This window comes from Mya arenaria, chromosome 11 (assembly GCF_026914265.1).
Source record: "Mya arenaria isolate MELC-2E11 chromosome 11, ASM2691426v1".
Classification (NCBI taxonomy): domain Eukaryota; kingdom Metazoa; phylum Mollusca; class Bivalvia; order Myida; family Myidae; genus Mya; species Mya arenaria.
This window is the reverse complement of record NC_069132.1, coordinates 56,390,168-56,451,189: the sequence shown is the minus strand read 5'-3', so window position 1 is coordinate 56,451,189 and position 61,022 is coordinate 56,390,168. Positions and strand designations below refer to the sequence as shown.

The window sequence follows — 61,022 nt, the reverse complement described above, 5'->3', positions numbered from 1 at the left end:
AATTTGTTGAAAGTCCGAAAATCTGTTTCAATCAATAAGTCAATTTTTCTTTTTTAAACAAATACACATAAATGAATAGGCATTTTCTGTTGGTTTTTGAAATCTTACAGTGAACATGTTAAAAGGCACCAGCATTGTTCCCAAGATCTCATTAACCGAACCCGTGTAGTAGAAAATGTTTATTTAGTGTTCGTGTATTTCAATAAATATAGTATCGTATATTGGGTGGGTCAACGGTCACTTTTATTCATTTGTTTAATATCTGTTTGTATTATTATTATTGTACTTGATTTAACTATATATAGACATTATATAGGAACATATGGTGCTGCTTCTGTTCGAATGTTTCAGCGTCTGCTGTACCGGAAGGGCCCAGCCATCCACCCGAAGAGAGGCCGCTTGCAGTGGAGTTGGCTACTGATGACAACACACCAATGAGGCGATGGCTCATAGCGGGACTGGATGAGGTAAGAAAAGGTCTTGAAACTTTATTCATATATATTTTGGTAAAAACAGATAATGATAATAGTGATGAGTAAAATGCGTACAGTTAGTGAGAGTTCAAGGGTTAAAAATGTAATGGATGGTGTATATGGTCTTGCATTCGGGAATGATGATGAGGGGACGGTGAGGATAAAGATGGAGATGAAGCTGAAAACAAGAAGAATGCATCTGCTCCTGGTGCTGCTGCTGCTGCTGCTTATGATGATGATGATGATGATGGTGGTGTTGCTGCTGCTGCTGCTGCTGCTGATGATGATAATGATGAGGATGCTTATGACAGATGAAGATAATGACAGATGAATACATTGATGACAATGTGAAGAAGAAGAAGAAGAAGAAGAAGAAGAAGAAGAAGAAGAAGAAGAAGAAGAAGAAGAAGAAAGAGAAAGAAGAAGAAGAAAAGATTATTGCCCACTTTAGCATTCAGGATATTCACATTGCAAAAAAGGCTGATGAATCGATTCGTTAATACTTTTCAAGTTTTGCCCATTCAAAGTTAATTAATCTAATTCACTCAGGTTGGCGGGATGTGGCTTTACTAGCACTGGAGTTCGCTTCCTCTGCTGCTGTGGACAACACCATCAACAAAGTTATGTTTCTTTTTGGTCGCCTTTTTAGAATTTGTTGAAAGTCCGAAAATCTGTTTCAATCAATAAGTCAATTTTTCTTTTTTAAACAAATACACATAAATGAATAGGCATTTTCTGTTGGTTTTTGAAATCTTACAGTGAACATGTTAAAAGGCACCAGCATTGTTCCCAAGATCTCATTAACCGAACCCGTGTAGTAGAAAATGTTTATTTAGTGTTCGTGTATTTCAATAAATATAGTATCGTATATTGGGTGGGTCAACGGTCACTTTTATTCATTTGTTTAATATCTGTTTGTATTATTATTATTGTACTTGATTTAACTATATATAGACATTATATAGGAACATATGGTGCTGCTTCTGTTCGAATGTTTCAGCGTCTGCTGTACCGGAAGGGCCCAGCCATCCACCCGAAGAGAGGCCGCTTGCAGTGGAGTTGGCTACTGATGACAACACACCAATGAGGCGATGGCTCATAGCGGGACTGGATGAGGTAAGAAAAGGTCTTGAAACTTTATTCATATATATTTTGGTAAAAACAGATAATGATAATAGTGATGAGTAAAATGCGTACAGTTAGTGAGAGTTCAAGGGTTAAAAATGTAATGGATGGTGTATATGGTCTTGCATTCGGGAATGATGATGAGGGGACGGTGAGGATAAAGATGGAGATGAAGCTGAAAACAAGAAGAATGCATCTGCTCCTGGTGCTGCTGCTGCTGCTGCTTATGATGATGATGATGATGATGGTGGTGTTGCTGCTGCTGCTGCTGCTGATGATGATGATAATGATGAGGATGCTTATGACAGATGAAGATAATGACAGATGAATACATTGATGACAATGTGAAGAAGAAGAAGAAGAAGAAGAAGAAGAAGAAGAAGAAGAAGAAGAAGAAGAAGAAGAAGAAGAAGAAAGAGAAAGAAGAAGAAGAAAAGATTATTGCCCACTTTAGCATTCAGGATATTCACATTGCAAAAAAGGCTGATGAATCGATTCGTTAATACTTTTCAAGTTTTGCCCATTCAAAGTTAATTAATCTAATTCACTCAGGTTGGCGGGATGTGGCTTTACTAGCACTGGAGTTCGCTTCCTCTGCTGCTGTGGACAACACCATCAACAAAGTTATGTTTCTTTTTGGTCGCCTTTTTAGAATTTGTTGAAAGTCCGAAAATCTGTTTCAATCAATAAGTCAATTTTTCTTTTTTAAACAAATACACATAAATGAATAGGCATTTTCTGTTGGTTTTTGAAATCTTACAGTGAACATGTTAAAAGGCACCAGCATTGTTCCCAAGATCTCATTAACCGAACCCGTGTAGTAGAAAATGTTTATTTAGTGTTCGTGTATTTCAATAAATATAGTATCGTATATTGGGTGGGTCAACGGTCACTTTTATTCATTTGTTTAATATCTGTTTGTATTATTATTATTGTACTTGATTTAACTATATATAGACATTATATAGGAACATATGGTGCTGCTTCTGTTCGAATGTTTCAGCGTCTGCTGTACCGGAAGGGCCCAGCCATCCACCCGAAGAGAGGCCGCTTGCAGTGGAGTTGGCTACTGATGACAACACACCAATGAGGCGATGGCTCATAGCGGGACTGGATGAGGTAAGAAAAGGTCTTGAAACTTTATTCATATATATTTTGGTAAAAACAGATAATGATAATAGTGATGAGTAAAATGCGTACAGTTAGTGAGAGTTCAAGGGTTAAAAATGTAATGGATGGTGTATATGGTCTTGCATTCGGGAATGATGATGAGGGGACGGTGAGGATAAAGATGGAGATGAAGCTGAAAACAAGAAGAATGCATCTGCTCCTGGTGCTGCTGCTGCTTATGATGATGATGATGATGATGGTGGTGGTGCTGCTGCTGCTGCTGCTGCTGATGATGATGATAATGATGAGGATGCTTATGACAGATGAAGATAATGACAGATGAATACATTGATGACAATGTGAAGAAGAAGAAGAAGAAGAAGAAGAAGAAGAAGAAGAAGAAGAAGAAGAAGAAGAAGAAGAAAGAGAAAGAAGAAGAAGAAAAGATTATTGCCCACTTTAGCATTCAGGATATTCACATTGCAAAAAAGGCTGATGAATCGATTCGTTAATACTTTTCAAGTTTTGCCCATTCAAAGTTAATTAATCTAATTCACTCAGGTTGGCGGGATGTGGCTTTACTAGCACTGGAGTTCGCTTCCTCTGCTGCTGTGGACAACACCATCAACAAAGTTATGTTTCTTTTTGGTCGCCTTTTTAGAATTTGTTGAAAGTCCGAAAATCTGTTTCAATCAATAAGTCAATTTTTCTTTTTTAAACAAATACACATAAATGAATAGGCATTTTCTGTTGGTTTTTGAAATCTTACAGTGAACTATGTTAAAAGGCACCAGCATTGTTCCCAAGATCTCATTAACCGAACCCGTGTAGTAGAAAATGTTTATTTAGTGTTCGTGTATTTCAATAAATATAGTATCGTATATTGGGTGGGTCAACGGTCACTTTTATTCATTTGTTTAATATCTGTTTGTATTATTATTATTGTACTTGATTTAACTATATATAGACATTATATAGGAACATATGGTGCTGCTTCTGTTCGAATGTTTCAGCGTCTGCTGTACCGGAAGGGCCCAGCCATCCACCCGAAGAGAGGCCGCTTGCAGTGGAGTTGGCTACTGATGACAACACACCAATGAGGCGATGGCTCATAGCGGGACTGGATGAGGTAAGAAAAGGTCTTGAAACTTTATTCATATATATTTTGGTAAAAACAGATAATGATAATAGTGATGAGTAAAATGCGTACAGTTAGTGAGAGTTCAAGGGTTAAAAATGTAATGGATGGTGTATATGGTCTTGCATTCGGGAATGATGATGAGGGGACGGTGAGGATAAAGATGGAGATGAAGCTGAAAACAAGAAGAATGCATCTGCTCCTGGTGCTGCTGCTGCTGCTGCTTATGATGATGATGATGATGATGGTGGTGTTGCTGCTGCTGCTGCTGCTGCTGCTGCTGCTGCTGCTGCTGCTGATGATGATGATGATAATGATGAGGATGCTTATGACAGATGAAGATAATGACAGATGAATACATTGATGACAATGTGAAGAAGAAGAAGAAGAAGAAGAAGAAGAAGAAGAAGAAGAAGAAGAAGAAGAAGAAGAAGAAGAAGAAGAAGAAGAAGAAAGAGAAAGAAGAAGAAGAAAAGATTATTGCCCACTTTAGCATTCAGGATATTCACATTGCAAAAAAGGCTGATGAATCGATTCGTTAATACTTTTCAAGTTTTGCCCATTCAAAGTTAATTAATCTAATTCACTCAGGTTGGCGGGATGTGGCTTTACTAGCACTGGAGTTCGCTTCCTCTGCTGCTGTGGACAACACCATCAACAAAGTTATGTTTCTTTTTGGTCGCCTTTTTAGAATTTGTTGAAAGTCCGAAAATCTGTTTCAATCAATAAGTCAATTTTTCTTTTTTAAACAAATACACATAAATGAATAGGCATTTTCTGTTGGTTTTTGAAATCTTACAGTGAACATGTTAAAAGGCACCAGCATTGTTCCCAAGATCTCATTAACCGAACCCGTGTAGTAGAAAATGTTTATTTAGTGTTCGTGTATTTCAATAAATATAGTATCGTATATTGGGTGGGTCAACGGTCACTTTTATTCATTTGTTTAATATCTGTTTGTATTATTATTATTGTACTTGATTTAACTATATATAGACATTATATAGGAACATATGGTGCTGCTTCTGTTCGAATGTTTCAGCGTCTGCTGTACCGGAAGGGCCCAGCCATCCACCCGAAGAGAGGCCGCTTGCAGTGGAGTTGGCTACTGATGACAACACACCAATGAGGCGATGGCTCATAGCGGGACTGGATGAGGTAAGAAAAGGTCTTGAAACTTTATTCATATATATTTTGGTAAAAACAGATAATGATAATAGTGATGAGTAAAATGCGTACAGTTAGTGAGAGTTCAAGGGTTAAAAATGTAATGGATGGTGTATATGGTCTTGCATTCGGGAATGATGATGAGGGGACGGTGAGGATAAAGATGGAGATGAAGCTGAAAACAAGAAGAATGCATCTGCTCCTGGTGCTGCTGCTGCTGCTGCTGCTTATGATGATGATGATGATGGTGGTGGTGTTGCTGCTGCTGCTGCTGCTGCTGATGATGATGATAATGATGAGGATGCTTATGACAGATGAAGATAATGACAGATGAATACATTGATGACAATGTGAAGAAGAAGAAGAAGAAGAAGAAGAAGAAGAAGAAGAAGAAGAAGAAGAAGAAGAAGAAAGAGAAAGAAGAAGAAGAAAAGATTATTGCCCACTTTAGCATTCAGGATATTCACATTGCAAAAAAGGCTGATGAATCGATTCGTTAATACTTTTCAAGTTTTGCCCATTCAAAGTTAATTAATCTAATTCACTCAGGTTGGCGGGATGCGGCTTTACTAGCACTGGAGTTCGCTTCCTCTGCTGCTGTGGACAACACCATCAACAAAGTTATGTTTCTTTTTGGTCGCCTTTTTAGAATTTGTTGAAAGTCCGAAAATCTGTTTCAATCAATAAGTCAATTTTTCTTTTTTAAACAAATACACATAAATGAATAGGCATTTTCTGTTGGTTTTTGAAATCTTACAGTGAACATGTTAAAAGGCACCAGCATTGTTCCCAAGATCTCATTAACCGAACACTAAATCACAAGGTCAAATCTTTGATTTTGACTCTTTCCCCTTCGTGATAGAAAATAAGTCACTATTTTGTTTGTCTAGAACCATTTCATGGTAATGATTAGTTAGATTGTGTTCAAGATGTTACCCTAAATGCAATCTCACTGCATTTTAAAAGTGGGTCTGATGGGGTCAAAGACTAGGTCAATAGGTAAAATCTTAGAAAAAAAATCATGGAAGCATTCTTAGTGCAATAAAATGGTCCAATTTTTATGAATCTTAAACAGAATGTTTTCCTTGATGAAATCATTGACTAGTATGAAACTGGGTCACATGAGGTCTGAAACTAGGTTTCTTGATCAAATCTTGAAAAATTATGTCCGGAACAAAATATAGATATTGATTTGTCAGACTTTGCTAAAATGTTGCCTGAATGTTCCCCTTGGTGAAATCTTGTAAGACTCATAAACAAGGTCATGAAGTCAAACTTTGGAGAAATCTTAGGAACAAACGGGGTGTAATATATCCGCTCCAATCTTCATGAAACTTAATCAGAATATTTGCCTCGATGAACCCTTGGATTAATTTGAAACTAGGTCACATGATGTAAACTCTGAGGGCACTAGGTCGAATCTTAAAAGTGAACACTCTAGATGCTATATTTTTGCAAATTTCTGGTACAATTTTCATAAAACTGTATCAGAATGTATGCCTTTGTATTAGTTTGAAACTGGGTAACGTGAGGTCACAAACTAGGTTACTATGTCAAATCTAAATGCTTCACTTTGTACAATGTTTTTTTTTCTACGAACAATTGCAAACAAACTCATATCCAACGTTCATAAGAGTCCATCACTCTGCCGCGGTATGCATGTTTCGGTTGTAATGTTTCACCAGCACTTGATATTGCCATTCCATCTACGTTGACTATCCGGGGATATCAATTCAACGAATTTGCTTGTTAACAAAAACTCAAGGCGAGTTTGCTTTTATATTTATTTTCATTTTCATGCTCATTGAATCAATGTTTCGACGCTCGTTCGGAAATAAAGGCCTGTTCCCTTTATAGGCTCCACAATTAGCACAGAACGCATTAACGCCGCGCCCATGTCTATTTAATCTAAGAGCAGATGCTTCACAAAATGGAAGCTTTTTCTGTAAAGATTCCTGTTTGCACTTTTCGCACAATCGAATATTTCACACTAACAAAAAAGGTGAAACAAATTATGAATCTAATGGGTAAAACTCTTAATTAAAATCTATACTATTTCAATGAAACATTCAAGTGTCTTATTACGGACGTTTTGCCTTTCTAACCCCTGCCCAGTGCTTGACAAGCACGAGCCCATAATTGGGCCTTTATTGGGATGTCAGGGTATTGTCTTTCAGACCTTAACAAGGTTTTATCACTTAGCTACAGGAACCCATAGAAATGAAATAAAATTAAACGTTTTATTTATGAATGGGGACGAATCATACGTTCACTGTGTAACAGGTGTTTACTTGTGTTTTTTAATTAAAAAGTAAGGTAGAATTTAATGTTGGGTTTAACTAGTGTAGCATGCGTGTGTTAGTTATGAATCAAGTTTTAAAATAGTCGAATTTGAGAAGTTGACTTGTTTGTCATGGTAACACTCATTTGATAATTATATATTGGGTATACAGTTTAGTCCTGTGACTCAAAACTTGTGTATTGAATGTTTTGTCATTCAACTTTAATCTCAAGTTTAAAGTCCCAAATAAACTTTCATCGCAACTTTATTATGACAAAAACACCCTATCGAAGAACTGATATACAAACAAAAAATGAAAATAGTTGTGAGTAAGTTTTCTAATGACAGCCTAGTATAAGCAATACAGAAATGCTCAAAGCAATTATTATAGACCGCGTTTGAGAAGATATTTCAGACTTGAGACTTAAAACAAGGATGTTAAATATGTGATCAATTTATTACCGTTTTATTGCGATATGTGTGTGTGATCTAAGAGGTATTATTATTTATTTGTCTCTTCATACTGGAGGAAATAAAGACTGCCTCTCTCCCTGATATTTGTGACCATACAAATAAAGACTGCCTCTCTCCCTGATATTTGTGACCATACAGATAAAGACTGCCTCTCTCCCTGATATTTGTGACCATACAAATGCCTCTCTCCCTGATATTTGTGACCATACACATAAAGACTGCCTCTCTCCCTGATATTTGTGACCATACAGATAAAGACTGCCTCTCTCCCTGATATTTGTGACCATACAGATAAAGACTGCCTCTCTCCCTGATATTTGTGACCATACAGATAAAGACTGCCTCTCTCCCTGATATTTGTGACCATACAGATACAGCTAGGTGGTCGCTATATTTCCTTTCGTAATATTTGGGATCTAACAGAGATATGTCATCGCTGTATTCGCTTTTGTGATATTTGGGATATAACAGATATATGTGGTCGCTATATTTCCTTTTGTGATATGTGTTGTCTTATGGAGATATGCGGTCGCTTTATTTTCTTTTGTGATATTTGTGATGGAACAGAGATTATGTGATCGCTATATTTTCTTTTATGATAGTTGTGATCGAACAGAGATATGTGATCGCTATATTTTCTTTTATGATAGTTGTGATCGAACAGAGATATGTGATCGCTATATTTTCTTTTATGATATTTGTTGTCTTAAGGAGATATGCGGTCGATTTATTTCCTTTCCTTTCCTTTTCTATTTTGGTCTAACAGATATATGTGATCGCTATATTTCCTTTTGTGATATTTTTGGTCTTACGGAGATATGCGGTCAGTGGAGATATATGGTCGCCATATTTCCTTTTGTGATATTTTTGGTTTAACATATATTTATGAACGCTATATTCTATTTTATAAGATTTTGGTCTAACGTAGATATGTAATCTCTATATTCCATTTTGTGATAATTTTGATCTTACAGATATATGTTATCGCTACATTCCATTTTGTGATAATTTTGATCTAACAGAGATATGTAATCGCTATATTCCATTTGTGATAATTTTGGTCTAACAGAGATATGTGATCGCTATATTCCATTTTGTGATAATTTTGGTCTAACAGAGATATGTAATCGCTATATTCCATTTTGTGATAATTTTGGTCTAACAGAGATATGTGACCGCTATATTCCATTTTGTGATAATTTTTGGTCTAACAGAGATATGTAATCGCTTTATTCCATTTTGTGATAATTTTGGTCTAACAGAGATATGTGATGGCTATATTCCCTTTTGTGATAATTTTGGTCTAACAGAGATATGTGATCGCTATATTCCCTTTTGTGATATTTTTTATCTAACAGAGATGTGTGATCGATATATTCCATTTTGTGATAATTTTGGTCTAACAGAGATATGTGATGGCTTTATTCCATTTTGTGATAATTTTGGTCTAACAGAGATATGTGATCGCTATATTCCCTTTTGTGATATTTTTTTATCTAACAGAGATATGTGATGGCTATATTCCATTTTGTGATAATTTTGGTCTAACAGAGATATGTGATGGCTATATTCCATTTTGTGATAATTTTGGTCTAACAGAGATATGTAATCGCTATATTCCATTTTGTGATAATTTTGGTCTAACAGAGATATGTGATCGCTATATTCCATTTTGTGATAATTTTGGTCTAACAGTGATATGTGATCGCTATATTCCCTTTTGTGATATTTTTTATCTAACAGAGATGTGTGATCGATACATTCCCTTTTGTGATATTTATGGTCTGAGAGCGAGATGTGGTCGCTATATTTCCTTTTGTGATATTTGTGATCTAACAGAGATAAGTGATCGCTATATTCCATTTTGTGATATTTTTTTGTTTAACAGAGATATGTGATCGTTATATTCCCTATTGTGATATTTTTGGTATAACAGATGTATGTTATCTTGTTGTATTTGTGGTCTAACAGAGATATGAGATCGCCTTTTTTCCTTTTGTGATATTTATATGGCCTAACATACTAAATCATATGAAAGAGATTTGTGGTATAACAAACCTTTAATCAGAGATCGGCAGTGGGGAATCTGACAGCGGCGACTACCGAGAGAGGTGGAAGTTTCATTGCTGCTCCACATGAACACTGCCGTTCAAGTGGCCGTCAAATTTGATTTTCGGATCGTCCAAGTCACACAAGCAATTGTTTGAGGCGATTGCTTTTCTTCGAGGCGTTCTTGAGGTTCCGGATAATTTTAATAACGTCTCATGACAAAATGTTATTAAACAACAAATAATTTGATAAGAAGACAGTCGGCCTAGTCGCCGCGGATGTTTAAGTTTTCATTATGAAGCTTGTGACGGTCCATGTTTCTTTGTGATCATAAAGGACCGAGGAAACATGCCTTAGCAATGCGGATTGTGTTTTAATGATTCGATTTAGAACCTCTAACCATGATTGAATACACAATCGAACAGCGCAATATAACGCTTTAGTAAATATATCATCGTCACTGTGGTTGCACGTAGTTGTTAACATAATCCAGCATCACCACAACCACCACCACAACTAACAATAGCAACGGCAACAAGAACCACCTCTTCCTCCTCCTCCTCCTTCTCATCATCATCATCATCATCATCATCATCATCATCATCATCACCGCCGCCGCCGTCGTCCTCCTCGTCGTCTTCGTCGTCGTCTTTGTCGTCGTCTTCGTCGTCGTCATCATCATCATCATCATCATCATCATCATCATCATCATCATCATCATCATCATCATCATCATCATCATCATTATGAGGAGGAGGAGGAGGAGGAGGAGGAGGATCACACAGGTGTCGTTGTCATAGTGAAAACTATGCCCCCAGTGCGAAAATACTACCGTAATCTATTGTGAACAAGTGACCAATATATTTTGGAAATGTGCTCCGATAGGTATATAAATAGCGCCCTCAACTACAAAACGTCCATGCAACGAGTGTGTCGCTTGCAAAACTTTCCCAAAACACGGTGTATAGCAAACAGAGAAAGATACTTTGAACAAACCGAAGACCAACCACCCATATTTACAGCATGTCCCGTTAAGAGGAAGATTTATTACAAGTTCATAATGAGATCTTCTGCAAATTTCTCAATCCCAGATGTGTGCAGCGATAAGACAAGGGCAATAGAGAGAAACAATCAAAATTGTCTTCTAATGAAAACCTCGCATCAATGTGGCCCTGGTCCCGAACAATGCGGAGAAAAACACGCACAGCAGCCTATGTTTACATTGTGAAATATCTCCAGTTCGGACTCAAGATGAAAATACATTAGAATCTCAAGTGGCCAAATTATGGAAGTCAAATTTTCATGAGATGAGTGATTAAAGCTTGACAAGTTTAATTTTAATCTAACGACCCCGAAGCAGATCCCTTTGCGTGGTCATCAAAGCAGAGGAATACATTTACTGACTGTAGGACCTGGGTGCACAATAGAAAGGCCCGGCTAACTTTTTTGTCTTTGAATTCAATGCAGAAATTGGACTTTAGCTCGGGCCTCACTCTCTGAATAGGCGCCGTTCGCAATAAAGGGCTCGCAATTGTTTTTATTTTATTTCACGTTATAATGACTAAACCGTTTTATGGTCTGCATAATCTGAATTTATGGACACCGAAGATTAAAGGTCATGTCGTTAAAAAAGAAAACTCCGCTGCTGGCAACAAAAACCTTGAGGGTCTCCAGAAGTTTGGAAAACGTTCCAACGAATATTTGCATTTTGTTTCGGTTGTGTGACGAAAGACTGAATTAGGTTTTAACTGACAAGGAGAGCGTCTTAAATCCCACAAACACCGGCTCCAAGACACACACAAGAACTGTCTTGCTACCCCAATACACCTCTCGAACAACGGCTGGACACTCAAAGACACACACACATATTGTATAAATGCCCTGAATACACCCCAAAAACCATTAACATACCCTTAGACACCCATAACACAATGTCGACATACCAAGACACCCAATGACACTGTCATAACACCCCAAATATATCCCAAAACCTAACATACCGATGGACAAAGTCGAATGGCGTGTTGTTTATTCTTATTAATAAAATCTGATGAATTAAGTCACCCATTTTGCAAAGAAGATTAAATATAATATCAACAAAACAACAAATTAAGGCCAATCATTAGCTCATAATGAATGCGTATTCTTCAACAATCCGATGATCAACCGTTTCTTTTACGGTGCTGCTAATTCCATTACCACCTTAGAGATTCCGCCGACACTTGGCCGGATAAATCAAGTGTAAAACATGACGATCAAATGAGACAACGATGGGATTTCAATTTATACCCTATCATTGGGACGGAAAAGGGCCGTTGTAGGAGGCGTGATGTTTTCACGTTTCCCAACAGGTCCAGTGTTAATCGTCAATTATGCGGAATAAGTCCCATTGTGGTGGCTAATGCGCTTTGCTCGCCCGGCCGCTCACGGAAGTGGTCCACAACTTGTCACTGTCAGCACTGACAGGACCAGTATTGAAGGGCCTCGTCTGTTTAGGGACCTCTCAAATAGCGACAACAAAAATTGCATTTCAAGTTCGAAAATATGAAACCCCGTCCTTCAACTAAAACCACAATTTCGGGATCGTTAAAAACTTAAAACCGCCCATGTCCATGTGTTATCATATTTATTACATGTTATTAACCGTTTAACACCATTGCAGTCATAATACTTTATAACGAGAAAGAAATGTGGTGACTTATTCATAACTGTATATGTAAATGCGAAAACCTCTAGCCAAATGTAAAATGATCGTAGCTTATTGTAGTTACTAAAGATGTTTTTTTTATTTCTAGATAGTTTACTTTATTAGTAATTCGTTGTTCAGAACTAGGGCTGGCTTCTCTATTCAGGGTCAGTGAGGCGCTCGGAAGTACCCGGAAGCCGGATGATCGTCACGACAATAGTTCGGAACACTTCAGGACTGTTCCATTGTATGTGGTATCATCCGCAAGTGTTGACACTGGGCCCAAGTTCCTGCTGTAAAACAATACCAACCAGGACATGTGCAAACAAAGATCATAAAGTGTCCTTTTCATACTTGGATATTATCCTTTAAACCGCAATACAAAAACAGAAACGTTGTCCAGATTTTCAGTTTGTATTTATTATGCAAGGGTTTTGTATGTCCGAAGTGTTAAGTGTCAACATTTACGAATTAAGTTATTATATTTCTTCGTTTTAATTATACTATGTTGGTCAAATTGAAAGGTGATTCTACAAGAGTTGCCCACAAATAAAACAAAATCGAATAAGCCACATCCTTATTTTCGACATGAAATAAAAGAGATAAGAACACACACATGTTGACAGCATAGTGACATAAAACCATTTTACTCACACTTGTTGAATTTTGAACCACCATATTTAAACTGCTATGATTAAACTAAGCTAGGTCATGGATTTTTTAATATTTATTTGCAACTCCTCAAAATACCCCTAATTAATGTTGATCCCTGGAGGAGGCAAGACAAATACATTATAGCATGCTATTTGTTCTTTTGCGTTAAAAATCCTCAATCAGACAAAAGCATATACCCGGCTCCTACCGACTCACTGAAAAAGAGTCTGGATCGAGCCACTTATGCCTGGGTGATTCGGCCAGGTGTGAGCCCGTTAGTTGGCATATTCCACTGATGAAGCCCAGGCCTTTCTCGTGGTCAAGCTGTATGATGTTGTTGTTTGTTTTTCAAATGTAAATACACCTCAGATCTGTGAACGTATTTTTAGTGTAATTTAACCGATTAAATGTAATTATAACAGCTGTAAATACTCATTACGGGACCCTGTTTGAACAGTTTTAGTATTCTGATTGTTTTAATATATAATTATATGGTTGGTAAAATGTTCATAAATGAGCGATTTTTTCGTTGGTCGAAATACGAATGATATTAATAAAGTTTCATTTGTCATTGTTTTTGAAAGTTCAATTGTCTATTATCATTTAAAAGGTTTAATTTTGAACAGAGTTTGTTTAGTTTATTGGCGAATAGGTAATTTTGCCTAAACTAATCTAATTATGGCCAATACTCATATCTATAGATGGCAGACAGGGAGTTTTTGGTTGATTTTTAAGCTCATCTGATTTTCAAACAAAAGATTTAAAGCATATGATAGGTTCTGAAATATCAAGCATAGACTCATTGCAGTGTGTCTGCAGTTGAGACTGTACAAACCATATAGTCTGTGTATTTTAGTGCAGACAAAACAAAACAGGACGTAAAAATAGGTTTTCCTCAAATTCCCTTATTTTACATATGTTAACAAATCTAAGGACTCCTTTACCTCCGTCATGGGGTTGTACTATCTTCTGACACAGGTTTAATGTCTGGAGTACACGCTGCAATCAGATTTTGACTATTGGGGACTATAACTGACTTTTAAACAAACTACCAAAAATAGGTTAAATTGTCAAAAATGAACATGCCAAAGCATTGTGCCGACCTTACGTAATATGGTGGTGTACTTTTCTAAAATAACGCCAAATATTAGTTGATTTTTTTTTCTTTTTCTTTTTACACATTTTCAATTTTCAATATGCCCGTTATGGGCAACGTTATGTTGGCTTTCATAATGTTCTGTTATATCCCTTGATCAAAATAAAAAATAATATATAATAAGGTGCCTTTGAAACACTTCTATAGCCCATAAGGGTGTGAGAACCTGAAATCTTGATGACTGCAGGTGGTCCAAGAAACCTCATGTGACCGATCGAAAACAACTTACTACTGTTAGGAAGGTTTTACGTGGGGGTTTGCCATCTTCTTTAAACTCTAATATCATTATTATTAATTATTATTAACTACTCCGATATGGCCAGTCCCATTTCAAGTTGGGGTGGGATGTAACCTGATATCGCGGAGTGTCCGTTTTGATTAGCAGTATAGAATGTACGCTAATTGATCAGGTGCTTGTAGTAATTTAAAACCAGTTTCAAGCTATAAAAACCTATGTTAGTCATATGTGATAGAAAAATTAGACTAGATTTGCTATTAAATTTATTTATTTATTTTAGAGGTATGGTAAATACATAGCCTTTTATATGATTTAGTTTTGTGCTGTTTACAAGTTGACGACATCACGATAAATGCCCGTTTACATTGAAACCACATGTCTATTGCTGGCCACCTTAATCGAATGAGGACGAATGAGCACTGGTCTAGGTGAAAGAAGTCGTTGGTCCGAGCCCCACCATGGGAATGTCCTCAACGCCTCTAAAATGGACAACAGTACTGGCTTGTATACCAAGGAGAGGGACGCGAGAGTTATTCCATAAGTAATCAGCATTCGAACTTAAAGTAATCAGTTTGAAATGTGAAGGTGGCATGAAAGCCCACATTGAACAAAATAATTGAAGATGACGTGAAGGGACACTTGTGGTGTAGGTTTGTTTGATCACCGGGAAAACATATACACACAACCTTTTAAAGATGGCATTACAGTATTAACAATGCATGGAGGTCCGTTCAACGATCAACTAGCTGATGTGGTGATTTTCAATGAAGATTTCATTCATTTAGTTTTGTGAAAAATGAGCTAATTTGTCGGGATGCAAAGTAATTGGTAATTCTAACGGCTCTTTGATGTTTGCTCATCATTAGTGGAAATTCAGAACTTATTATCTTTGAACTAGGGGTAATTATGCTGATTTGAAAACGATCAGGTAAATATAGAGCTATATATTGACAGTGGCAGTGTCGTTGACAGAGGGGTAGTTCGAATTCCGAACTCATGATACTTTATTGAATCGTAACATTCATTCATTTTTTTCAGATGCTTGAAAACATAATTCAAATAATTCCTTAAAACAGGTTGCTATGACGACGCAAACAACACCAACTGGCATTCAAGCATGCCATTTCAACTAGGAGCACAAAGGGCCCCTTAAGTTTAAAATTGAGAACCTTACCAGCTTAAGATGTCCAAAATATTTTAGCTGATTATGGTAGCGAGACGTTTTGTGGCCAGGTGCACCCATCAGTACAAGCACTTGAACAGAAGGGTGTGTGTGTGTGTGTGTAGGGGGAGGAGGGGGGTGACAAGACGAAATAGGGTTCACGTCGTCCGGTCCGGAATATTGCGGTATTATAAGGAACCTTTCTTACTGGATTCGTAGAAAACACTTGTATTTGTGGCAGAGTGCTAATTATTCGGAATACTACACACGTTCGATGGCGTGAATATTAGTTTAAATGCATATTAACAATATCGTAATAAGAGCTCAAGAATTACATAAAAAATGTCCGGCACAGCCTCGCCCTTTTTTCTTATTTTTATATTTCCTTTATTTTGTAATAAATCGGGTCCATATTTCATCCGTACACAAGTAGGAACCATATAAATGCTAGCCGGAGATTGGCGCGCTCTTGAAGTATCCTTAATTAGGAAGTAAATCACGGACGATATTGAGCCCGAATTTCGAGCAGCCTTCATTCGTGATAAAGCACCTTTGCAATAAAACAATAAAACGGAGACAATATCGTAAATTGAGAAGGGAGATTTGATTCCATAATCCGTTACCAGGTAACGCTTGATTCATGTCACCAGAAGAACGGTTCTAATCGAATATATCGATCTCATGGCGACCAGGTGCGTGACAGGTTTATTATGGTTATTAATTACTGCTATTTAATGCATTTATTTGTGCATTCCGCATTTTCGCGTACTTGTTAATATACTTGTACGTGATATACCGTTGGAGAAAACCATTGAAGTTGAATTGCTTAATATGTAGACATGTCAATTATTTTATATACATGCCAGTCATGGTTCAAGCATGTGTGAATTTTACCGAGCCTTTCTACTGACTACTCGTAAAATGAAATGACTAAAACATATTCCAGTAAAATGCAGTACTATAATTAAACTCACTTGATAGATTAATGCAAGGGGTGAATTTTAGAGCATTTTACAATTGTGTTATATAAAACAATAAATCAAAGAAAAATTCAATCGGTTACGTAACTATAATTAAAATCCCCTGATAGATTATTGATAGCCCGTGCCGCGTCCCTCTTTTCATCCTATATGTCCCTCGCACGTGCGCGACAGCGCGTGCAGGAGGATGTCACGTGCACAAATATTGTTGCTCGTCACTGAAAGAAACTGTTAGTTAACATTTAATTTTGCATCAAATATTAAAATTTAATTCAATGCAGCCACAGTGGCATATTTTACGCCGTAATTAAAAAGAGTTTAGATTGATATGTTCTATTTTTTTTTAATTCCTGAATACATGCTTTCAGTGGCCTCATCTTCGATGTTATTTGTGTGTTGAAAACTATTCAAATTATTTATTTTGGTCTAATAACAACTTCAGTAGTCCACACTGTAATAGTAAACGTATCCATATTTACCTAATAAATCAGAAAGGGTAGAGGATATGTTTGGTTGAACCTAAACTGCCATCTAATGAAGTTGTTTCACCGTAAAAAGTGCCATGAAATGGAAAAACCTATTTAAATCATTATTTGCAGAATGTCAAATGTGTTTGTCTGCTGTAGTGTTTATGTCCATACATTCAACTATTTGTTTATTTCCAGTGTTTTACATGATTTATTCAGTTATCATGGGTTTAGATAACAATAAAGCAAAGAAGTTGAATTGGACGAGCATTTAATAATATTTACACTGAGAATTATTCAAACACTGTCGTGTGTAGAACGACTTCACATTTGATAAATGTTAAACCGGCTAAACAATACATGCTCGCTTCTTTATGTAAATTATCAGCTAAACACATCAGTAAACAAACTATCACAAAATGCAACTTGTATTTTCAATTTAAGAAACAACCATATTTGTTTTGTTGCTATTTATAGTCTTCTGATGGAACTGTCGACAGAGCGATGAATCGGTCATTAAAGTACAAATCTCGGGCTATTGAAATAATTTACTGAAACAATCACAATTTACCTTTTATGAATTATTCAGAAAGCATTAAGTATCTTTTGTAGATACCTTATCCGACGTTTTTAACCTGAAACCCTGCTTAAAAGTTTATCATCGAAAGTTGTAATTTTCTTTAGTATCAATAATGGTGTTCCCGAGTTTTAATGGATTTTCCTCTTTCCTAGAACACTGGACAGATAAGTGCTTTGTTTTACCACTAACCATCCATCAGACAGCGATCTCAACCACGGAGGACAAGCAAAAGGGTACCCTCTGTGTAAAAACATAAATCACTGTTCCGATAAAAGAGTTCCATGCTTACCTCAGAATCCCTGTACAATGTCATTGGCTTTGTGTGCTAACATAAGTCTTTAAGGGTATTGACTTTATGTAGCATAATAATTGTTGAAATTAAAGTGATGTTTTGCCTAGTGTTGACTGACTGCGGCACGGGGTAACCGCCAGTGAGATTTTGTCTAGTGTTCACTGACCGTGCCATGGCGGTAACCGCAAGTGGGGTTTTGTCTAGTGTTCACTGACCGTGCCATGGCGGTAACCGCCAGTGATGTTTTGTCTAGTGTTCACTGACCTTGCCATGGCGGTAACCGCCAGTGGGTTTTGTATAGTGTTCACTGACCGTGCCATGACGGTAACCGCCAGTGAGGTTTTGTCTAGTGTTCACTGACCGTGCCATGGCGGTAACCTCCAGTGGGGTTTTGTCTAGTGTACACTGACCGTGCCATGGCGGTAACCTCCAGTGGGGTTTTGTTTTGTGTTCACTGACCGTACCATGGCGGTAACCGCCAGTGGGGTTTTGTCTAGTGTTCACTGACCGTGCCATGGCGTAACCGCCAGTGATGTTTTGTCTAGTGTTCACTGACCGTGCCATGACGGTAACCGCCAGTGATGTTTTGTCTAGTGTTCACTGACCGTGCCATGGCGGTAGCCGCCAGTGAGGTTTTGTCTAGTGTTCACTGACCGTGCCAGGAAGGTAACCCTCAGTGAGGTTTTGTCTAGTGGTCACTGACCGTGCCATGGCGGTAACCTCCAGTTGGGTTTTGTCTAGTGCTCACTGACCGCGCCATGGGGTAACCCCCAGTGAGGTTTTGCCTAGTGTTCACTGACCGTGCCAGGGGGTAACCCTCAGTGAGGTTTTGCCTAGTGTTCACTGGCCGTTAATGGACGCACGATGCGTTTGAATGAACTATATTAAGTTGTATGTTGTCATTAAATGCCATAACTTTGTGTGTGACTTAAAGCGATATAGCCATTTGATTATATTAACTACTCAATACGTGTACCAATATAAATGTAAGGATATTTTGTGTCCTGTTAGATTGTGGCTTGTTTTGCACGATTGCGCCCAGGGCTGAGCCCGCGAATGGTACGGTAACTGTAGCCCGGCCCGGCTGCCGGGTACCACAAACGCGGGTCGGGCTCACAATTACTCTTTCAACACTGGGTCTATTGTTTCACCGGAGCCCGAAACAAATAAATCCATTTGAATCAACCCATCGGATCGGGCGTCGGATTCTTAAATAAGAACCGTGAAAAGCTTGAATACATTGTTGTCCATGGATGAGATCGATAGAAACATTTCTAGGATTTGAATAGATGAAAAGGAAGTATACTTTTGAACAAAACCTCTTCTACTGACTCGGTAACGTATGTACGTGTACCGGTTGCATATCTGTGCATGCGACTATAGTTTATACTGGTCTGTGTGTCCAGCTTTAGTATATACATGTATACAAGTACATGTAGGTCATTTTGTCATCTATGTTACCGATACACTATCATAGCTATCAGTAGTATGATAAACCCAATGCCCAATCTAACATCAACTGTTATTAACAAATATGTGAACAATTGGAATGATCTTTGATATAACTTGGCTATTTCACTTTCTGATAATAACATGTGAAATAAAGTATATAATCATGAATTGTCATTTTGCTTAGAAAACGCGCGCATTCACTAAGGCATTATATTTTGTACAATAAAAACAAACAATGATAAATCAATAAATATATGAATTTATATGTATTAAGATATCCCGTTTACACTTGTGCATGTTTCTGTAAGAGAAATTTGGCTATTTGGTAAACTTCTCCAATTAAATTTAAACGAGCATATCATTGGTTTGGACGTATTTTGACTTCACGGCATAATTATTTGTATAGAGAATTCCGCTTTTGCAGAAAAGAACCAAAGAAATTTCAGCAGAGCGAATTTTCGACCATAAACGCCATCAGCCATATACGGTATTGGCGCGGGTGTCAATAACGGGCGGGGCTTAGCGCACTAGAGCAATCGGCACCTACCGAGTCAGCCTCGAGTAGGCGGGGCTTCGGTAATCTCATATCCTTTCTACCTGCATACGACGATATCTTTGGTTATATTTACCCAGAAACTTGGTTTAAACATTCAAACTTTGTTCTGACAATCATTTGTGTGAATGTGTGCTTAACCTATCTTGAAGGACTTTGTGTCGAAAAAATATATACAAACACTGTGTTGCCTGTTGAGGATATAGTAGATCTACACTGACCATCAAGATTGAGCCGCCGACGACCGCAGGGATGTACGAGAAGCAAACGGCGGTTGACTACCCGCCGACGGGAGATTATCTTACGATGCTGTCGAAGTCCTCCTACGACCCTGTAAAGACGGCATACGACTCGGCTGGCTACCCGATGACGTCTATGGCCGGCATGAACTCCATGGGCTCAATGGGTGGGATGGGCTCCATTGGCAGCATGGGCATGAACAACATGAACTACACGTCCCAAGGACTTACAGGCATGGGCGCCCCTCACGGGTATGGAATGAGCATGGCCCCGGCCGTCGGCATGGCGGGTGGCATGTACGGGAGCATGAACACCATGAACACTAACGGCCACATGAGCGGTATGACGAGCCCCGTTCCCGGCATGAACGGCATGGCGGACCCTATCACACCCATGCGAATGGACATTAACCGAGCGCAGGCCATCAACCGTGCTCGTGAGAAGACGTACCGTCGGAGCTACACCCACGCAAAACCGCCGTATTCGTACATATCTTTGATCACAATGGCAATTCAGCAATCTCCGAACAAAATGTGCACTCTTAGTGAGGTATATCAATTCATTATGGACTTATTTCCGTTCTATCGCCAAAACCAACAACGTTGGCAGAACTCTATACGTCACAGTTTGTCGTTCAATGACTGTTTCGTGAAAGTTCCGCGGACTCCTGACCGTCCAGGAAAAGGAAGCTACTGGACGTTGCACCCGGATTCCGGAAATATGTTCGAGAACGGCTGTTACCTTAGGCGGCAAAAGCGCTTCAAATGTATAAAGAAGGAAGGACTTCGAAAAACACTCGGTGGCCCAGATGATTCTGATTCTGATGACGACGACCGGCCTGACTGCCCGTCTGATAGCGAGTCCGTACCCACGTCTCCCGTGGATGCAACATCAAACCACCACCCTCACCATCCGCCGCCCCCGCAACAACAGCAGCAACAGCCGCCGCCGCCACCCGTGGCATCCTCACAACAGCATCACATGTCCAACCAGCTGGAACCCCTACCGCCCAAGACAGAGCCCAACCCCGTGGGTACTCCAACATCCGGCTCAACCCCCGTGCCAGACCTCCGACACATCCAGCACCATGACGCCATGTCCATGGCCCACGGGTACCCCGCCGGTGTCAACCCTACCCACTCGTTCAACCACCCATTCTCAATTAACAATTTAATCACAGAAAACGCAAAAATGGACTTGAAACTCTACGAAATGCAGGGCATGTACCCGCCCTACAACAATATGCATCACATGAACATTCCCCCTAAGGTGGAAGGGCTGCCGCCGATGGGCCCCGAGGGTGGATATTACAAAACCTACACCCCACATAGCACCGCTAGTCTGTGACTAAATGTGTAATGAATTGACATGTTTAACATAATAGCTTAAAACCAAAGATGCTTTGTTGTGAATTTTAAAACCGAGTTTTTATGATATTGCGAATGTGTGACGGTACTTACCGGGCGCATTCAATGTTAAAGTGTAGCTGATTGAAAACTTGCGAGTGCTCGGACAATGTATTTCCTTTTTAACAAGGGGATATAGAAAGAGAGATAAAGTGTCGGACTCTCGAATATTGTTAATATTTCTTCTCATGTAAAATGCGGGTGAACATATTGAAAACCAAAGGAACCTAATGGTGAACTTGTAAAAGTATCGAATATCGTGTGTTCATATTTCACCAAAAGCCTAGGACGCTCTCATAGATGTGCGACTCACAAACAATTAGGGAAATTCTCCATATGAGATATTACTCTATGAAAAAGGACCAAAGATTCATTATTTCATTACTATTATTCCTGTTTCACGACACTTAGCTGTCACATTTGACAAGTTCATTCCATGTTTGTACATTTTCTATTCCATTTTTCGTGTGTTATATGTTAATTTATTTTTAGAGTAGAGTTTTGCTCAAAATATTTTTTTCTTCAATTTTTGTCGGTATGAAATAAAAAAATAATAATATTGCATTGATAATCATTATTTTCAGTAAAGCTATTACTATAGAAAACAAATATGATTTAAATTGTAATTTTGCGAAATGCCTCTGTTTCATTTTGGTATAGTCTAAATATTCATAGTTTGTATTTTTGTTAATAAAATGCATGTCTAAAATGAAATGTTTCATCGACAAGTAACGCTAATGCAGAACGCACTATATCAGTCTACCTTGTCTTTATTCAAACCAGTTTCAGGTTTCCAAAAATAATCAAAATTATATATAATAAAAAAGATTATTTTCGATATTTAATTTGAAAAGTCGAAACCTGTTGGTACCAAGCAAGCACGTGTCACCGACAACATGGTAGTTTGTGAAAATAGAAATGTACTCGTTTTATTTTATAGATGAAACAAACTGTTAGTTCCTTAGAGGAATTGTCTTTCGTCCTTTATTTTGTTCATTTATGTTTTCACTCAGTCATTGTATCAGAACTTTTATTTCTGAAACATAGATATTAAAATTTGTTAAACATATGTGAACGTTTCTGTGTTTAATTTCTTGACCTTATATCTTATGTATTTGAATTTCCGCTTTCTGTTTCTGAAATAGAAAACAGGGTTTGGTGGAAATACCGGGTTCTGAGATGTTTGAGTAATTCGTGCCAATAGTCATCTTTTCAACCAAATGTCCGCAGCTAGACTGTAGAGACAACACACATCAGCGTTCTTGTGTTTGCAAAAAGACCAGAATTAAAGGTTTTGTGTATTTTCTGATTTGTTTTCGATTACAGTGTTTATATGCGGGCCTGTCAAAGCAAATGAAAATCGGACAAACATCGCACTTCTAAACTGATAACTGCCTAAAACTGTTTAATGTACATGTATGTCTGTGTGTCGACATTTTAACCCATCAAATTTTCATAGATTGGATAATAAACGCATATAAGGAAAACACGGTAAAATTGTTGAATTCCTGATCCAAATATTTCGTCTTTGTATAAACCACTTATGATTATTAATTTAATGGCATAAATGTTACCATTACTGAAACTAAAAGTCAGGGAGTAGGAGATGTTGTCCTGCATTTGGCCGAGTGTGATTTCTGTTCGTGGGCAAACAAAATTCATTTATTGAGGCGATAGTATCATCTAAATCGCACAACTTTAAAAACATTCAGATACAAAATCCTAACGTTCATATCACGCATGTACACTGCGACCCTAGAGTTGGCGATATCGTGTTGCTACGCAAAATCGTACCGGGTACTCAAGCACAGATAACTTACAGATAACACCTTCGTTACTGGCCAACCCCGGATTTCTGAGGTGTAGAAAATCCTCTTTTACCCCATCTCCCTCTGGTCCCTATCTCTGGATTAGGGGCTTGATTGAGGATTCATAATTACTAAAGTGCTATAATCCCGTTTCAGCAGATTTAAGCAATCTTGGCATCATCCGTTAGGGGTCTTAAGACAGGTGACGGGACGTACACCCTGAAATAACACGTTCGATCTGTAAATTGAAAGTCACGCTAGGTCGGTTCCCTGGTAGACCGTTACTGGCTCTGTGCTGACGGATGTGTCACGGTACCGTGGGCGCCGATTTTGCACATAAAATTGGATCGAGACTATCTTATAGTGTCAGAATGTATCTCTAAACTTCAAAGGAGTGCATCATTAATTTAAATAATATATTATCAAATATATTTTAAATAAGGTAATCATTTATCTATGTAATTGAGCGATTAAGGCGATTTGTGTTATCTGCAGCGTTGTTTGTAATTACTAAAAAAAAGGGAAATTAATAAATAGGTTGTTTTTTTCTTCTGTTGCAAGATGTGCCAATCTTTTCCGACTTTCACAATGTCCAATTGCCAAAGCAATATTACACAACTTTGCATAGAGGCTCTAAAATGTCTGCAGTAACAACATCTTTATAGCAGCAACAGTCTCTCGCCATGGCTCTAATTAATCTGAAGGGCGTAATAAAAGCGTCAATGTTTTAATAAGCGGTTGTAATTGTTGCACAATAACATCACTATTTCTGGAAAGTGGATTACGGTCATACTTGATCGTGCCACAATGGGGGAGAATTGACTAAATTTCTATAAACGTTAATCTTGTTTTTATAAATCTTGACCATGAAAAATAATTTCATCTCGGTTCTGATAATAAAACGATTAAAGCGGTGCTAAATACCGATACAATTGTGTGATTGTCTTAATCGAAATATTTTTACAAAACAGGATTACTATAAATGGGATTTGTGCGATCCGTTTGGAAGTTTTGTAATCCCATTAAATGATGTGTTTCCCTTCTTGCTATAAATTGCGTTGTTGTTTTTTCCTTTCAAACTGCGAAACTGATATCCAACCGAACTATAATTAATGTATTTATTATTTTAAATTAATTTGAATATTTTGAAAGGTCTTACGTTAAGATGTATAACTATAACTTTGATTGTATATATAACACTTATGAATAATTTACACATCACCCAAAATTATTACTTAAATTAACTATATATTTTTTATATAATTCTTTTAAGATAGTATTTTGTCAATTTAAATAAAATGTACTTACATAACTTTCATATTTTACATTCAGTATATGACTGATAAGCCCTTTATGGCGTACGTGACAAGACACGCATAGCCAATTTTCTTGCCAGGTTTTAAGGCTTTAGACAATCTATTAAGTGTTTGATGCAATACAGCGATATGAATAGACATTTATATAAAAGGGGACTTGGGCAGAGGTCCTAATTACGTCGTTTGGCCGTTGTTTGTCGGCTGGGGACTCTGCTGTCTGATTGTCGTCTGAAAATCGCGGCTTTTCATACTGAAAATTTGTAATATTGAATCGTTCAATGGTTTCCGAATGCATAAGGGCTTGAAGCTACAATGGACTATTCACGAATTTGTCATCACAAAAATATATTACTACGCGCAGAGAATTACCCGCTAGCTTTCTATATAATTCTTATTTCAATACGTATTCAGGTTGGAATATTCAAAAGACATTGCTGTGACCTTGTTAATAATTCAAAACTTGAATAATTCACGCCTCTCAACACGAATCTAATTATAAATGAGAAATAGAGAGAAAAAAGATAAAAGGAATTTATACAGAGGAACAGTATGTTCAAATCTGGCATTTAAGATAAATAATTTCAAAAGAAGAAAAAAACTTTTTCTCATAACATAAGTAGAAATAGTTGTAACTGAACAGTCGGACTTGACACATCTAAATATGACGCAAATATTAAAAAAAAAATCATAATTTAAACAACACATTATATTTATAAGATCCAAGTTGATACATATATACACCACATTTGAATACATAATAAAACAACGAGTTCTATTATATCAAATATCGCCTTGGTTATTCAAATTGTGCACAGCCTCTAAGTTTGCAGTCCATTACAAAAGGCTGTTGTTTTGCAGGACAATTACGTGCGACGTAACAATTTACAAATTGGAGACACGAGAGATAATCTAAAACAAATACATTCGCGAGTGAAAATCGAAAATCTCTTCTTTAAATTGACAAATTTATCTATCTATATTTGCTATTAATTCAAACAATGTTTTCGAGCACATGTTAACAGCACAGACCATGTTTGCGCTTTGCCGCTATATCTATCTAGTCAAATAACATAATGATGACCTACTTAGCAATTTCAAAATATTTGCTTTTTGTTCAAATTATGATAAAAATCGGCAGTGGGAGTAGCGCAATGACACATTGAATACAGCTACACTATGAGTGTATGTCAACAACGGGCAGGAGGTTATTATGCATATATGGGTCACAAACTCAGGCTTTAAACGCAAAACATTGATGAAAAATAAGCAAAATAATCATATCAAGGTGATACATTAAGACACACACTTAGTCTTATAAATATAATGATAAAAAGGTAAATAAGAAGATAAAACAATCTGCTAGTGGCAGGGTTCGAACCCGGGAAGGCTCTGGGTCGCGAACCATTTCCCTCCAGTAGCAGGGTTCGAACCCGGGAAGGCCCTGGTTCGCGAACCATACCCCTCCAGTAGCAGGGTTCGAACCCGGGAAGGCTCTGGGTCGCGAACCATACCCCTTACACCACGTCACAAAGTAACACAATTTAAAAATTGTGAATATTAATGAAAGTTGTCAACATTTGAATGCTTGTTGTTGTAATTTTGAGAGCCGTTGTTGCTGTTGGAAGTTATCATTTTTGTTGGCACTTTTTGATATTAGATAAATGGGTTATAAGCCTTATTCGACTCGTGTTTTAATATTTGTAAAGACCAACAAGCCGAGTATGCCGAATTTAATTTGTTTCATTTATATAAAGATAGAAGATGCTATGAATATTGCTGATCTAGCAGAGTATGATTTCATCCAGTTCATGTTTTTACCCCAAGTACATAATGCGGAGGCAGAATAACGTAAAAATGCGCATATATTAAAAAAATGGAAATATTATCTGGAAAAACTATTTAATTTACTTTTTTTGACTTTTTTCGACGATTTTTCTTCATTCGCGTCAATATTCATTGTGATAAACTAGCTATTAGAATAATGATATGGGAAGATGTGCCCATGTCCATGTTTTTAGTCTGAATCGCATGGCAGTCATTCTGTAAGGAGATTTTAAATGAAATGCAAGTTTGGCTTTTAAGGAAACACACATTTATAAGCCGAACTGAAGGGCTCTATCTAGCTAAGTGACTCGTGGGCAAATTAAGTGTAAAATTAAATCTTAGATGGCAATATCTTAATATCTCCAACCATCAAGACGATTTTTATCTAAGACTTAATCCAAGATCCATTAAAAGGCACAAACCTCTTTTCTGAAGACCTTAAGTGTCATAGGACAAATAAACATGTTATTAAGCATTAACTGTTGTATTAAGACACTAGGATTTAAGTTGAAAGGCAAAAGCCGAGATACTATGAAATTCACCGCGCACCTTTTAAGACAAAAAGATGGTCTAATATAAAGAACTGATCTCTGCATGTTGATAGAAGACTGCAGCTTTGACATTGTCCTGGATTTTACTTCTTACAAAAATAAAAGCACAACATTTCATTACAAGAGTTATACAATGTCCTGTATTTGAAGAATATAAGTAGTTACGCGTATGTGACTGACAACAGGTTGTGTTTGCAATATTGCTTCGACACTACATCAAGTGATTATTCCTATTTGTCGAGGGAAATGACTTATGTCCTTGACAATGGCAGCATTTACCAAAACACACACACAGACGAATGAAAAATTACATAAAATAAATAGGAATTCTTTATTTTAAATCAAAGCAAATATTTGATGTTGAAATGCATAGACCCCTTTTCTCCATTTCACGACGTTTGGACATTATTCCGATTCTTCCAGTTCTTGACACTAAGCCTGTTCCATTACTGGTCAGTGTCACACAAATGTAACATTGTTATGCCGATCAATTGTTTTTGTCAAGTTCAACTGTTTCACTCTTACCCGCCTGCCAAAATTATCTAAATACCCACAGACAGTAGGTGTAAGAAGAATACCTACTTGTATTGAGACTGTTTACAACTTTGACACAGTGGTAAGACATTGTTAAAGCCCTTGTTCTTTTTGTCGTTCGATTATTGCTTCTAATGGTTCTCTAGAAGACCTATTGTTATGGCGGGCAGCGTTTAATGGGACCGGATAACTAAATAAACAAGGCCTTTTTAAACACATTGTCACAATTTCGGGCAGCATTAATTGCCCTCTATTGCAGAAATCTTGTGATATTTCGTACGCGGAAATGAGACAATTTCGCCCCGAGTTACTTCATTGACACAGAGTGTGTTTCTCCGCTAGTCTCATACAGTTTCAAGGTTGACACTTCCGTTGAAGCAATTCGTTAACACCAAAACTTCAAACCTAGTTATAAGGTTAGAGCCGGCTCATCAACATGCGAATGCTAGTCCCTCTATCCTCACTACATGTATATACATTCGCTAATCTATTCTATTTCACAATTTCTTTAGTTATTTTCTTTCCCCTCAGGATCATTGAATGCAGTTGTACACCATGGCCTTCGAAGTAGCGATCGGACTGAGACTATCAGATCCCTACTCGATATTCTATATATTATTACGTGTATACTCTATAGTATGTGTTCATTCTAAATGCATTTTTACATCAGCTGTTATTTATTGGGACTAGTATGTTAGGTGTGTGTCTTATTGTTGGTCGAGTAAGCAGATCAACGGCGTATTACAAGAAATATCTACGTTCTTAAGTAATAGTACATTTATGGCAAAGAATGTTCCTCCATTGTTCTAGTCCGCGCTTTATATCTCGACAAAGTAGTAACCTCCCCGGTTTCTGGAAAGGCAGCCTAAAAGGCGACGCCTTCCTGTTTGGCGTTTGGGAGTCTTTGCTTTACAAATAACAGTTCTATTCAAATTTCCAGATATCAAGAAATAAAGAACTATTCAAATTGGAAGTCGATAATATGTTGATAATTTTATTCCCATATTCAAAGAGTTTCTATAAGCATTGAAAATAATCGAGTCTGGGAGCTTTGTCCGATAGCCCGGCTATAGGGTCTATCTTGCTTTCATGATAAGGTTGTTCGGACTTCTACATGATCGATTAGACATAGGCTTTATTATATCGCCGAGCGGTTATTTTGTCACATGAAATTTATAAATTACAATGCAATAAGGTGAGCTTTAAATATGGCCTATATATCCTGTGGCAATTCCAACTTAATCATGAGGCAAATGAGGTTTTATAGCGGGTTTACTACATGAATCACGGGGCGCGGCTTGGTTTGGCACGTTAATCCCCATCCATAGACCTATCTGGCCGTACAGGATCCCTCTTTGATTGCTGTTTGGTGAGGACTAGAAGGGATAGCAGGACAAGACACTCTGACAACCCATTGATGGCTTGTTCAAGCCTTGTTCTGCCCGAAACAAATCACCGAAGACAGCCCATACCCGTGTTGCCAATGTGTTCCACATTTTCCCTTTTTCAAGTATGAAAACGAAACTCCCGCATTAATATCCCTTAATCTGAAAACTTCCTAAGATCGATACATCATATTCATCGAAAACCACACCACGGAAGTTGTTATCTTTTTAAATTTGAAAACAATATATTCATTGCTTTCCTTACCGTCCTGATTGTAGTATATGCAACACTGTAAACAGGAAACTGCATTGACGACATAATGACGGAGTGAAAGAGATGTAATATTTGAAAATAAAAATGCGATACGTCAGTCCCTGTATATGGACATCAACGTTTATCGAAGTACGTTTTTATACGTATCATTCATATAAGACAATATACATTTGAGCTCTATTATTGCAATGGGATCAAAGAAAGTCAACTTCCTTGCGGCCATATACAGGGATGTTTGTTATTGCGGCACAAACATGTTTGCCTGTCCTCGAGTGCTTTTGTTTTATCCTACCCATATTGTTGTCACCAGAAACTGCTTTTACGATGACTAACACATATTTACAACACGATAACTTTATTTCTGACAGCATATAAATTGCAAATAATGGACGTGGTTTCTTTTGAAAATGTTCTCGCCTCCCTCCCTGAAGAGCTCTCAAGGGTAGGTAATCAAGTTCAGAACAGCCCATAACGCGTTTATGACATGAACAGATTTTGATTACTGTTTTATGGTTCAGATTATGCAGTTATAAACATTGTCAATTCCCTGGAAGAAGTGGTTTGAGTTGCTGTTATGGGTTTTGGAGAGCTGTGTAAATATCATACCCTTTCGAGCCAGAGACCACGCGAAACACGTTCACCATTGTCGGTTGTGTACATGGGAGTTGGACGGGAGCCGTATAAAACAACCCATGGACAAAACCTCCTTTGTCATTTTCTAATTAGGTGGAACAAAACCTCCAACATCATTTTGACATAGTGGACAAATATCCCATCCTGGATAATATACCCCTTAAAAGTTTGTCAGTATGGACCCACAATTATCACCACAACAAACGTGTTTTTTTTCACAAATTATTAAATTATTTTCTAAATGTACATGATTGTTATCTACCTATGGGCTTTGAGTGTCAAAATGATCTGGGATGTTTTGTCCACCCTGTCAAAATGATGAGGAAGATATTGTCCACCTAGTCAAAACTGACATGGGAGGTTTTCTCCATAGGATGCAATGTCCTACATTTTAGTTAGACACCGCAATCCAGCTGGAACACAGCTGGAAACTGGTCAGAAAGTAGTAGATTTAGAGCATTTGCAGGTTTGTCCGCTTCCATTGGCTTCAAAATATCTTGCCTTCACCGCACCCCGTATGAGTAAGAAAGTACATTTACCCTAACCAGTTGGTGAGAAATAAGCCAAAGAGAACAATTAAAAACGCAGAGTGATTGAGAAACAACAATGAAGGTCATCTTAAACGATAGAAGAGGAGAAAGAGGGTCCAACTTCCGTCGGTTAAATGACGCCGTCCAGGCTTCATACGAACAAGCTGGTATCGTTGCCAAGAGTTGCTGAGAGAACAGATGCTGGCCAGGAAGACAGGTGGAGAACAAGAGATGAGAAGTACTGAAAACAATTCAGCAATATATCCATATTGAGTAAATCGTTGTTATTACCGAAGTTGAGGATGTTTCATATCACATATCCCGTTGACAAAAGGTTTACTTTTGATGAATTCGAACTTTGTGAAAATACAAATTTAGGACTATCCTGACAGCTTGTCATGTGCAATCACTAAGTAGGTCACGCAGTAATCACGGTAATATTTGGCGGATGTTCTTTTCCCGCCAACCCCGGCTCGCCTCGTACTGCGAAGGCCAATTTATAGTTCTTCATGCCTCCGTAGCGAGGCACAAACCCTTTAACGAGATATAGCAGCATTACAAAACAGTTTAACCACAATGATTAGGTATGCTGCTCATGCGATTTCGGTGCGGACATTCCTGATGTGAGACGAAACCCAGTTTTGGCGACAGTTCGTATGCTTCTGAAGCCTTAGTGTTTCTGTAATTTAGCTTGATTTAAAGTCTCGCAACTTGATGATGCTAATTTTCGCTAACTACAAACAAGTAACTTTCATTTCGGGTGTGTTTTTTTGTAATGTTTAAACGCCAACGACTTTAATATCAGTTCCAGCACGGTATTATATAGAGGGAGAGAGATTAGCTAAGGGAATATACACAAGTATACTAGTGAGAAACGCAAGTTGGAAAAACAACAGAACAGACTAAATATAAACACACATAATTATATATATAGAAACACGTATGTTTATATTCCTTTTGCTAACCAACTGTCTATGTTCCTAAATGCGTTTGTACACGTATAGTGTTATAACATAGTAATGTTATAAGGATGAAGTAATATACATGTACAGTATTTTCAAAACTCGTATACTTTAATTGTATTAGTATCAAGTCATTTGATAAACATCGCTGTTGAAATGTGTACGAAGGACAAGCATGTGTGGTACACACATAGACGTGGCTCGTGTTTACAGAATGATTGAGACTAAACAAGACCCCTATGCAAACACTTGCATGTTCAAATAAGATGGTCGCAGTACAAACACTTTTATCAGAGAAATTTTAGTGACAATATCAACTTATATATCCCTTTTCAGTCTAAATCTTGCAGTTGATTTCATCAGACATGGATTTGGTATATACTGCTTTGTGTGTAAAAATTAGTGTCTACACATGCTACATGACACACAGATTCCTTATACACGCATGTGTGTCTATATGTGTATACAAGTTCACACAGGGAATGTTATTATTTGAGGATTTTGAAAAATTGGAATATAACATACGAAAAGAGCTTCATGGTTTCCAACTGATTTTAGACATTTAAAAAGTGCGATTCATACTTCCAAATGTGAACAGACGGATGCAAAATGGACATACAGCCTTTTTGTTTCGATAAAAACATTTATTTTCACATTTATTTTGTATTTTATGCCCAAGTTAAAGCACGTGCAAAATTTTGATACGTATGGCAAAATGCTCAGTGAATATTTAAATTAGAACCGAATTGTTCTTTGCCCTTTGCCCTTCAACAAGTATCACTCAGCTAGTATGCGACTTGTGACAAAGTTGGAACCTCGTCAGTAAGAAAAAGTTTTGTGACCAGTATGTCTAGTGTTAGTGTTGTGAATGAGTTTGAACCCCGTCAGTATGTCATGTGTTAGTGTTGTGACTGAGTTGGAACTCTGTCAGTATGTCATGTGTTTGTGTTGTGACTGAGTTGAAACCACGTCAGTATGTCATGTGTTAGTGTTGTGACTGAGTTGGAGCCCCATCAGTATCTCATGTGTAAGTATGTTGTGATTGAGTTAGAGGCCCGTCAGTATGGCATGTGTTATTGTTGTGACTGAGTTGGAACCCTGTCAGTATGTCATGTGTTAGAGTTGTGACTGAGTTGGAACCCCGTAAGTATTCCAATTTGTTTGTGTTGTGACTGAGTTGGATCCCCGTCAGTATTCCAATTTGTGTGTGTTGTGACTCAGTTGGAACCCCTACATTTTGTCATGTGTTATTGTTGTGACTGAGTTGGAACCCCGTCAGTATGTCATGTGTTATTGTTGTGATTGAGTTGGAACCCCGTCAGTATGTCATGTGTTATTGTTGTGACTGAGTTGGAACCCCGTCAGTATGTCATGTGTTATTGTTGTGACTGAGTTGGAACTCCGTCAGTATGTCATGTGTTATTGTTGTGACTGAGTTGGAACCCCGTCAGTATGTCATGTGTTAGTGTTGTGACTGAGTTGGAACCCCGTCAGTATGTCATGTGTTTGTGTTGTGACTGAGTTGGAACTCTGTCAGTATGTCATGTGTTTGTGTTGTGACTGAGTTGAAACCACGTCAGTATGTCATGTGTTATTGTTGTGACTGAGTTGGAACCCCGTCCGCAAGTCATGTGCTGTGTTGTGACTGAGTTGGAACCCCGTCAGTACGTCATGTGTTATTGTTGTGACTGAGTTGGAGCCCAGTCCGCAAGTCATGTGTTGTGTTGTGACTGAGTTGGAACCCCGTCAGTACGTCATGTGTTATTGTTGTGACTGAGTTGGAGCCCCATCAGTAGGTCATGTGTTAGTATGTTGTGACTGAGTTGGAACCCCGTCAGTATGTCATGTGTTATTGTTGTAACTGAGTTGGAACCCCGTCAGTATGTCATGTGTTATTGTTGTAACTGAGTTGGAACCCCGCCAGTATGTCATGTGTTTGTGTTGTGACTGAGTTGGAACTCTGTCAGTATGTCATGTGTTTGTGTTGTGACTGAGTTGAAACCACGTCAGTATGTCATGTGTTATTGTTGTGACTGAGTTGGAAACCATGTCAGAATGTCATGTGTTATTGTTGTGACTGAGTTGGAACCCCGTCAGTATGTCATGTGTTATTGTTGTAACTGAGTTGGAACCCCGTCAGTATGTCATGTGTTATTGTTGTAACTGAGTTGGAACCCCGCCAGTATGTCATGTGTTTGTGTTGTGACTGAGTTGGAACTCTGTCAGTATGTCATGTGTTTGTGTTGTGACTGAGTTGAAACCACGTCAGTATGTCATGTGTTATTGTTGTGACTGAGTTGGAAACCATGTCAGAATGTCATGTGTTATTGTTGTGACTGAGTTGGAGCCCCTTCAGTATGTCATGTGTTATTGTTGTGACTGAGTTGGAACCCCGTCAGTATCCCAATTTGTTTGTGTTGTGACTGAGTTGGAACCCCGTCAGTATGTCATGTGTTAGAGTTGTGACTGAGTTGGAATCCCGTCGGTATGTCATGTGTTTGTGTTGTGACTGAGTTGGAACCCCGTCAGTTTGTCATGTGTTTGTGTTGTGACTGAGTTGAAACCCCGTCAGTATGCCATGTGTTTGTGTTGTGACTGAGTTGGAATCCCGTCAGTTTGTCATGTGTTTGTGTTGCGACTGAGTTGGAGCCCAATCAGTTTGTCATGTGTTAGTAGGTTGTGACTGAGTTTGAACCCCGTCAGTATGTCATGTGTTTGTGTTGTGACTGAGTTGGAGCCCAATCAGTTTGTCATGTGTTAGTAGGTTGTGACTGAGTTGGAACCCCGTCAGTATGTCATGTGTTTGTGTTGTGACTGAGTTGGAGCCCCGTCATTATGTCATGTCTTAGTGTTGTGACTGAGGTAGAGCCCCGTCAGTATGTCATGTGTTAGTGTTGTGAATGAGTTGGAGCACCATCAGTATGTCATGTGTTAGTATGTTGTGACTGAGTTAGAGGCCCGTCAGTTTGTCATGTGTTAGTGTTGTGACTGAGTTGGAACCCCGTAAGTATTCCAATTTGTTTGTGTTGTGACTGAGTTGGAACCCCATCAGTACGTCATGTGTTAGTGTTGTGACTGACTTGGAGCCCCATCAGTATGTCATGTGTTAGTATGTTGTGACTGAGTTAGAGGCCCGTCAGTACGTCATGTGTTAGTGTTGTGACTGAGTTGGAACCCCGTTAGTATTCCAATTTGTTTGTGTTGTGACTGAGTTGGATCCCCGTCAGTTTGTCATGTGTTAGTGTTGTGACTGAGTTTGAACCCCGTCAGTATTCCAATTTGTTTGTGTTGTGACTGAGTTGGAACCCCGTCAGTATGTCATGTGTAAGTGTTGTGACTGAGTTGGAACCACGTCAGTATGTCATGTGCTAGTGTTGTGACTGAGTTGGAGCCACGTCAGTATGTCATGTGTTAGAGTTGTGACTGAGTTAGAGCCCCGTCTGTATGTCATGTGTTAATGTTGTGACATGTGTAAGTGTCGGTCGACATTTTATGGCGTCATCATCGTCATATGATCCTGTCCTTACTCAATGTGTTCTTAATTTTACAAATTCACCTAAAAATAAATTTGAATGGGTACAAATTTAGATTTTGTCGAACGACACGTGTATTGAATGCCACTGAGTTAAAACCCCGTCAGTATGTCATGTGTTTGTGTTGTGACTGAGTTGGAATCCCGCCAGTTTGTCATGTGTTTGTGTTGTGACTGAGTTGGAGCCCAATCAGTTTGTCATGTGTTAGTAGGTTGTGCCTGAGTTTGAATCCCGTCAGTTTGTCATGTGTTTGTGTTGTGACTGAGTTGGAGCCCAATCAGTTTGTCATGTGTTAGTAGGTTGTGACTGAGTTGGAGCACCGTCAGTATGTCATGTCTTAGTGTTGTGACTGAGGTAGAGCCCCGTCAGTATGTCATGTGTTAGTGTTGTGAATGAGTTGGAGCACCATCAGTATGTCATGTGTTAGTATGTTGTGACTGAGTTAGAGGCCCGTCAGTTTGTCATGTGTTAGTGTTGTGACTGAGTTGGAACCCCGTAAGTATTCCAATTTGTTTGTGTTGTGACTGAGTTGGAACCCCGTCAGAATGTCATGTGTAAGTGTTGTGACTGAGTTGGAACCACGTCAGTATGTCATGTGCTAGTGTTGTGACTGAGTTGGAGCCACGTGTGTATGTCATGTGTTAGAGTTGTGACTGAGTTAAAGCCCCGTCTGTATGTCATGTGTTAATGTTGTGACTGAGTTTGAACTCCGTTAGTATGTGATGTGTAAGTGTTGTGACTGAGTAGGAACCCCGCCAGTATGTGATGTGTTAGAGTTGTGACTGAGTTAAAGCCCCGTCTGTATGTCATGTGTTAATGTTGTGACTGAGTTGGAACTCCGTTAGTATGTCATGTGTAAGTGTTGTGACTGAGTTGGAACCCCGTCAGTATGTCATGTGTAAGTCTTGTGACTGAGTTGGAACCCTGTCAGTATGTCATGTGTTAGAGTTGTGACTGAGTTAGAGCCCCGTCTGAATGTTATGTGTTAGAGTTGTGACTGAGTTGGAACCACGCCAGTATTTTATGTGTTAGAGTTGTGACTGAGTTGGAACTACGCCAGTATGTCATGTGTTTGAGTTGTGACTGAGTTGGAAACACGCCAGTATTTCATGTGTTATTGTTGTGACTGAGTTGGAACCCCGTCAGTATGCCATGTGTTTGTGTTGTGACTGAGTTGGAACCCCTGTCAGTATGTCATGTGTTTGTGCTTTGACTGAGTTAGAGCCCCGTCTGTATGCCATGTGTTAGAGTTTTGACGGAGTTGGAACCCTGTCAGTATGTCGTAAGTTAAAGTTGTGACTAAGTTGGAACCCCGTCAGTATGTCATGTGTTTGTGCTTTGACTGAGTTAGTGCCCCGTCTGTATGTCATGTGTTAGAGTTTTGACTGAGTTGGAACCCTGTCAGTATGTCATGTGTTAAAGTTGTGACTGAGTTGGAACCCCGTCAGTATGTCATGTGTTTGTGCTTTGACTGAGTTAGAGCCCCGTCTGTATGTCATGTGTTAGAGTTTTGACTGAGTTGGAACCCTGTCAGTATGTCATGTGTTAAAGTTGTGACTGAGTTGGAACCCTGTCAGTATGTCATGTGTTAAAGTTGTGACTGAGTTGGAACCCTGTCAGTATGTCATGTGTTAAAGTTGTGACTGAGTTGGAACCCCGTCTGTATGTCATGTGTTTGTGCTTTGACTGAGTTGGAACCCTGTCAGTTTGTCATGTGTTAAAGTTGTGACTGAGTTAGAGCCCCGTCTGTATGTCATGTGTTAGAGTTTTGACTGAGTTGGAACCATGTCAGTATGTAATGTGTTAAAGTTGTGACTGAGTTAGAGCCCCGTCTGTATGTCATGTGTTAGAGTTTTGACTGAGTTGGAACCCTGTCAGTATGTCATGTGTTAAAGTTGTGACTGAGTTGGAACCCCGTCTGTATGTCATGTGTTTGTGCTTTGACTGAGTTGGAACCATGTCAGTTTGTCATGTGTTAAAGTTGTGACTGAGTTAGAGCCCCGTCTGTATGTCATGTGTTAGAGTTTTGACTGAGTTGGAACCCTGTCAGTTTGTCATGTGTTAAAGTTGTGACTGAGTTGGAACCCCGTCTGTATGTCATGTGTTTGTGTTTTGACTGAGTTGGAACCCTGTCAGTATGTCATGTGTTAAAGTTGTGACTGAGTTAGAGCCCCGTCTGTATGTCATGTGTTAGAGTTTTGACTGAGTTGGAACCCTGTCAGTTTGTCATGTGTTTGTGTTGTGACTGAGTTAGAGCCCCGTCTGTATGTCATGTGTTAGAGTTTTGACTGAGTTGGAACCCTGTCAGTTTGTCATGTGTTAGAGTTGTGACTGAGTTAGAGCCCCGTCTGTATGTTATGTGTTAGAGTTGTGACTAAGTGGGAACCACGCCAGTATGTCATGTGTTAGAGTTGTGGCTGAGTGGGAACCACAACAGTATGTCATGTGTTAGAGTTTTGACTGAGTTGGAACCCTGTCAGTTTGTCATGTGTTAAAGTTGTGACTGAGTTGGAACCCCGTCTGTATGTCATGTGTTTGTGTTTTGACTGAGTTGGAACCCTGTCAGTATGTCATGTGTTAAAGTTGTGACTGAGTTAGAGCCCCGTCTGTATGTCATGTGTTAGAGTTTTGACTGAGTTGGAACCCTGTCAGTTTGTCATGTGTTTGTATTGTGACTGAGTTAGAGCCCCGTCTGTATGTTATGTGTTAGAGTTGTGACTAAGTGGGAACCACGCCAGTATGTCATGTGTTAGAGTTGTGGCTGAGTGGGAACCACACCAGTATGTCATGTGTTAGAGTTTTGACTGAGTTGGAACCCTGTCAGTTTGTCATGTGTTAGAGTTGTGACTGAGTTAGAGCCCCGTCTGTATGTTATTTGTTAGAGTTGTGACTAAGTGGGAACCACGCCAGTATGTCATGTGTTAGAGTTGTGGCTGAGTTGGAACCCTGTCAGTATGTCATGTGTTAAAGTTGTGACTGAGTTGGAACCCTGTCAGTATGTCATGTGTTTGTGCTTTGACTGAGTTAGAGCCCCGTCTGTATGTCATGTGTTAGAGTTTTGACTGAGTTGGAACCCTGTCAGTTTGTCATGTGTTAGAGTTGTGACTGAGTTAGAGCCCCGTCTGAATGTTATGTGTTAGAGTTGTGACTAAGTGGGAACCACGCCAGTATGTCATGTGTTAGAGTTGTGGCTGAGTTGGAACCACGCCAGTATGTCATGTGTTAGAGTTTTGGCTGAGTTGGAACCACGCCAGTATGTCATGTGTTAGAGTTGTGGCTGAGTTGGAACCACGCCAGTATGTCATGTGTTAGAGTTGTGGCTGAGTTGGAACCACGCCAGTATGTTATGTGTTAGAGTTGTGGCTGAGTTGGAACCACGCCAGCATGTCATGTGTTAGAGTTGTGACTGAGTTTGAAGTACGCCAGTATGTCATGTGTTAGAGTTGGGACTGAGTTGTAAACACGCCAGTATTTTATGTGTTGGGTTGTGGCTGAGTTGTAACCACGCCAGTATGTCATGTGTTAGAGTTGTGACTGAGTTTGAAGTACGCCAGTATGTCATGTGTTAGAGTTGTGGCTGAGTTGTAACCACGCCAGTATGTCATGTGTAAGAGTTGTGACTGAGTTTGAAGTACGCCAGTATGTCATGTGTTAGAGTTGTGACTGAGTTGGAAACACGCCAGTATTTTATGTGTTATTGTTGTGACTGAGTTGGAACCCCATCAGCTTGTTATATGTTAGTGTCATGACTGAGTTAGAGCCCCGTCAGCTTGTTATGTGTTAGTGTCATGACTGAGTTAGAGCCCCGTCAGCTTGTTATGTATATTTGTTGTGACTAAGTTTGAACCCCGTCAGCTTGTCATGTGTAAGTGTCGGTCGACATTTTAGGGCGTCATCATCGTCATATGATCCTGTCCTTACTCAATGTGTTCTTAATTTTACAAATTCGCCTAAAAATAAATTTGAATGGGTACAAATTTAGATTTTGTCGCACGACACGTGTATTGAATGCCACTGATAAACTGCGTCCCCATCGTTATATATTGTGTCATCTTTAAACACGCCGCATCTTCTCGACACAGCATGAAGACAAAGACTTCATTACATATAAAACAATGTCGTAAGGTTACTTGCAACTTTTTAGCGAAGCACAATTAAATATTCAGATAACGGCAGGGTTTTGATTCTATTTACATTAAAATATATTTTTTTCTTAAATATCAGTCATTATTTTATAAATAATCGCATCTATACCTCGATATTGCCATCATGGTGTGTATGAGTGCATCGACAATAGACAACATCTACGTCGCTCGGAAACTGTATATGATGTTTATACATTAGAAAACACCGCATTATGTACACGTTCATGTTTTATGTTTCTCTAAGGTATTTTTTCATTATATATTTGTATTATTATTGTAGGCGCCGTTTAATATTTTATGTATTTAAGTTCTTTGTGTAGTGCCTCTTATTTGTATTAAATACATATAACTTGTTTTAATTTCGTAAACCTTATATATTTTATTTGTATTACAAAATAAAAATAATTTACAACTTTGTTATTTGTGTTTATTTTAAGTTGAAAATCCCGAGTTAATTGCATTTCATCCATGAATTTTTGACATGTTTCATTTGAAAAAAAAAACCATGACTTGTGCACATGCTTTATTTGGTAGTCAGCTTGTACACATGTTTGTTTTTAATAATTGACTGTTATTCAGACAAAATAAAAAAATGGTATCATATATCATTCCATTTCTATAAAGAACTGTTGAATTATGCTATTAATATTTGTACAACCTACTGACTTTTCGCTTATTAAGGGAACTTTCGCAATTTCTTTCGTTCAGATTAATAAACCGATTTGTTAAACAACACTTAACAGTTGAATGTACCAGTATATATATTTGATGCCACTACTTCTACATGTTACGTGGTCTTAGAGCCACACATAACATCTGATTCACCCAACTGAACCCAAATGTTTCCCTCCGGCTCTATATCCACCCACTGGTGAGGGGAGTTTGCCACTACAGGACTTCACATTTCTCTTATAGAAAAAAACTTCACATTTCTCTTATAGAAGAACTTCACATATCTTTTATAGAAAGACTTCACATTTCTCTTATACCATAACCATTACCTCTGCGAAACAAATTTATCACTTCAGCTCGTCTGTTTTTGAAGAAGTGGTGTTCATGTGAAAGTCTTGGTGCCGCTGGCGTCGTTGGGTTGCACACATTTTAGCCTTTGCAATAACTCTAGAACCATCAAGATATTCAAATGAAAATTGCACGCAGGTTTCTGGAGACGATACATGCATGTTTAGCAAGGTCCATAACTGTAGTTTTAGTAATTGTCGAGTTATTCCCCTTGCTCGACTTAAAACATAGACCTTAGTTGGCGTTCGCTCCGCGGCACCCTTGGTTTGCTTTATTCTACTGGCCATGTCATTGTAGTTCAAAGCTGCATATAACTTGTTAATTAATAATTAACTTGGTATGAGTCGGACGCGTGTATAACGATATGGCCTAAACAATAAAGTAACCAACCGCTACAATGTTATCAAAGCCTAGCGTCAATTCAGGTCATATTTCATAAGTATGCCATTTGCAATCATGAAATTGTCCTGATCACGTGCATACTGTACATGTATGTAATTGTCCTGGTCACGTAGATACTGGACATGTATGTAGTTGTCCTGGTCACGTGGATTATGTACATTTTTGTAATATTGTCCTGGTCACGTGGATAATGTACATCTATGTATTTTTGTCCTGGTCTCGATGATAACGTACATAAATGGAATTAGACTTCCTATAATAGTATTTACTGACTTATCTGTTGATACCGAAGTTTTTTTTGGTGGAATGAAAAGAGAAAAAACGCTTGCACAATACATACTTGCATGGTCCTGTAAGTTTTTCTTTCTTTTCTGCCATTCGAGTTCGTTCATTCTATAATAAAATACCGCTGAAAGTCGGTACTAGAGTGAGGATTATGGTTAGCTGTTATCAATATATATTGTCAATGAGCAGTCGCAAACAAACCGAGCCTGCCAGTTCATTACTGTTTTTCGAAGAACATCTTTTAGAGCACGTATGTTCAGGGTGTTTGACGCCTGGTGGTTATAAACTCTTTGTTGTTTCAACCACTTAGCGACGTCATGAGCGTACACAACAACCGAAGCAATTAATAACCATGTTCAATAATGGCAGAAACACGGGTGACAGATTGATAAACATGTCAAATTTAAATTTGCGTAAAAGTGATGTAGAAATAATTAATTGTAAGATATTCCAGCGTGTTGTCATTATTTTGCATCGATATTGATACATGCAGATACAGCTGTACATAAAACAGTCATATGCCTAGCAGCCAGGATATATAACCACCTCGTATAGTAGTAGTACAGACACACGCCTAGTAGCCAGGATATATAACTACCTCGTATAGTAGTAGTACAGACACACGCCTAGTAACCAGGATATATAACTATCTCATATAGTAGTAGTACAGACACACGCCTAGTAGCCAGGATATATAACTACCTCGTATAGTAGTAGTACAGACACACGCCTAGTAACCAGGATATATAACTACCTCATATAGTAGTAGTACAGACACACGCCTTGTAGCCAGGATATATAACTACCTCGTATAGTAGTAGTACAGACACACGCCTAGTAGCCAGGATATATAACTACCTCGTATAGTAGTAGTACAGACACACGCCTAGTAACCAGGATATATAACTACCTCATATAGTAGTAGTACAGACACACGCCTAGTAGCCAGGATATATAACTACCTCGTATAGTAGTAGTACAGACACACGCCTAGTAACCAGGATATATAACTATCTCGTATAGTAGTAGTACAGACACACGCCTAGTAGCCAGGATATATAACTACCTCATATAGTAGTAGTACAGACACACGCCTAGTAGCCAGGATATATAACTACCTCGTATAGTAGTAGTACAGACACACGCCTAGTAGCCAGGATATATAACTACCTCATATAGTAGTAGTACAGACACACGCCTAGTAGCCAGGATATATAACTACCTCGTATAGTAGTAGTACAGACACACGCCTAGTAGCCAGGATATATAACTACCTCGTATAGTAGTAGTACAGACACACGCCTAGTAGCCAGGATATATAACTACCTCATATAGTAGTAGTACAGACACACGCCTAGTAACCAGGATATATAACTATCTCGTATAGTAGTAGTACAGACACACGCCTAGTAGCCAGGATATATAACTACCTCGTATAGTAGTAGTACAGACACACGCCTAGTAACCAGGATATATAACTACCTCATATAGTAGTAGTACAGACACACGCCTAGTAGCCAGGATATATAACTACCTCGTATAGTAGTAGTACAGACACACGCCTAGTAACCAGGATATATAACTACCTTCTATAGTAGTAGTACAGACACACGCCTAGTAGCCAGGATATATAACTACCTAGTATAGTAATAGTACAGACACACGCCTAGTAACCAGGATATATAACTACCTCATATAGTAGTAGTACAGACACACGCCTAGTAGCCAGGATATATAACTACCTCGTATAGTAGTAGTACAGACACACGCCTAGTAACCAGGATATATAACTACCTCATATAGTAGTAGTACAGACACACGCCTAGTAGCCAGGATATATAACTACCTCGTATAGTAGTAGTACAGACACACGCCTAGTAACCAGGATATATAACTACCTTCTATAGTAGTAGTACAGACACACGCCTAGTAGCCAGGATATATAACTACCTCATATAGTAGTAGTACAGACACACGCCTAGTAACCAGGATATATAACTATCTCGTATAGTAGTAGTACAGACACACGCCTAGTAGCCAGGATATATAACTACCTCGTATAGTAGTAGTACAGACACACGCCTAGTAACCAGGATATATAACTACCTTCTATAGTAGTAGTACAGACACACGCCTAGTAGCCAGGATATATAACTACCTCGTATAGTAATAGTACAGACACACGCCTAGTAACCAGGATATATAACTACCTCATATAGTAGTAGTACAGACACACGCCTAGTAGCCAGGATATATAACTACCTCGTATAGTAGTAGTACAGACACACGCCTAGTAACCAGGATATATAACTACCTCATATAGTAGTAGTACAGACACACGCCTAGTAGCCAGGATATATAACTACCTCGTATAGTAGTAGTACAGACACACGCCTAGTAACCAGGATATATAACTACCTTCTATAGTAGTAGTACAGACACACGCCTAGTAGCCAGGATATATAACTACCTCATATAGTAGTAGTACAGACACACGCCTAGTAACCAGGATATATAACTATCTCGTATAGTAGTAGTACAGACACACGCCTAGTAGCCAGGATATATAACTACCTCGTATAGCAGTAGTACAGACACACGCCTAGTAACCAGGATATATAACTACCTCATATAGTAGTAGTACAGACACACGCCTAGTAGCCAGGATATATAACTACCTCGTATAGTAGTAGTACAGACACACGCCTAGTAACCAGGATATATAACTACCTTCTATAGTAGTAGTACAGACACACGCCTAGTAGCCAGGATATATAACTACCTCGTATAGTAATAGTACAGACACACGCCTAGTAACCAGGATATATAACTACCTCGTATAGTAGTAGTACAGACACACACCTAGTAGCCAGGATATATAACTACCTCGTATAGTAGTAGTACAGACACACGCCTAGTAGCCAGGATATATAACTATCTCGTATAGTAGTAGTACAGACACACGCCTAGTAACCAGGATATATAACTACCTCGTATAGTAGTAGTACAGACACACGCCTAGTAACCAGGATATATAACTACCTTCTATAGTAGTAGTACAGACACACGCCTAGTAACCAGGATATATAACTACCTCGTATAGTAGTAGTACAGACACACGCCTAGTAGCCAGGATATATAACTACCTCGTATAGTAATAGTACAGACACACGCCTAGTAGCCAGGATATATAACTACCTCGTATAGTAGTAGTACAGACACACGCCTAGTAACCAGGATATATAACTACCTCGTATAGTAGTAGTACAGACACACGCCTAGTAGCCAGGATATATAACTACCTCATATAGTAGTAGTACAGACACACGCCCAGTAGCCAGGATATATAACTACCTCGTATAGTAGTAGTACAGACACACGCCTAGTAGCCAGGATATATAACTACCTTCTATAGTAGTAGTACAGACACACGCCCAGTAGCCAGGATATATAACTACCTCATATAGTAGTAGTACAGACACACGCCTAGTAGCCAGGATATATAACTACCTCGTATAGTAGTAGTACAGACACACGCCTAGTAGCCAGGATATATAACTACCTTCTATAGTAGTAGTACAGACACACGCCCAGTAGCCAGGATATATAACTACCTCATATAGTAGTAGTACAGACACACGCCCAGTAGCCAGGATATATAACTACCTCGTATAGTAGTAGTACAGACACACGCCTAGTAGCCAGGATATATAACTACCTTCTATAGTAGTAGTACAGACACACGCCTAGTAGCCAGGATATATAACTACCTCGTATAGTAGTAGTACAGACACACGCCTAGTAGCCGGGATATATAACTACCTCGTATAGTAGTAGTACAGACACACGCCTAGTAGCCAGGATATATAACTATCTCGTATAGTAGTAGTACAGACACACGCCTAGTAACCAGGATATATAACTACCTCGTATAGTAGTAGTACAGACACACGCCTAGTAACCAGGATATATAACTACCTCGTATAGTAGTAGTACAGACACACGCCTAGTAGCCAGGATATATAACTACCTCGTATAGTAGTAGTACAGACACACGCCTAGTAACCAGGATATATAACTACCTCGTATAGTAGTAGTACAGACACACGCCTAGTAGCCAGGATATATAACTACCTTCTATAGTAGTAGTACAGACACACACCTAGTAGCCAGGATATATAACTACCTCGTATAGTAGTAGTACAGACACACGCCTAGTAGCCAGGATATATAACTACCTTCTATAGTAGTAGTACAGACACACGCCTAGTAGCCAGGATATATAACTACCTCGTATAGTAGTAGTACAGACACACGCCCAGTAGCCAGGATATATAACTACCTTCTATAGTAGTAGTACAGACACACGCCTAGTAGCCAGGATATATAACTACCTCGTATAGTAGTAGTACAGACACACGCCTAGTAACCAGGATATATAACTACCTCATATAGTAGTGGTACAGACACACGCCTAGTAGCCAGGATATATAACTACCTCGTATAGTAGTAGTACAGACACACGCCTAGTAACCAGGATATATAACTACCTCGTATAGTAGTAGTACAGACACACGCCTAGTAGCCGGGATATATAACTACCTCGTATAGTAGTAGTACAGACACACGCCTAGTAACCAGGATATATAACTACCTCGTATAGTAGTAGTACAGACACACGCCCAGTAGCCAGGATATATACCTATCTCGTATAGTAGTAGTACAGACACACGCCCAGTAGCCAGGATATATAACTATCTCGTATAGTAGTAGTACAGACACACACCTAGTAGCCAGGATATATAACTACCTTCTATAGTAGTAGTACAGACACACGCCCAGTAGCCAGGATATATAACTATCTCGTATAGTAGTAGTACAGACACACGCCCAGTAGCCAGGATATATAACTATCTCGTATAGTAGTAGTACAGACACACACCTAGTAGCCAGGATATATAACTACCTTCTATAGTAGTAGTACAGACACACGCCCAGTAGCCAGGATATATAACTATCTCGTATAGTAATAGTACAGACACACGCCCAGTAGCCAGGATATATAACTATCTCGTATAGTAGTAGTACAGACACACACCTAGTAGCCAGGATATATAACTACCTTCTATAGTAGTAGTACAGACACACGCCCAGTAGCCAGGATATATAACTATCTCGTATAGTAGTAGTACAGACACACGCCCAGTAGCCAGGATATATAACTACCTCGTATAGTAGTAGTACAGACACACGCCTAGTAGCCAGGATATATAACTATCTCGTATAGTAGTAGTACAGACACACGCCTAGTAGCCAGGATATATAACTACCTTCTATAGTAGTAGTACAGACACACGCCTTGTAGCCAGGATATATAACTACCTCATATAGTAGTAGTACAGACACACGCCTAGTAGCCAGGATATATAACTATCTCGTATAGTAGTAGTACAGACACACGCCCAGTAGCCAGGATATATAACTATCTCGTATAGTAGTAGTACAGACACACGCCTAGTAGCCAGGATATATAACTACCTTCTATAGTAGTAGTACAGACACACGCCCAGTAGCCAGGATATATAACTATCTCGTATAGTAGTAGTACAGACACACGCCCAGTAGCCAGGATATATAACTACCTCATATAGTAGTTGTACAGACACACACCTAGTAGCCAGGATATATAACTACCTTCTATAGTAGTAGTACAGACACACGCCCAGTAGCCAGGATATATAACTACCTCATATAGTAGTAGTACAGACACACGCCTAGTAACCAGGATATATAACTACCTTCTATAGTAGTAGTACAGACACACGCCCAGTAGCCAGGATATATAACTATCTCGTATAGTAGTAGTACAGACACACGCCTGGTAGCCAGGATATATAACTACCTCGTATAGTAGTAGTACAGACACACGCCTAGTAGCCAGGATATATAACTACCTCATATAGTAGTAGTACAGACACACGCCTAGTAGCCAGGATATATAACTACCTCATATAGTAGTAGTACAGACACACGCCTAGAAGCCAGGATATATAACTACCTCATATAGTAGTAGTACAGACACACGCCTAGTAGCCAGGATATATAACTACCTTCTATAGTAGTAGTACAGACACACGCCTAGTAGCCAGGATATATAACTACCTCATATAGTAGTAGTACAGACACACGCCTAGTAGCCAGGATATATAACTACCTTCTATAGTAGTAGTACAGACACACGCCTAGTAACCAGGATATATAACTACCTCGTATAGTAGTAGTACAGACACACGCCTAGTAACCAGGATATATAACTACCTCATATAGTAGTAGTACAGACACACGCCTAGTAGCCAGGATATATAACTACCTCGTATAGTAGTAGTACAGACACACGCCTAGTAGCCAGGATATATAACTACCTCGTATAGTAGTAGTACAGACACACGCCTAGTAACCAGGATATATAACTACCTCGTATAGTAGTAGTACAGACACACGCCCAGTAGCCAGGATATATAACTATCTCGTATAGTAGTAGTACAGACACACGCCCAGTAGCCAGGATATATAACTATCTCGTATAGTAGTAGTACAGACACACGCCCAGTAGCCAGGATATATAACTATCTCGTATAGTAGTAGTACAGACACACGCCTAGTAGCCAGGATATATAACTACCTCGTATAGTAGTAGTACAGACACACGCCTAGAAGCCAGGATATATAACTACCTTTTATAGTAGTAGTACAGACACACACCTAGTAGCCAGGATATATAACTACCTTCTATAGTAGTAGTACAGACACACGCCCAGTAGCCAGGATATATAACTACCTCGTATAGTAGTAGTACAGACACACGCCCAGTAGCCAGGATATATAACTACCTCATATAGTAGTAGTAGTACAGACACACACCTAGTAGCCAGGATATATAACTACCTCATATAGTAGTAGTACAGACACACGCCCAGTAGCCAGGATATATAACTACCTCGTATAGTAGTAGTACAGACACACACCTAGTAGCCAGGATATATAACTACCTCATATAGTAGTAGTACAGACACACGCCTAGTAGCCAGGATATATAACTACCTCATATAGTAGTAGTACAGACACACGCCTAGTAGCCAGGATATATAACTATCTCGTATAGTAGTAGTACAGACACACGCCTAGTAGCCAGGATATATAACTATCTCGTATAGTAGTAGTACAGACACACGCCTAGTAGCCAGGATATATAACTACCTCATATAGTAGTAGTACAGACACACGCCTAGTAGCCAGGATATATAACTACCTTCTATAGTAGTAGTACAGACACACGCCCAGTAGCCAGGATATATAACTACCTCGTATAGTAGTAGTACAGACACACGCCTAGTAGCCAGGATATATAACTACCTTCTATTGTAGTAGTACAGACACACACCTAGTAGCCAGGATATATAACTACCTTCTATAGTAGTAGTACAGACACACGCCCAGTAGCCAGGATATATAACTACCTCGTATTGTAGTAGTACAGACACACGCCTAGTAGCCAGGATATATAACTACCTCGTATAGTAGTAGTACAGACACACGCCTAGTAACCAGGATATATAACTACCTTCTATAGTAGTAGTACAGACACACGCCTAGTAGCCAGGATATATAACTATCTCGTATAGTAGTAGTACAGACACACGCCTAGTAGCCAGGATATATAACTACCTTCTATAGTAGTAGTACAGACACACACCTAGTAGCCAGGATATATAACTACCTTCTATAGTAGTAGTACAGACACACGCCTAGTAGCCAGGATATATAACTACCTTCTATAGTAGTAGTACAGACACACGCCTAGTAGCCAGGATATATAACTACCTCGTATAGTAGTAGTACAGACACACGCCTAGTAGCCAGGATATATAACTACCTCGTATAGTAGTAGTACAGACACACGCCTAGTAGCCAGGATATATAACTACCTGCTATAGTAGTAGTACAGACACACGCCTAGTAACCAGGATATATAACTATCTCGTATAGTAGTAGTACAGACACACGCCTAGTAACCGGGATATATAACTACCTTCTATAGTAGTAGTACAGACACACGCCTAGTAACCGGGATATATAACTACCTCGTATAGTAGTAGTACAGACACACGCCTAGTAGCCGGGATATATAACTACCTCGTATAGTAGTAGTACAGACACACGCCTAGTAACCGGGATATATAACTACCTCGTATAGTAGTAGTACAGACACACGCCTAGTAGCCGGGATATATAACTACCTCGTATAGTAGTAGTACAGACACACGCCTAGTAACCAGGATATATAACTATCTCGTATAGTAGTAGTACAGACACACGCCTAGTAACCGGGATATATAACTACCTCGTATAGTAGTAGTACAGACACACGCCTAGTAGCCGGGATATATAACTACCTCGTATAGTAGTAGTACAGACACACGCCTAGTAACCAGGATATATAACTACCTTCTATAGTAGTAGTACAGACACACGCCTAGTAGCCGGGATATATAACTACCTCGTATAGTAGTAGTACAGACACACGCCTAGTAGCCGGGATATATAACTACCTCGTATAGTAGTAGTACAGACACACGCCTAGTAGCCGGGATATATAACTACCTCGTATAGTAGTAGAACAGACACACGCCTAGTAACCAGGATATATAACTATCTCGTATAGTAGTAGTACAGACACACGCCTAGTAACCGGGATATATAACTACCTTCTATAGTAGTAGTACAGACACACGCCTAGTAGCCGGGATATATAACTACCTCGTATAGTAGTAGTACAGACACACGCCTAGTAACCAGGATATATAACTACCTCATATAGTAGTAGTACAGACACACGCCCAGTAGCCAGGATATATAACTACCTTTTATAGTAGTAGTACAGACACACGCCTAGTAGCCAGGATATATAACTACCTTTTATAGTAGTAGTACAGACACACGCCTAGTAGCCAGGATATATAACTACCTCGTATAGTAGTAGTACAGACATACGCCTAGTAGCCAGGATATATAACTACCTCGTATAGTAATAGTACAGACACACGCCTAGTAGCCAGGATATATAACTACCTTTTATAGTAGTAGTACAGACACACGCCTAGTAACCAGGATATATAACTACCTCATATAGTAGTAGTACAGACACACGCCTAGTAGCCAGGATATATAACTACCTCGTATAGTAGTAGTACAGACACACGCCCAGTAGCCAGGATATATAACTACCTTTTATAGTAGTAGTACAGACACACGCCCAGTAACCGGGATATATAACTACCTCGTATAGTCAGAAGCATAATAACAAACTCACGCTTAAACAAGACATTACACAGTGTCATATAAAGAACACACAATCTTAAGTAATACTAGGTCCAATGCACTTACTTGTGTGGACATTTAAATATTGAAAGTATTTAAAATCATGTGATATACGTGTACGTGCACAGGGATGGAAGAAAATACAAAGTGAGGTCTGTCTGAGTAAATTGTAAATAATCCCACAACTCGAAAAGGATTGTCTTAGTGAACGGTATATATGAGATATTTAAAACATCCTTAAGAGGAGCCATAAACTGGCGTTATCAGTTTCCGTGTGTCAGGCTGATTATAAATCAGAGGGACATCAAAAGTTGCGCTGTTTTATCTCTAGTACTCTTGGCTCATTTGAAATATTTCCCAATAAAACTTTATGAGGGATTAGAAATTATCGCCCAACGAAACACTGTATATCTGGCAACCAGGTGCACAGGACATGAAATAAGGGAACTGGTCCAAACAGTATGTTCGAACCGCGTCCACTGTCCACATACTATGACAAATAATTGTGTATTGTAACCTTTAGAAGACTTTTATTAAATGACGCCATTTTGTAATTTCGCCAAGCGTTGCTAGGTTATATGTGGACCGGTTGTCAGGATATGTTACATATCACCGGAAGCAAAGCTGAAAGGTGTAATGCAGAGTCATATAATATTGAACGAAACGAAAATATGATATTTATTAATAAACTTTATAGTTGACAGATGTATACAGGCTGGACACACAAATGGAATATAGCTGCAGGGAAGAAGTCGTCTAAGCTCACAAAGTTTAAACTACTGAACAAGGTTTCAATACTACTTGAAAATCGGCATTCGGATCTCCTCGGTCATTTTCCATCGAACACAACCATGGATGTATATTGACGGTTTCACATGTCAGAAATCTTTACATTTAACTACGCTGAAAGTAGATCGCGTAGAAATTTCTCTTTAGTACGTAAACTTAATGACTTAACTCTTGGGGAGTTTTTTATATAATAATACAATTCACTAACAATCAATTTAAGTTAAGTAATACAAACTACACATTAAAACACTACAATTAATTAATACTATTATTTAAAAGTTTACGGATTACTTCTACTGATGACTAGTTCGTTGTTTGTAAAACGCACTTTGGTATGGATTTGTTTTTATAAAGTGTGTATATTGGGAGTGTTAAAATTAAGATACTGACGGCTAGAACTCTTTAACAAATGTTGATATATGCTCAAATATTGTCTCTGAAGTCAACAATTCTGAGAAGCGTTTGTAATGCGATTTAGCAAAAGACTGAAGCGTGATTGTTTGAATGACATTATCACTTGATGCTACCAATGTTTTCACTAAAGGTTAAAATATCAATCAGTTATGTACTAGTACTTTGTGTACGAGTGAATAAAGTATCAGTTTTCTATTTTTGTCTTGACATTATCAGTGTAAGTTTGTTCCCCACTAAAAACAGGTCTTTATACTTAAGTTGTTTATTTTTCTGCAATTTCGTTATCAAAGAGTACAATAATTACAATATATGTGTGTTCAGATACACTACCGGGAAAACTTATTTTTGGTGCCAAGACATGAGCGAGTCCCTTTAAACAAGCTCATGCTGTTGATGGGATTGTCCCTGCATGCTATTGCCACTGTTTAGTTGCACAAAAATCGAACACCAATGATAAACAACCAACCAACAGGTCAAACGACCAACAAATCAACCGACCAACAAATCAACTAACCAACCAACCAACCAGCAAATTAACCAACCAACCAACCAACCAAACAACCAACCAACCAAAGAAACACACAAACCCCATATATGACAATTCACTGGAAACCCGTGCGATAACGGTAGGTACCCATTAAATTAATATACTTGTGTTCAGAGCCTCATGTGTACACTCTATACCTATCTCTGTCTCCCCAGTAGCTAGCTCGTCGATATACGACTATCAAACATCGCGGCATGATGCATCAGCACCAAATTAGCGATAAATACCGATTTTCGGATATTGCACAATGCCTATTAACCAATTAATTATATGATCCTGTTTTACTGGTAAAGGATTGATTTTCATTTCACATTTAGATAGTTTATTGCTCTGGTTATTGCCGCTTGATCCCGGCGACAAACAACTTAGAGGCCGCTATCACCGCTGATCTTCCCGGAAAATCAATGCGATGAAAGGAAACGTTACCGTGTAAACTGCTTCCAAGGCAGGTGTCGGTGATAAGTCTAAATCCGAGCCGACCACTGATTAGTTTAGTCAGGTATCTCTTTCCCCGACACTAGCGGAAACTACCGTTTACCGTTACACACAGGTCGTGCATAACACGTCCTTTCAAGTGAAGATAGATCTTCTGAGGTTGGAAAAAGATTGAGTACAATTAAGTTGAAGATTTTGCTCCATAAGATTGGTATGTTCGTGCAAGTAAAACTAAACATTCTGTAGTTGAACATCAGAATACGTTGGTTGAATATTTCGGCTCCATATAATTGGGTATTTTGGTTTTCTGTTGTTGTTTTTTCGACCCGATGTCTCCGACAATGGACGGGACGATCAAGGGCGCAGTCTTTATAATGGCTCTTTGAGAAGCATGTTTCTTAATGTCTCAGATCTCCAAAAATTGCAATGAAATCGCCGTTTAATTTGCCGCTTATACACCGACAGACGGCCAGGGGAGGTTGTTTTGATTAGGCGGTCCCTCGGATGTGCCCAGACTGGGGGCTCTAATTCACGGAATGTTTGCCAAGTCACGTCCTGCCGACGTCGAATGTTTTTCCAAACATCTTTTGAAGTGGTCGGAATATGGGGTAGGAAATCTTGGAGGATGCTACATGTATATACATTCTAACAAAGTGCATGCACACTATCAGACGGTTCACAAAAATCGCATTTTTTTCAAAAGAGTATAAACTATAATATATATATATATACAACCGTTATTCTCAGCCATTTTTTTCGATCAACTAAATAAATAAATCTGAAACAAAATGTGAATAAACCAAAGACGTGTTCGGGTGATGATAAATAATACAACGGACAATTAAACGTACCAGAAAGGGTGTCATTTTTTAACATATAACTGTTAAAAATCCCATTACCGAATGTTTGTATAGATGTAATGTATGTATTTCCCTTTGTGGCTCATTTAAATAGTATATTGAATCATATGTTTTATGTACGTTTGATGTTGTAGACTGTATTTGTTTTTATGTGAAGATGGTTTTGAAAAAAAAAACCCTGTTACGAAAAGAAGATAATTTCACAGTGATTTGTGACTGTAGTAATATCTTTAAAATCGAAACCCTGTCGGAGACGGTAGAATATATTCCCGTTGTAAATACCGCATCTATAACCATAAAACCGGGTGGATTAGATTAATATTGCGGCTTATATGGCCATCATAAATAAAATACAATTGAAAATTACGCGCACACATTTCTATTGTAGCTTTGAGCACTGACGCTATGATTTTTTAAACAAATAAATATGTTCAATGAATAAAACTTGAAGGCTAGTCTGCTTTAACGGTGATGCCAATAAGTTCGTATTTATTTCTGTGCCAGATTCGTTAAATGACTGTTTTAAATTAGTTGCACACCTGTTAAAAACCAAAAACAATTGTAAAAGTTTTTTCGTTTATGAAAAAAATAAAATTGATGAAAGTTATTTCCAACGGTCTTGTACAGCGTTTATTGCAAAATCACTCGTGAATGCAGAGTGATTATTTTTACTTAATCGATGCTTTTTGCGATCTAGCTTCGAGAGATATGCAAATTGTATGCAAATACCGTAAATTATTATTAGTCGACGCATCGCCGTACTCTGCAGACCGATCAATTCTGCGACGAAATTTATATTCATACACGGTGCTTTTGATGCTTTTATTCAACATTGCTCTCTCTTCATACTCAATAAAGCGAATAGATCAAAGCCAAATTATACTCTGTATTAAGTACCTGCTGAACAATGAATATAATACGGGGTGGATGAAAATTACAAATTATGTCCCAATATGACAATGTATCATTTATTACGTTTTCACGAAGAGCTTTGGAATTGTTTAGAAATTTCAACCAGGTCTTTGTCCGTGTCAACGTCAAGGGCGCCTTTCAAATTGCCCCCAAATGGCATTTGTTCACAGGGGAATATCACGCAGTAATCATTGTGAACAAGTCTACAGGTAAAGAACCGTACAATAGGATCGGGATCTGGTCCCAGAGATCAGCCCATAACACTGGTCCCGGGATCTGGTCCCAGAGATCAGCCCATAACACTGGTCCCGGGATCTGGTCCCAGAGATCAGCCCATAACACTGGTCCCGGGAGCTGGTCACAGAGATCAGCCCATTACACTGATACCCGAATCTGGTCCCAGAGATCAGTCCATAACACTGATACCCGGATCTGGTCCAAGAGATCAATCCATAACACTGGTCCCTGGATCTGGTCCCATAGATCAGTCCATAACACTGCTCCCTGGATCTGGTCCCATAGATCAGTCCATAACACTGGTCCCGGGATCTGGTCACAGGGATCAGCCCATAACACTGGTCCCGGGATCTAGTCACAGAGATCAGCCCATTACACTGATACCCGAATCTGGTCCCAGAGATCAGTCCATAACACTGGTCCCGGGATCTGGTCAAAGAGATCAGTCCATAACACTGGTCCCGGGATCTGGTCCCATGGATCACTCCATAACACTGGTCCCGGGATCTGGTCAAAGATATCAGTCCATAACACTGGTCCCGGGATCTGGTCCCATGGATCAGTCCATAACACTGGTCCCCGGATCTGGTCCAAGAGATCAGTCCATTACACTGGTCCCGGGATCTGGTCCAAGAGATCAGTCCATAACACTGGTCCCGGGATCTGGTCCAAGAGATCAGTCCATTACACTGGTCCCGGGATCTGGTCCCATAGATCAGTCCATAACACTGGTCCCGGGATCTGGTCCAAGAGATCAGTCCATTACACTGGTCCCGGGATCTGGTCCAAGAGATCAGTCCATTACACTGGTCCCCGGATCTGGTCCAAGAGATCAGTCCATTACACTGGTCACTGGATCTGGTCCCATAGATCAGTCCATAACACTGGTCCCGGGATCTGGTCCAAGAGATCAGTCCATTACACTGGTCCCGGGATCTGGTCCAAGAGATCAGTCCATAACACTGGTCCCGGGATCTGGTCCAAGAGATCACTCCATAACACTGGTCACGGGATCTGGTCAAAGATATCAGTCCATAACACTGGTCCCGGGATCTGGTCCCATAGATCAGTCCATAACACTAGTCCCGGGATCTGGTCAAAGAGATCAGTCCATAACACTGGTCCCGGGATCTGGTCCAAGAGATCAGTCCATTACACTGATACCCGAATCTGGTCCCATGGATCAGTCCATAACACTGATACCCGGATCTGGTCCCAGGGATCAGTCCATTACCCTGATACCCGAATCTGGTCCCATGGATCAGTCCATAACACCGATACCCGGATCTGGTCCAATGGATCAGTCCATTACACTGATATCCGAATCTGGTCCCAGAGATCAGTCAATTACACTGATACCCGAATCTGGTCCCATGGGTCAGTCCATTACACTGATATCCGAATCTGGTCCCAGAGATCAGTCAATTACACTGATACCCGAATCTGGTCCCATGGATCAGTCCATAACACTGATACCCGGATCTGGTCCCAGGGATCATTCCATTACACTGATACCCGAATCTGGTCCCAGATATCAGTCCATTACACTGATACCCGGATCTGGTCCCAGGGATCAGTCCATAACACTAGTCCCCGGATCTGGTCCCAGAGATCAATCCATTACACTGATACCCGGATCTGGTCACAGAGATCAGTCCATAATACTGGTCCCCGGATCTGGTCCCAGAGATCTGTCCATAACACTGGTCCCGGGATCTGATCCCAGAGATCAGCCCATAACACTAGTCCCCGGATCTGGTCCCAGAGATCAATCCATTACTCTAATACCCGGATCTGGTCACAGAGATCAGTCCATAACACTGGTCCCCGGATCTGGTCACAGAGATCAGTCCATTACACTGGTCCCCGTTTCTGGTCCCAGAGATCAGCCCATAACACTGGTCCCCGGATCTGGCTCCAGGGATCAGTCCATAACACTTGTCCCCGGATCTGGCTCCAGAGATCAGTCTATAACACCCCAGTCTCCAGATCTGGCTCCAGGGATCAGTATATAACACTGGTCCCTGGATCTGACTCCAGAGATCAGTCCATAACACCCCAGTCTCCGGATCTGGCTCCAGGGATCAGCCCATGACACTCGTTCCCGGATCTGGCTCTAGGGATCAGCCCATGACACTCGTCCCCGGATCTGGCTCCAGGGATCAGCCCATGACACTCGTCCCCGGATCTGGCTCCAGGGATCAGCCCATGACACTCGTCCCCGGATCTGACTCCAGGGATCAGCCCATGACACTCGTCCCCGGATCTGGCTCTAGGGATCAGCCCATGACACTCGTTCCCGGATCTGGCTCTAGGGATCAGCCCATGACACTCGTCCCCGGATCTGGCTCCAGGGATCAGCCCATAACATTCGTCCCCGGATCTGACTCCAGGGATCAGCCCATGACACTCGTCCCCGGATCTGACTCCAGGGATCAGCCCATGACACTCGTCCCCGGATCTGGCTCCATGGGTCAGCCCATGACACTCGTCCCCGGATCTGACTCCAGGGATCAGCCCATGACACTCGTCCCCGGATCTGGCCACAGGTTCACATGCGTATCTATATGCAACTGTAAACGAATACGCACAAAGTTCTAAAGCCAACTTTACGAGTTTTTGCTGTTATATTGAAACGAAAAAATGTGACTCAACTCAGCAACCTTCTCCCCATTATTTTGTCAACAGTTTAGTTCTCTTTGTTTTATACTTCAGCATCATTCCATGTATATCAGTGGCGATTCTTAAAAATGGAATACGGATTAACCGGTGCTAGAGAATATAGATAGAGGTTTACGGAGGCGGACCCTTGTCAAGTCTTCTGGTATAACTTCCAGGATGAAGCTCCCCCATTCCTGAGAGTGTTTGTCCTAGACCCGAGGAAACAGTTGTATGCAAACAGAAATAAAATATCAAGCATATTTATCAAAACTAAATTAAATATTTACCCATGTCCTACTAAAACCTTACACCCTTTCCGATGCCTGCATTTTCTACAATACTATTTCATTGAGAAAAATCTCACCTTGCGTAAATATTTAGAGATTTTGTGGGTCTGTCTTACATTGATGAAATCAAAGATTCAATATTTACCGTAATAACATTGGGCCAATATCATTTGAACGAGCATGTCTAGATAACTTCATAAAATTGCGCTTCTGTTTGTATATTTGTTGAACATTGTTTATATATTGATAATATCATAAGGCTTATGTAAATTGCCAAACACAACTTTACGCTCAATGATATTTATTAATGAATTTGTGGCGAAAATTGTCGTCAACTCAAATATACACAAGATTTTTATCGTCAGAAATGACAACATTGTCAACTCTATCTTTTTTTGTACACCAATTACTTAAGTAAATATATTATTGGCGTTGTAAACAATACGAATACACGTGTCAATGTTACCTTTATTTATTGACAAAACAAATCAGTAAATAAAGCAGATCATAAATAATAGATACAATAAAAAGCAAATAATACAATACATATTGAAACATACTTCATCTTATAAACCGGTTATAATATCTCACTCTTAAAATACAATTATATATAATATTCCAATTTTATTAACTACACTTTGTATTTAAACTTCTATAAGCATTAAAGGCACACACTTTAGATTGATGCAAAAATAAAATAAAATAAATAATGCCATGCTTTTTTGTATTTGATAATACATGTATATATTAATATTAATGCATTATGTCTTTAGCTCATTTGACTGATTTGGCATCACTCATAAGAGTGCGCCTTTAATGAAGGGTTCAGTGTTTTGTTAAAGCGGTGCCTCACTGAAACATCCTTCTGTTTCAGAAATAACCATTTTGCTTGTTTTTAAGGTTCGCCGTTTAACTTTATTATGGCCTGACCACACCGAAATCCCCGCGCAGTGTTAAAACAGAATTTCTAAAGACTGAAATGGAAACCTAGGAGCAGCGGCGAATGACATCTCAAACGTTTAAATACTATACCGAAACCTTGCGGCGTGTCAACGAGCCTTATGCCGGATCACAAACCGTGTTGACCACACGTGCGCCTTTTACCAGACAGACAGACCACACGTGCGCCTTTTACCAGACAGACCATTCGACGGAACGGAAAGGATTGACTTGGGATTGGGGGTTAGAGATTTTCTTTTAAAAATAAAATGTCGTTGACCTTCATATTTTTCATGGCAAGCAAACCATTTGACGAGAAAGTCTAGCTGGACGTCCAAGCAGCCTTGAACAGCATCCTGTATGTAAATGAAAGTGATTACAATTTCCGAATGAGTAAAATGTACTCAAAGCCTATCTTACAACAGGTTCGACTTCATGTTTGACTGGTATATGCTGGGAACAAACCATTCTAGACGGGTCATTCTTCGGTGGTTATTTTACCACAGACAAGAAAGACTAAACCCAGTCTTATACCGATATTGTCAAGTCTAACAATGCCATGACAATTTTACCAATACAGTGATACACATCATTTTTGCTTTTCAAAAACATTAACATGGCAATTATTTAATCGCCTAACGACATATCTGTTACTGCTGCTGTGATGTATCAACTAATTATATCTAGAAAATAATTGGTTGCCGTGAAATGTAATCTGCTATGATTATATCGGGACGTTTTCCTGGTTATTAGTGAGATGTTTGTGTATCCACGATTCGCTCGGCGATGTTAAAGATAGGCGGCACCTGGATGCCGGCCGCGGGAGGCGGTACTTCCGGCGAGGGCTCCAAGGTAGCTGACGGACATACGCGCGGCCAGGAACGGTTAAGACATCGAGACATTGATTTCCCCTTATCGTTAGCAATGTGGCTAGATTAACTGTTTTGGTTATATTAGTGGTCTTCCAGGACATTGGAAGTTAAACAACGCTATGATTAAAGACTTTGATGAAGGACTGTGTGAAAGGAATAGAAGGAGAATGTGTCATAGTGCCACTCAAGGTGTGTTCAGAAAATATAGGATATGCAAGTACGAAGGTCAGCCCCATGCACAGCCGGCATTATCAACATAAAAGAATCGCTTTATTTTAAGGTTTATCCCCTCCACTGAAGAAGTATGGATCAGAGTGTCTGCATGTTGCAAGAATTTAATTATCCATAAAAGTGCATACTAGGTAATACAACTTGTAATACAAGTGTGCAGTACAAGTATGGTTAAACATAAAGGCGCATTATAATTTAAATACATTTGCTCTTTTTAAAAAAGTAAAAGAACGTTGTACTGAGCGTGGTATCTATGAGTTTGAACGTTGAATACAGTCATTATAATTCAGGTATTCACATGTTTCGTCTGTTTTGCGGCCGGTGGTCAAGTGGCCAGCGACTATTCCGACACCTCAATACCCGGCGTCCAGTCGGGGACCCTCCCTAGCATTGCACGAGTCAAATATCACCAATTAACACAAAACACGAGCGTGTCAAACCATGCTGTCATCCAAAATACAAGGGACCTCATTATTGTTTGTCCTGGGAGGCAAGGTTTCAAGTAGAGTTGTTAACTGTGAAATAATCTAATTGCTCGGTTCAGTTTTCCTGCAATATTGTCCATTTGTACCCCAGGGAGGTGTAGGGACGACCCTGAAGGACAGAGGTCATTTAAGATAAATACATTATTAATATGACATTTTCATTGAAATACAATGTTTCGCTTATTGTATATGGAAACAGTTTCTTTGGACCATCTGATAGGCACACGGTGGCTACTATTTAACTTCGCGTTCGATGCATGTCTTAACTAATAAAGTGTGGGATCGTCGGCATTAACATATTTATAAAAAAAAATTCTAGTGTAAATTAATCGTTGTTCTTTTTTCTACGTTTTCAACATTACTGAAAAATGCATGCTTGATCATGGTCGAAAAAACATAGTCAATGTAAACAAATGACTAATTTGCATTATCGACAAACACATCGATCATTTATTTAAAGGCGCACAACATAGGTCGATGCAAAACAACAACAACAACTTTTAAATAGATCATAAAAGTCAAATGAGTTAAACATAATAATGCATTAAAATATGTTTGGCACCCCCCTGTATTGTGCGCCTGAAAAATGACTAGTTTACACCTGTCATTTTAATATTTCGATTTCCCTTACCCTAATCCTAGCCATCGTGGTCCGGAAAAAAACAATAATGATAAATTTATGATGATCTTATGTCGCTCTAGTGCTTCTCCTAACCCTCACACAGCACTAGCCGTCATGATCAGTATTAACATAGCTATCATATAAACAGCAACCACTAATTTACGATTAATTTTAGACAGTAAAATATCCGAACTATACCTCTTAGCCTAGCTTACACCTTATAATTAAAATATAACCCATCCCTACCTACTACCCCTGCCCGTCGCCCTCTCCGGTCTTGATGGTCCAAAGTTTACCAAGCAATGAGCTTGGGTTAAGAATGAAGACCAAGGCTAAGCTGTAAACTATCCAACTTGTGGACAAGGTTACGTGAGCGAATGTTAGTGTGAGGAACATCATTGTAATATTACCAGAGGATTTTCATGAGACTTGTCATGACACAGGTATATTTCGCAAGAGAACTTGCTC

At 39.2% G+C, this 61,022-nt stretch overlaps 2 protein-coding genes across 2 annotated transcripts; both read left to right on the top strand.

Annotated features, from left to right (window-relative positions):
- The first annotated feature begins 20,145 nt into the window (after window positions 1-20,145).
- LOC128209292 (hepatocyte nuclear factor 3-beta-like) lies at window positions 20,146-22,063 on the top strand. The gene has a single exon (XM_052913268.1). It carries the CDS (start codon window positions 20,290-20,292, stop codon window positions 21,622-21,624), a length of 1,335 nt encoding a protein of 444 aa, XP_052769228.1. The 5' UTR covers window positions 20,146-20,289; the 3' UTR covers window positions 21,625-22,063.
- Window positions 22,064-29,760: 7,697 nt separating this feature from the next.
- On the top strand, window positions 29,761-56,472 carry LOC128208635 (decreased expression in renal and prostate cancer protein-like). Its single transcript, XM_052912183.1, has 2 exons — window positions 29,761-29,817; window positions 54,430-56,472. Exons 1-2 carry the CDS (start codon window positions 29,761-29,763, stop codon window positions 56,470-56,472), a joined length of 2,100 nt encoding a protein of 699 aa, XP_052768143.1.
- Window positions 56,473-61,022: the final 4,550 nt, after the last annotated feature.

What these genes read in the sequence shown, in the direction of transcription:
- LOC128209292 (XM_052913268.1), top strand. Translation starts at nt 20,290, where the DNA reads ATGTACGAGAAGCAAACGGCGGTTGACTACCCGCCGACGGGAGATTAT.
- LOC128208635 (XM_052912183.1), top strand. Translation starts at nt 29,761, where the DNA reads ATGGACGTGGTTTCTTTTGAAAATGTTCTCGCCTCCCTCCCTGAAGAG. An exon ending in TCCCTGAAGAGCTCTCAAGG is followed by an intron (nt 29,818 to 54,429) that starts GTAGGTAATCAA and finishes ACAAGTCTACAG; the next exon opens with GTAAAGAACCGTACAATAGG.